Source organism: Muscardinus avellanarius (assembly GCF_963383645.1).
Source record: "Muscardinus avellanarius genome assembly, chromosome: 3".
Classification (NCBI taxonomy): Eukaryota; Metazoa; Chordata; class Mammalia; order Rodentia; family Gliridae; genus Muscardinus; species Muscardinus avellanarius.
In genome coordinates this window covers 43,709,728-43,776,271 of record NC_137788.1, presented here as the reverse complement: position 1 = coordinate 43,776,271, position 66,544 = coordinate 43,709,728, and the positions used below count along the sequence as shown (strand labels likewise).

The window sequence follows — 66,544 nt, the reverse complement described above, 5'->3', positions numbered from 1 at the left end:
GCAGGATTGCAGGTCTGAGGCCAGCATTTTTAACAAGACCCCATTTCAAAAGAAAAATAGGGCCAGAGGTTAGAATACCTTCTGTGTTCAATAACTAATACACCAAGATAAAATTAACACCCATCTTCCCCGCTCACAGTTGGCTGCTGTGACTCCTTCCCGCTTGCTGGTGCTGGTCCTGCCTTAGGCTCCGCCTCCTACCAGCACCAGAGCTGCCTGGGCTGTGGGGCTAGATTCGTATGCTTAGTTACAGGCTAGTTTGGCTGGTTGGGTAGCTATATATCTCTTTGGGGTGACTTTGCGTATCTTTGCTTTGATCCTTTGAAAGTAAATATTTCAGTATGTTAAAGAGCATAATTTTAAATCAGGAAGTAGAATTGAATACTGGCTTACTAGACAACATGTTTGAAAGCCATTGACTTTTTTTTTTTTTTTTTTGGCAGTACTAAGGATTTAACCAGGAGCATTCTACCTCTGAGCTATATCCCAGCCCTATTTTTTATTCTTTATTTGGAAACAGGGTCTCACTAAGTTGCAGAGGGCCTCGCTAAGTAACTGAGGCTGGCCACAAACTTGCAATCCTCCTGTCTCATCCTCCCAAGTACTAGGATAACACATGTGTCCACCACACCTGGCTAAAGCCACAGAATTTTTTTTTTTTTTTCCAGTACTGAGGATGGAATCCTAGCTACACTCCTGGTCTTTTTTTTTTTTTTTTCTTTATTTTGAAACAGGGTCTCATCAAGTAACTGAGGCTGTCTATGAACCGCGATCCTTCTGTCTCCTCCCAAATGCTGGGATTACAAGTGTGTGGACTTTTAAAAATCTTTTTAATTAAAAAATTTAGATGCCGGGCATAGTGATGTACACTTGTAATCCCAGCATTCGGGAGGTTGAGATGGGAGGATCGCGGTTCATGGACAGCCTCTGCTACTTAGTGAGGCCCTCCGTAACTTAGACCCTGTTTCAAAATAAAGAATAAAAAATAGGGCTGGGGGTGTAGCTCGGAGGTCAAATGTCCCTGGGTTCCATCCTCAGATACACACACACACACACACACACACACACAAAAAAAAAAAAAAAAAAAAAAAAAAATTTAGGCCTAGCCAGGCATGGTAGCACACACTTGTAATCCCAGTACTGGGAGGCTGAGACAGGAATATTGCAGGTTCAAAGCCAGCTCCAGCAACTTAGGAAGGGTCTCAGTAAAATAGGGAGACCCTGTTTTTAAATAAAAAATAAAATAAGGCTGGGGGTGTAGTTCGGAGGTAGAGTTCTCCTGTGTTTAATCCCCAGCACTACACACACACACATACAAACACACACACACATACACACACACAAAATAGTTTCTATTGTTATAAATCCTAATGATATAAAAGATTGTCTCCAGCAGGTATGGTACCAGAGATCTGTTGCTCCAGCTGCTGGGGAGGCTCGGGCAAAATGTTTGAGCCCAGCAGTTTGGGGCCACCTGGGCAACATAGTGAGACGCAGTCTCAAAAAAACTAGCCAGGTGTGGTGGTGCACGCTGGTAGTCCCAGCATTCAGGAGGCTGAGACCAGAGGATCGTGGTTTGTGGACATCCTCGGCTACTTAGTGAGGCCCTCTGCAACTCAGTAAGACCCGGTTTCAAAATAAAGAATAAAAAATAGGGCAGAGGGTATAACTTGGAGGTTCACTCCCAGACCCACAAAAAAATAAAAACAAAAAACTAATACTTTGTCTTACATTTCCTAGCTGTGCAACTTAGGGTAAATTTAATCTCTCTGGTCCTGGATATAAAGTCTTGGTTTGGTTCCTGTCATATGGCAGATACTTAGAGCCTCCATGCCCCCCCCCCATTTTTGAAGTACTGAGGATTGAGGCCTGGCTGTACCACCACCCCTTTTTATTTTTGAAACAGAGTCTTGCTAAATTGTCCAGGCTGGCCTTGAACTTGCTATCCATTCTCCCAAGTACTGAAATAAATTATAGGTGTAAGCTACCCTGTCTGGTCCTTTTTTTTTTTTTTTTTTTTTTTTTTTTTTTTTGGTGGGACTGGGATTCCTGGAAACCCTTCTACCTCTGGGCTACACTCCCAGACCTATTTTATATTTTTTATTTGGAAATAGGGTCTCTTAAGCCAGAGAGGCTGGCTTCATGATCCTCCTGTCTCCGCCTCCCAAACTCGGGGATTACAAGTGTGCGCCACCACGCCCGGCTGTCCTGTCCATTTCTAAGAAGATAGAAAAGGTAAGCTGGATGTGGTGGCGCACACCTGTAATTCCAGCATTCAGGAGGCTAAGACAGAAGGATCGCAGTTCTTGGGCAGCCTCAGCTAATACTTAGGCCCTTTGCAATTCAGTGAGAACTTGTTTCAAAATAAAAAAAAATAGGGCTGGGGGTATAGCTCAGAGGTAGTATGCCCCTGGGTTCAATCCCCAGTACTGGAAAAAAAAAAAAAGTAATAATACTTTTCAGGACGATGTTATCTTTAGTCATTCATGTAGAACACTCCCCTCTGATTCTGGATAGCACCATCACTGAAGGTGCATGACACTGTGTCCAGCATTGTTCTGTTTTGTTTGCATCAACTCATTCAATCCTTCCAACTACCCTCATAATCGATGCTATTTTTGTACTTAACTCTACTGATGAGAAAACAAGGGCACAGTGAAGTAACTTGGCTGAAGTCACACACAGCTAGCAAGTGAGGGCCGACGTTCTAACCTGGGCAGTGTGGCTCAAAACGGAGGGGTGGGAAGGGTTGTCTCAAGATGCAGAAAGATCTGTGTGGGAATATGGGTCATAAAGGCTTTGTGTGGCAGGCAGACGGCTGGGTAAAGATGCCACCTGGCTGTTCATAGTGAATCCCAGCTACGCCACTTAGCTAGCTGGGTGGCAGTGAGCAGGTCACTCGACCCCTCTCTGCTTCACTTCCTCAGCTATTAATATTGGACATACAGAACTGGGTATGGTGCTGCACGCCATTAATCCCAGCACTTGGGAGGCTGAGACAGAAGGGTCACAGGTTCAAGGCTAGCCTCAGAAATTTAGCGAGATCCTACTTCAAAATAAAAAATAAAGTAAATAGGGCTGGGGATGTAACTCAGAAAATGCCCCTGAATTCAATTTCTAGTACCCCAAAAAATAAATTGGACATAGATGTAAAAGGACCTACATGATAGGATCATTTTGAGGATTAAACAAGTTTGGACATGTGAAGAGTAATAATGTTGCTCTTGGGAGGCTGAGACAGGAGGATCGCACAGGTTCAAATCCAGCCTCAGCTACTTAGTGAGGCTCTCAGCAACTTAGTGAGACCCTGTTTCCAAATAAAATATAAAATAGATCTGGGAGTATATCCCGGAGGCAGAAAGCCCCTGGGTTCCACCCCCAGTACCACACAAAATATAATAATAATAATAATAATTTATCATAGAGTTGTACCAGATGAAGGTGAAGAATAGGAAACAAGGCCTGAAATGCAAGGACCCTGGGTTGAGTCCCAGCTCCTGATTTATCTTAGGAGCATTTCTAGACATCTGCCTCAAATATTCTTACAACAGAGTAGTAAGTAATTAACAGAGGTAGCATCTGTTAACACCCTCAGCATGATGCCTGCCACCTAAGCAGTCGTCCTTTTTAATTTCCTCAACACCAAGTGCCTGCTATATATAGCAGTCGTGCAGGCTCCATGACAGACACGGCTATGAGATGCTCTCCATACCTCCAGCTAGAAATCTGAAGAGTGAGGCCACTGTCATAGATAACTAATGCAAGGGTTTAAGGATATGTAGTGCTAGTCAGGTATCCCCATGCTAGCCTATAATCCCAGCACTTGGGAGTCTGAGACAGGAGGGTCGCAGGTTCGAGGCCAGGCTCAGCAACTTAGCAAGGTCCTCTACAACTTAGCGAGACCCTGTTTCAAAATAACAAATAATAAGCTGGGCGTGGTGGCACACGTTTGTAATCCCAGCATTTGGGAGGCTGAGCCAGGAGGATCTGGGTTCACAGCCAGCCTCAGCTACTTAGTGAGGCTCTTTGCAACTCAGTGAGACCTGTTTCCAAATAAAGAATAAAAATAGGGCTGGGGTATAGCTCAGAGGTAAAATGCCCTTGGGTTCCATCCCCAGTACCGCAAAATCATCATCATCAAGGGCTGAGGGTGTAGCTCAGAGGCAGAATGTCCCTGGGTCCAATGCCTCGTATAAATAAATAAATAAATAAGTAAATAAATAAATAAATAATAAATAAATGGCTGGGTGTTGTTAGCATACACTTGTAATCCCAGTACTTGGGAGGCTGAGACAGGAGGATCAAAGGTTTGAAGACAGTCTTAACGAGTAGTGAGACTCTCATCAACCTAGTGAGAACTTGTTTCAAAATAAAAATAAAATAGGGCTGGGGGTGTAGATCAGAGGTAGAATGCCCCTCGGTTCAATCCCTAGTACCACAATATAAGTAAATAATAAATAAATACTGTGCAAGAAACAAGTATGTAGCCTCAGGAGAGAGAGACGTGGAGGAGCGGTGTTGCCGGTGCTAGGGAGGACTTGCGCCCTCTGTCTGTGGGCTGTGGGGAGCAGGCCTCCAGGGCCCCTGGGGTACTCTCGCCTGTGAGCCCAGGGGAAGTGGCTTCAGTGCCAGTGCCCTGTGGGCCCAGGGGCTTGGGCTCATGTGCACACTAAGTGGAATCTCCAGATCTGGGTTCTAGCCTTGTGGGCAGATAGGCAGCATTCTTAGGCCTTGTTTATCTGCCTAGTCCAAGATGCCAGTGCTCAGACAGGGGGAGAGGTCACAGCTCTACCTGCTGGGAAGAGTGGGCCAGGCCCAGAAGGTCGGGGGTGTTCACTGACCCTCAGGCTTTGCACAGCTTTGCCCAGGGCCCCTCACCCCACGCCCAGCCACCCACCGACTGGGGCAGCATGGAAGCAGGGGGCCGAAACCTGACTATGCCACTGGGTCTCAGGGAAGCTAGTTAGCCCCGCCCTGGGGCATAGGGAGCCCAAGCCCCAGCTTCCTCAACTGTAAAACGGGGACAAGTGGATGATAAGATGGTGACAAATGAGAATGTGTGCAAAATGCCTGGCTTAGGACTTGGCACATTTGAGAGCACCTGATTGATGAGAATCAGTCACCACTGATGGGCTGCGAGACTCGTATCGCAGAAGCCTGTAGGACCCAGAGCCCACAAGGAGATGGGCACAGACTCTTTCTCATCCACTTGCTCTGCTCTGGGCTCAGCCCCACCCTCCCCAGAAGTCCCCGGAGCCCCTGAATCCATTCTTCCTGCAGCAGCTGTCACAGCCTTTTAAATACCTCTAGGTGCCTCCCGGGCCCCTGTCCTTGGCTGATCTGCCATGGGGCCTGCTGGACTGTGCGGCCAGCGTCTCACCTGGCTCCACAGCCAGTTCCACGGGCAGGTGGAAGTTCAGATCAGACCCGAACACACGTGACCCGAGGTAAACTAGAAGGCGTTAAAGGAAGTTTGTATGAGAGGCAGACTGTGGCTTATTCCCTGGCCCCCACCTCCTGCCGAGAGCCTGGGAACAGCCCTCTTTAAACTGGGTCACGTCCCTGTCCCTGGCCAAGCCTGCAGGCTCCAGCCTGAGGCCCAGGCAGAGACTCCACCTGCCTGCCCCGGGCCCCACCGCCCCTCAGCCCCCCCCCCCTGTGCGCAGTGATGGTCTGCACGTGTTCGAGGCCTCCTCGGCCCCGGGGGGCTGGGGGCCTGCCCGGGACCCCAGGCGGCCAGGCATCGGACGCCCCGGCAGGGCAGGGCAGGGCAGGGAGGCGCCGGCCGGCGGGGAGGAGCCGGGCCCGCCCCCGCGGGGTCCAGGTGCAGCCGCCCGAGCCGCCGCCGCCGCCGCCGCGAGGGGCCGCCCGCGCCCATGGCCTTCCTGACCGCCTGGAAGGGGGCGGCCTCCAGGAAAAGCGACCGCAGGTACCGGGCGCGGGGCGCGGGGGGCACCGGGGGCTGGGGACCCGGCGGCGGAGGGGCCGGAAGGCGCGGCTGGGGCGCCCGTGCGGCAGCCCCCAGGCCCCCAAGGCTGGCCAGCCACTCTGCTCAGCCCTGCGCTGCCCCTGCTGCTGGGCCAGGGAGGCCTGGCTGCCCCACACCAGTGAGGGCGGCACTGTCCCCCGGGGGCAGCAGCCTGGGGCATCCCGGAGCCGGCCCCTGTGTGGAACCACAGCTCCTTGGGCTCAGCCCTCCCTTCAGGGATGTGACCTTGCACTTTTCTGTGCCACCTCCCCAGGTGTCCCTGTTCTGGATGAGCTGGTGCCTCACGATGTGTTCTCGTGGGGGTGGGAGACGGCCCTGATGCTGTTCCCGAGCCTTGACCTTCCCCACAAGGCCTTCATATTTATGTAAAGCTTCCCCTGCTTTCCCAAGGAGAGGCCGATAACCTCCATCTGACTGTTCCAGGAACACCTTAATCTTGGCAAACCCCAATCCAAACTCAAAACATCTTCACCCCCAAACCTGTTCCTCCTCCTGTGTCCCCATCTCAGAGAATGGCAGAGTCATACACCCAGTTGCCCAAGCCTGAAACCTGGGAGTCATCTCTGACACCTCCCTCCCTCCCTCCCAGATCCTGCTGATAGCCTCCTAAGGCCGCTCCTTCCCCTGGGACCCTCGCAGCAGCGCTGGCGTTTCCAGGGCCTGCAGTCTCCCCCTCCCCACATGTCCCTTCTAAAACACCAACCAGACAGGCCATGTTTCTGCTTTAAAATGCTGCTGTGGAGCCTGGTGTGGTGGCACAGGTCTATATGCTCAGTACTTGGGAGGCTGGAGACAGAAGGATTGCAGGTTCACAGCCTTAGCAAGGAGTAAGACTCATCAACCTAGAGAGACCCTTTTTCAATATAAAAGTTAAAAATAGGGCTAGGAGGTTGAATACCCCGGACATCAATCCCCAGTCCCACAGATGAAATACCCCTGGGTTCAATCCCAGCAACACACACACACACACACACACACACACACACACCCCTTCCATGGGCCTCCATCACCTACAGACTTCAAGGCCCTCGGGGGGACAGGGTGTGAGCTGGTCCTTTCTGTCCCAGCGATCCCCTGCCCTTGTGGGATTCTCGTGGCTATGCTGGGGTTGCCTAGAAGGCATCTCCACCCTGATGCGCCATTAAACCCACTCTAAGTAATCTGTTTGGAGAGCCTTCTTGCCCCATCCCCAAGTCCAAGTCAATCTAGGATCTCGGCTTCTCTGCCATGCCATGGCTCTCAATCAGTTTATTATTATTATTTTTTTTATCAGTACTGGGGATGGAACCTAGGGGCATTCTACCCCCGAGCTTCACCCCCATCCCTATTTTTTATTCTTTATTCTGAAATATAATCTCATTGAGTTAAGAGGTCCTAAGTAGCTGAGGCCGTCCACAAACTGTGATCCTCGTGTCTCAGCCTCCCAAATGCTGGGATTACAAGCGTGGGTCACCACGCCTGGCTCATTCTGTCTTTTAATACCCTGTCATGTTTATGCCTCGGGACCTGTACACATACCACGTTCGAGGCACTGTACCAGGCCCTGCAGATGTGCGTCACTTTCAGAACGATGGGCCTGCTCTTGGAGACCACATTGCAGCGTGAGACCCAGACACACACAGGTGGACCAGGAAACAAGTGAGCACCAGGAACAGGTGCTGGCTAAGGCTGGCAACGATGCCGTGTGATGCACAGGGAAAGGGGCCGCGCCAGAGCTCTCCAGAACACGGACAGCTCAAACCAAAGCCCGAGGGGTACCTAGGGGGCAGAAAGGCTGGGGGTAGTTGGAGATCACTGTCTGGTGCGCCCCAGCATCCAGGAGGCTGGCTAGAATGCACAGGGAAGGAGCGGGCTTCACCGGGCACTAGAGGGCGGTAGGCAGGACACGTACATATATTAAGTGACCATGCTACCTATGGGGAAAGGATTTTGTGGGGAGACCATTCAGCCCTGCATCGGGTTGTCCACTTCTTGTCTGTTTCCAGGGGAGGAGATTGGGTTCATCTACCTTCTTGCCTCCAGAGCACAGAACAGAATAGGGGCTCAGAGGGGTTTCAGTTTCAGTGAGGACACCAGAGGATGATTTCTGAGGAAGGCAGGACACCCTGGCTGGAGTGGTGAGGATTTCTTAAACACCCAGGGCCCCTGCCTAGAGCAGTCGGTCATGCTCGGTGGGCACCGGGGAGCCTACACTGTGAGATGCTGTGTGCATACAGATGTCTCTGCAGTGTGCAGAGCGGGAGACCAGGGTGAGGCTGGCCTGATGACCCAGGAGACATGCTGGGGTGCAGGTTAGGGGAACCGAAGACATGGGGAGCAAACCTAAACAGGAAGAGCTGAGCGTGGAGAAGGACAGGCTGAGAGACGGGACAGGGTCAGAATGGCCAAGGAGAGAGCAAGGCCAGAGGCTGGGGGGAGGAGGGGGACGGGCCACGCGCCTTTACACTCCAGCTGGCACTTGCTGGGCACAGACACCCAGAGGATTCTTGCCTCCCCAATGTTCCCACAAGGTCTCACCCCTGAGGCCGGCTCCTGGGTCTCTATTCTCCCAGCTCCAGACCGCATCCTCTCCTCCCACATGGCCGAAGCGGAGGGCTTGGAGGCTGCTCACCGCCTGCCCGGCCACTTGCTTGCTGGCTCTGGGACTTTGATTCAGTGACTTGATCAGTGAGCGCCTCAGTTTATTCAGCTGTGAATCGCCAGCTGCCAGCTGAGCTGGGGAAGAGCCAGTGAAATCACATTTGTAAAGGACCTAACAGAGCCACTGGGGATGCACAGCGTTGAGTAGATGCCAATCTACTTTCTTGGTGCTGGCAGGAGGAAAACTTCCTTCCAGGGTATTTGCATTGGGCAAAAAGGATTCTAGAAGGTTCAGAAGTCAATGGTGGCACTCCAGGTACTAGGACTGGGAACCCAGAACTGTTGAGGAAAAGAAATAGGACTGTCCTGGTGCCTGCACATCTTATAGTGGGAACCACCACCTACTCAGCCCACAAATAGGGCTTGTTCCTTGCCACCCCACAGCCCACTGTGGTAGCGCAGGCACCAGGAGCCATGACAGGTGCAGCTGGCGGGATGACTGGAGGGTGTGGGTTAAGAGGCAGAGCCGCTGAGGGGGAAAGGAGCCTCGCTCCTTGGGCTGCACTAGACCAAATCCCTGCTCTCAGTCTGAGCTTGAGCTAGCAGAGCCTCCACTGCCTCCAAGTCGGGCACGGAGGCTGGGATCCTTGGATGTTTGTAATCCTTAGGCTTGTGATTTAAATTCCAAGTCTCTACAATGGTGGCACTTGCTTCTACTCCCAGAGTCCTGATCTGACCTGGGTCAGTCGCTGGAGGCAGCTGTACTGACAGGGGAGGGTCCTGGTGTGTGAGACACATTGTGGCCCCTCAGAGCCTCAATCCCTGGTGACAGACCACGAAAAACCTCCAAGGAACCTTTGTCCCACTTACGAGTCAGTGAGAAATTCAGACTTGGGACATTTGGGATCCTTCTTAAGGTCAGTGAGAAGTGGATTACTGGGGTTGCGACTTGAGTTCCGCCAGCACGCTATGCTTCCTGAACTGTCTGCAAGCCCGCGCTCGGTATCTGCGGCAGCTCTCTCTCTCCCGATGCTCACCCAAGCTCAAGCCCCGGGATGGAACTGGACAGGACCACAAGGGATTGACAGGCACTAGCGCCGCATAGGCTGGTTTTGAGCCCTAGCTCACACTTGTCAGCAGTATGACTTTGTACAGACTTTTAACCTCTCTGTGCCTCCTCTGCCAAGTGAGGGTAATGCTAGGACTCACCCCCCAGGACTGCTGGGAGAGCACAGGACTTTGTCCGTGTAAAGCTGTGGCGCCTGGCATGGTGCTGTAGGCGTGCTCCTGATTGTGAGGAAAAGGGCCTTTCCCATTACCTCTGGGCGACCATTCTGAGAAAGCTCAGGAGGTTTGGGGTGGGGGGATTGAACCCAGGGCCATTCTACCTCTGAGCTCCACCACCAGCCCTTTTGATTTCTTTATTTTAAAATAGAGTCTCGCTAAGATGCTGAGGGCCGCGCTCAACTGCTGAGGCTGGCCCTCGTCTGCCTCACAGGCATGCGTCACACCGGGCTCCTGGGGACTACTCTGACTGAGTCTTCCTTCAACAGGTTGCTGTGCTCTGAGAGGCAGAGTCAAGTATGAGGAGGCTCCTCCTAGTCAGCCGGTGGGGCTGGGGAGGAGGGAAACCAAGAGGTTCTCTAGAGTCAAGGAGCTGTGGCGTGCAGCACAGACGTGGCCACTGAGCAGCCCGCAACATAAAGCCGTAGCTGCAAGGAGCTCCCAAATTACGATGCATTGGAAGCACCCCTGCCCAGTGCGCTCAGAGACACCCTGGGCACTGTAAAACCCTCATGGCCACCTCTGGGGCCTGGCCACCGCCACCCTCCTGCAGTTGCAGCTTTCCCAGACCCAGGAAACCTCCCTGACTGCCGCCATCACCCTGGCCTGGCAGCAGAACGGCCCTGAGGCTCTTGGCTTTATCACCTGCCTGCTTTGTTCCTGTCCAGGCCGCTCTAACAAATGCTCTAAGCCAGGTGTCTTACTAACACCAGAAAGGTGTTTCAGTCCCCAAGCCAAGGAAGCCCCAAGCCAAGCAGAGCGCACGCCTGGTGGCGCTCGCGCTCCTGCTCACCCGTGGTACCTTCTTGTCCTCACACGGTGGCAGCCCTGAGACGGGATCCCAGCCCTGAAGACTTCACCCCACGATCTGATCACTTCTCAAATGCTCCACCTCCTCACCTCGGGGTGAGGATTTCAACACGTGAAGGGGGGGCGCAAACAGCCTAAAGTAATTGCTTTGTCCCAAGGGTGAGTCAGATCTGTCCCCCTGGCCCCCCACCGGGATGACAGAGAGTAACAGAAGATTTTTTTTTGTTATTGGTGTCTAAATTATTTTATATACTTTTAATGGTACTTCATAATTATGTATCAGAATGAGGTTCAAAGTGACTCATACATGCACACAGCACTTGGTGTATTTCCCTTTGTCCCTCCCCACACATGTTAAGAAGATTGGTAATAGCCCGGCATGGTGGCGCACGCTTGTAATCTGTATATTATATTATCTTATTTAATCCTTGCAACAATCCACCATTATCCCCAGCTCAGAGAGGAAGCCGTCAGCTGGCCCAGGTACCAGAGCCGGGTGCAGGCCTGCCTCTGAGTCTGTCCTGAGCCACGCCCTACCCTGCCTTGAGCCAATCGGATGACTGGCGGAGATTGCCCAGCTAGCGCACTGTGGGACCAGGAGTCCATCCAGATCTCTGTGGCTCAAAGCACAAGTTCAGGCCCCTGGCATGATGCCACTCAATGCCAGAAACCCCTTGTTAGAGCTCTGACTCTTTGCCCCAGTCTGAACTGTTTTTGATTAAGCCGGGTGTAGTGGCACACACTTGTAATCCTAATGTTTGAGAGGTGGAGACAGGAGCATCACAGGTTGGAGAACAGCCTTAGCAATTTAGTGATGCTCTCAGCAACCTAGTGATACTGTTTCCAAATAAGAAATAAAATCCATCTGGAGGTGTACCTCGGGGTAGAATGCCTCTGAGTTCAATTCCCAGGACCACAAAAAAAAAAAAAAAAAAAAAAAAGAGTGGGGCTTGGTGGCTCTCGTTTGTATCCCAGTACTTGGGAGGCTGAGACAGGAGGATCACAGGTTCAAGGACAGCCTCAGCAAGTAGTGAACCTCATCAACCTAGCAAGACTTTCAAAATAAAAATAAAAATAGGTCTGGGGGTGTAGCTGAGAGGTAGAAAGCTCCTAGATTCAATCCCTACTACACCAAAATCTAATCAAAACAAAAAACTGTTCTTGGTCTCGGGTACCTGCCCCAGGCTTCAGCCTTAGGCCCACCCTTGGCAGCTCCTGAAGGCCAGACTTGGGCAAAATAGCCCCCAATCTTCCAATCAAGAACATCAGAGTAGGGAGGGCTCTTGACCTCCCCCATCCAGCCTTCTTTCCGCTCTGTATGTGGGAAAGAGAGAAACGAAGGCCAGAGTGGGCAGTAATGTGCCCAAGGTCACACAGGTGGTGAGAGCACAGTCCAGGGAGAGAGGAGGCCGCCGAGGAGCAGGCTTAGGCACCCCCAGGGCAGCACCGCCTGGTGCTGGGGACTGAGCCCCGGTTCTGCCTCCAAGCTACACCTCCAGCCCTATTTTACTTTTTATTTTGAAACAGGGACTCATTAAGTTGCTGAGGCTGGTCTCAAACCTGAGATCCTCCTGTCTCCGCCTCCCAAGTACTGGGATTACAGGTGTGTGCCACAAGCCTGGCTGCCAGGAAATATTTTATTTATTTATTTATTTATTTATTGGTGGTATTTGGGGTGGAACCCAGGGACTTTTCTACCTCTGGGTTATACTCTCAGACCTATTTTTTTTTTTTTTTGCAGGTCTGGGGATGGAACCCAGGGGCATTTGACCTCCAAGCTACACCCCCTGCCCTATTTTTTTATTCTTTATTTTGAAACCGGGTCTCACTGAGTTGCAGAGGGCCTCACTAAGTAGCTGAGGCTGGCCACGAACCATGATCCTCCAGGTCTCAGCCTCCCGAATGCTGGGATTACAATCGTGCGCCACTACTCCCAGCTCTCTCAGACCTATTTTTATACTTTATTTGGAAACAGGGCCTCACTAAGTTGCTGAGAATCCACTAAGTAACTGAGTCTGGCTTTGGACCTGTGCAAATCCTCCTGTCTCAGCCTCCTCCCAAGCGCTGGGATTACAAACCACCACACCCGGCTGCCAGGGAATATTTAAGAGCTGTGACAGGCAGGGACCTCTTGAAGGGCCCTTGTTGAAGAGCTGGTTTGCTTATGAATTATTAATGAGCACAAGCTTGTAACCTGCTGGGTGGGGCTCACTCTCTTGATGAAAACCCACTTCACAACCACCAGCTCAGCCAGCCTGGGAGGCTGGGAGGGCTCTGGAGTCAGGCAGGGCTGGAAGATCTGGGCTGGCAGAGACCATGGCTGGGAAGGGTTCTTCATGCCAGGGAAAGATTTAGGGGAAGAAACTGAGTGAGAGAAAGAGATGGAGACAAGGGGTCACCCAAGTAACTCTTGCTTCCTCCACAGCAGCCCTGAGCCTTTGGGGTTCCTACCACTGCCTTGTGGGTGGGAGGACTGAGGTCCAGGGAGGCAGAGGAGAGCTGGCCCCCCCAGCCCAGGCTCTTACTGTGACAGGACTAATTGCTACATGCTTACCTCATTTCAAATGCCCCTCTTTTCCTCCTCTTCCTCTTTCACCTGTAGTACAAGGAACCAAGACCTGTTCACAAGTCACATTTGGTCCAAACCTGTTTTCTTATCTGTAGGATGGGAAGTAAGGCTACCACAGAATTTCCAAAGTGTTTTATTTATTTATTTTTTTGTACTGGGGATTGAACCCAGGGGCATTCAACCTCAGTGCTACACTCCTGGCTCTTTAAATTAATTAATTAATTAATTTATTTATTTATTTTATTGCGGTGCTTGGGATTGAACCCAGGGCTATTCTACCTCTGTGCTGCACCCCCAGCCTGATCTTTTATTCTTTCTTTTTTATTTTTATTTATTTTTAAATTTTATTTATTTATTTATTTATTTATTTATTTATTTGCGGTACTGGGTATGGAACCCAGGGGCATGTTACCTCCAAGCTTCACTCCCATCCCTATTTTTTATTCTTTATTTGGAAGCAGGTCTCACTGAGTTGCAAAGGGCCTCACTAAGTAGCTGAGGCTATCCACGAACCTGGATCCTCCTGTCTCAGCCACAAGCATGTGCCACCACGCCCGGCTCTCTTTAATTTTTTTTTTTTTTAAAGAAAGGCAGACTGCCATGTGCAGTGTCTCATTTGGATGTGTCTGGAGTCTTGGAAGCTTGACTACCCTACGTTCTCCTACAGATGGACCTTGAGAGCTTGTTTGGAGGTTCTAGCAGGGGAGCGCAGCTACTCCTATACCCTTGACCCAAGACCCGTCCTCCTCTATTCGGGGAAGGTCGTCCTCTTCGACCATGCACGCAGCTTCGGGAGGGATGCACATGGAGTGGTGAGGGAGGAAGGGGACACCCGCCTAGCCAGCCAGATTACCCGAATCAACCCTGGAGTTCAGTGGGGTGACAGATGTCACAGCCAGATCACCCTCACATCTTTTTAATCTTTATTTTGAAACAGGTTCTCACTAAGTTGCAGAGGGCCTCACTAAGTAGCTAAGGCTGGCCGTGAACCCCGATCCTCCTATATCAGCCTCCCAAGTACTGGGATTACAAGCGTGCACTACCATGCCCAAGAATGTTTTTACCTTTAAACAGGGTCTTGCTGGGCTGCTAAGACTGGCATTTAACCTGTGATCCTCATCTCTCAGCCTCCCAAATATGGGGATCACAGTTGTGCGCCACCACGCCCAGCTTAGAGCAGTCTTAAGAGGTTCCACTCCACAGCTATTTACCAAGGGCTCTCTGAGGCAGAGGGATGGCACAGGTGAAACCAATCCATGGAGATTCTCCAGGACGCAGGTCTGGTGACCCTGTGATTTGTTCTTGCAGGATGGGGAAGAACAGGGAGGACAGCAGGTCTGGCATCTCACAGGCGTCAGGCTCCAGGAAACAGGTCCCCTGATAGGGGAGGAAGGGACCCAGGAGTCAGGATGCTCTTCCAGTCCCCAGGGTTTGGCTGTCAGCTTAAGAGGGGTGGGCACAATGACGGGGAGTCATGGTTCCTGGGGCCAGGAGTGGCCCAGGTGGGGCCTCCTGCAGGTGAGCCAGTTGGATGCTGACTCCCCAAGCCAGTCATGTCCCCTGAGGTCGCAGCACAGCCTCTGTGGTGGTGTGGGAAGGGCTCAGCTCCAGGACAGCTCTGCTGCCTACCTTGCTGAGCTCAGTTTTATCTGTAAATGGGGAGAGCAGTACTCAGTGCACACCGCAGCCATCCCCAGGAATGTGTAAACCCTGTGCACATGCCAGCCTACTCTGGGCTTGGTTTTTCTTTTTTTTTTTTTTTTTTTTTTTTTTGGTGGTGGTTCTAGAAATTGAACCCAGGGGCATTCTACCTTTGCTACACTCCAGCACTATTTTGTTTATTATTTTATTATTTTATTTGGGGTACTGGGGATGGAACCCAGGGGCATTCTACCTCCAGCTTCACCCCCAGCCCTAATTTTTTGTTCTTTATTTTCTTTATTTTTGAAACAGGGTCTCACTGAGTTGTAGGGGGCCTCACTAAGTAGCTGAGGCTGTCCCTGAACCTTGATCTTCTTGTCTCAGCCTCCCAAGTGCTGGGTTACATCTGGCTTAGGCATTTGTGTGACATCTCTTTCTCTCTCTCTCTCTCTCTCTCTCTCTCTCTCTCTCTCTCTCTGTGTGTGTGTGTGTGTGTGTGTGTGTGTTACTGGGGATGGCTGGGGATGGGACCCAAGGGTCTTTTACCTCTGGGCTACACCTCCAGACCAACTTTTTATTTTTTTATTTGGAAACAGGATCTAAGTTGCCAAGAGCCTTACTAAGTTTCTGATGCTGATTTTGAACCTGCAATCCTATCTTATCCTCCCAAGTACTGGGATTACAAGCGTATACCACCATGCCCAGCTTAAATATGTGATTTCTTAATCCTCATAACAGTCTTTGAAATAGATAGTAATAGACAGTTTATTTCCATTTCACTGATAAGGAAACTGAGGCTGAGAAAGATAGTTAAAATGAAAATTAAATGAGATAATTCATGTTGTACACTTAATACCATGTGTGGCTTATAAAAAGCTTTTGTGGAGGCGGTACTGGGGCATTTGAACCCAGGGCCATTCTACCTCTGAGCTATACCCCCAGCCCTATTTTTTATTCTTTATTTTGAATAGGGTCTCACTAAGTTGGGGAGGATAGCTGAGGCTAGTCATGAGCCTGGGATCCTCCTGCCTCAGCCTCCCAAGTACTGGGATTACAAGTGTGTGCCACCACGCCTGCCTTATAAGAAGCTTTGATGTGCGTCAGTCATTGGTATAATAATTACCAGAGAAAAACTGTAAAGTGCTGGGCTCAGTGTTTGCGGCTGGTAATTAGTCAGGCAGCAGCTGTCAGGCGTTGAGACACAGAGATGAATTGGGCCAGACCCTGACCTCAAGAGGCTTCCAGCACCATGTCAGAACCAGCCACGTACAAACTTCTCTTCCTCACACACAGACAGTAACCGCCCAGGGGAAGGGGGGAGCAGTGTACTCGGGAACCTCAGGCCCAGTGAGGGCTTTCTGGAAGAAGCAGCATCTAAACAGAAACCCGTGGGGTGAGGAGGAGTTTTGGCACCTGGCAGGTTCTTAATACACATTGGTGGAATATAGTAAAGATTTACTTTGGTGCCAGTTTGTCTTAAAGCTTCTGGATCTTTCCCTCACCTGCCCAGCCTCTTCTGAGGCTCCAGGAGGACCCTGGGAATTTTCTACTAGTGAATTTGTATTCTTTTTTGAAAAGAGGCCTCCCAGTGGTGCTTTTCTGCAGGCACCCTGGTTTCAGGAATGCATAACATGACAAGGAAGGACAGCGTGTTCCAGGCAGAGGAGCCAGCGGGGAAGTGCACGGCGCCTGGCCTCCCAGCCTCGGCCCCTCCAATTCAGGCTTCACCCGCGATGCCGGGCTTCTCACCAGCTTCACAAACTCCAGCTGTCCCCAGTGTGCCCTGGCCCTGGCCACGAGGTTCCCCACCTGGTACACCTGTTCCACGACTTCATTAACAGTACAGACACCCAGGCTCAGCTCAATCCCGCTCTCTCCCAGGAGGCCTGCCAACTCTCTGGATTCCTTGTAGTTTCTGGTGGCTGTTGTCATAGCCTGCTTCTTGTAGTTAATTGTCTGTGTTAGGCCTTTATATGAGACTCCCAGAGATGGGAAGATTCCTGCAAGTGAGCATCTGGGCTCTGCCTCCAGAAGGCAGGATGGGAGCTCCCTGCCTTCCCAGGCAGCCTGTCTAATGCAAGCAGCAGCTCCCGACCTCTCCTGCTACTGCCAAGCGCAACCTGCCAGGCTTCCTGGGATCTGGTCCAAGTCCTCTTCCCACCAGGGCTGCATCAGCGGCCTGTCCCCCCTCCCGCTTCCTCTTCTGACATCCTGGAGCTGAGGCTGAGCCAGGGGAGCTGGAGTCCCGCCTCCTTCTGTCCCCTGCCTTTGTGAAGGGACACTAATGGCAGCCACGTGCTGTGATGAGTCACGGCCCAGAGCATCTGGAGCCCAGAGGCGGTGGCTGGTTAACTCCTCGCGGGCCAGGGCTCTCTCTGCCCGAGGCCAGGCCTAGCGCCCACCTCGGGGCTGGACGCACCATGGGCATCTGGAAGGCCCCACACAGGAACTGGGAGTTGGGAAAGGAGACCCAAGGGATAAGGGGTGGCTGTGAGCTCTGCAGCCAGGAGTGCTGGGCTCCAGCCCCAGCTTGCCAAGTGTCAGGCGAGTGGCCCTGAGCCAGTCCCAGGAACCCACCCGCAGGCTCGCATCTGTAAGATGGCTGCCATGGGGACCGAGAAGGCGCAGGTGAGCTGCCCGCCCGCCCCGAGTGCCAGCCGCATCCTTTCCCGCCATCAGGTCTCTTGCAGACAGTCGCAGACTGGGCTCCCGGCTGTGCCTTTCTCTGGCCCAGGCGGTGCGGCCGGGGCTGCGGCTCAGGTGCGGGGCCGCGGGGCGGGGGGCGGCCGGGGAACTTTCCGGCCCGAGTGGGGGCGGCGGGCGGTGTCTGCGCAGAGGCCCGCTCCCACCTGTCCCCGCCCCGCCATGGCCCGGCGTCCCCGCCCCGCGCCTCCGCCGCCGCGCAGCGCGGGCTCCGTCGCCGCAGCTCCTGGGCCGCGGCCCCGGCGATGGCCTCGGCCGGCGCCCCCGGCCCGCCCGCGGGGTAAGTGGAGGCGGGGGCGGGCGGCGGGCCGGGCGCACTGCGGCTCCCGCCGGGGTCCCCCTCCCCTCCGGGCCCCAACTTTCTCCCCAGCCGCCTCCCCGCCTCGGGGTGGGCCCCGCGGGTGTGACCCCGCGCACCATCGGAGACGGGCGCAGCTGTAAGTCTCGGCTGCGATCCTCCCGGAGGTACGAGTGGAGTCGGGACTTGAACCCAGTTCTGTCTGGTGTCAGCCCCTACCGCATCGTCCTCGCAGATGGGGACTTAGAGGGTCTGGTCCAGCCGGGCCTATTGGGAGCAACAGAAATTCGAGTTGTAGAAGGTGGGTGTTGGCTGGGCCGGTGGCGCACACCTGTAATCCTAGTACTTGGGAGGCTGAGACTGGAGGATTGCAGGTTTAAGAACAACCTCAGCAACTTAGCAAGGCCCTCAGCAACTTATGAGAGCCTGTTTCAAAATAAAAAATCAAATAGGGCTGGGTGTGTAGCTCAGAGGTAGAACACCCCTGGATTGGATCCCTAGTACCACCAAAAAGAAAGAAAGGAAGAAGAAAGAGAAAGAAAGAAAGAAAGAAAAGAAAGAGAAAAAAAAAAAAGGTTGGTGTTGGCAGTATCAACATGGTTTCCTGATCAACCCTACCCCTGCCCCACCTGGGAATCCTGTGGTATTTCTGTGGACAGTTAGCAACTCTGCTTGTCCTGGCTTCAGTGGGCAGGGGCAGCTGCTGGAGCGCTGACCTCTGGGAGGTGGCTGGTGAGCTGGGAGGGGTACTTCCCTGCCTGGAGCCTCACCACCAGGGACAATATTTGCCAAGGGCCCGAGGCCTAACAAATGAACAGGGAGGCAGGGATCCTGGTGCCACAGCAGCTGGAAGCCTTCACAGGGCCTGTGTGCGTGGCCCGCCTGGGGGCTTGGAGGTGGGTGCCGGGACCTGCTAAGTTTTGCCTTGATCATTTTTGTTGTATGACTTTGGCCACGTCCTTCACCCTCCCTAGACTCCTGGTTTATCCTCTAGGAAAACACTGCGAGGCCAGGCTTACTGCTGCCTTGCTGCTCTGGCTGAAGTCTTTGTAAATCTAGAACTTGGCCAGGCCCCTTTCTGCCCACCTCTGGCTGAGCTCTGCTTCACTGGGTCTAGAAAAGTGGATTCCAGGAGAGAAGGCAGACGTGGAATAAGGTTCCCATGACAGAATCCTAGACTGGGGGCTGAAAGCCACATTCGTCCCGCACATCCATGCCCCAGGCCCCTCTACAGCCCAGGCTCTCCTGGCCCAGCTGCAGCCTCTGGGGCAGACCTTCCCAGCATGGAACCACACTGCCTCCCGCATGCCTGCCAGAGCCTACTCTTCCTTGAGGCTACATAGGCCCATCAATCCCAGTCGTCCTGGTGGGATTGAGCAGACGGAGACCAAGGCAGGACCATCCCCACCTTCCCCAAATTCAATCACTTAACACACAAGGCCCAGCCTTGGGCAGGATGGTCAGTGTTGAGCAAACCAAGCCTCAAATCTCTATCACTTGAAAAAGTATGAACTAGCCAGACATGGTGACGCACACTTGTAATCCCAGAATTTGGGAGGCTGAGACTGGAGGATCACGCATTTGAAGCCAGCCTCAGCAACTTAGTGAGGCTCTCAGCAACCTGTTTCCAAATACAGAATCAAATAGGTTTGAGGGTGTAGCCCAGAGGTAGAAGGCCCTGGATTTCATCTGCAGTACCACACACATACATAAAAAAAAGTATGAACTACTTTTACCTTCAGAAGAATATAGCAAATAATTAAATGAACTCCTGTTTTCTTGCCAAGCCCCTTTATCAGATGCTTAACACTACACCTTGTTTATTTCTCTTCCTCCTCCTCCTCTTCCTTTTCCTTGCACCCAGGGGCATTCTACTTCTGAGCTACACACCCAGTCCTTTTAAGTTCTTATTTTGAAATGGGATACTAAGTTCTTGAGGCGTATTCTTTTTTTTTTTTTTAAGAAATAAACCATGATAAGCTGGGCATGGTGGCGCACGCTTGTAATCCTAGTACTCGGGAGGCTGAGACAGGAGGATCGCAGGTTCAAGGACAGTCTCAGCAAGTAGTGAGATGCTCACCAACCTAGTGAGACACTGTTTCAAAATAAAAATTAAAAAATAGGACTGGGGTGTAGCTCGGAGATAGAATGCCCTGGGTTCAAATCCTCAGTACAAAAAAGAAAGAAAGAAAGAAAAAAAAAGAAAGAAAGCCAGCCATGGTAGAGACCATGGAAGCCCCTGTGGAAGCTCCTTCCCTCCTTTCTCCAGAGGTAATTGCCATCCTGAATCTTGGTCTTAATCGTTCTTTTGCTGAGTATGAGAAACATACGTGGTGTGTTCTTAAAGTCTCATGTAGGGGGAGCCACACAGCACATCCACAGCTGACTTCTCACTGGGGGCGGCTGAGTCAGCCTTCATGGCCCTGCAGCTCCAGGCCCCCTTGCCCTGGTCACACCACCTGTGTAAAGACTCTCGTTTGCTGTCTGCCCTCCGTGTTGGACATTGAGGTGGTTCCCCACTGTTCAAACACTGAGTGCTATTGCGCGGTTGTCCTTTGCACAGGTGTTTCCCGGGGCGCTCCTCAGTAGTAGAATTGCTGTCCTAGAATAGACACACAGTCTTCTAAGGTTATTTAGTTTCATTATAAAATCAGTGTGGCTTGATAAAAGAAATGATAGCAATACAAAGTGTTCACAGAAACCATAATTCCCAACATTTTCTGAGTGCGTCTTCCGCCTCAGTCCCTCTTACAACACTAGAGGTAGGTTCTGCCATTCCCGTCTCATTGGTGGGGAAACAGGCTCAGGGAGGACAAAGAACTTCCCCAGGTTAGCCGCGGGTTTCAAAGCTCTTGAAGGCCACGGCCGAGGGGGACCCTTGGGAAGAGAGTCTCAATCAGATTTGTGATGCAGAAAAGTCACTTTGGAGGTGGCAGGTCCCCGTGGACCTACCTGTTGCTTCATTCTTGGGCCAAAAGTCCCTTTCCCAACACACCATGGTAGAGCAGGGACTCAAAGCTAGTGATGGCTCCAGTCTGTTCCCCGAGTGATGTGCTTCCCGGCCACACACAGCCATCACCCTCACTGAGGTTGGGATGGGGGTTTTCAGCTGGGCCTGGAGGCATCCCAGCTGCCCAGGGAGTCTCCCTCAGGCAGGAGGTAGAAGTCCGGTAGAGGCTCCAGGCTGCCTGACACCCTGCCCACTCTCCCTCTCAGCTCCGTTCTCCTGATGGGTTTTGAATGGGAGAGCCCCCACAATGCCAGAGGTCCTGCTCCCACCCTGGTCTCAGTGTCCCCATCCCCATAGAACTTGTCAGCAAGGTGCCCTGAGGGGTTGGTGACACACCACACCACACCGCCACACCGAGACAGCCTGTGCAGGTGTGGGGGTCATGGGGCGGGGTGCTGGCTCAATGCAGAAAGCATTTGTCTTCTCCCAAACTTCTGGGAGGAGCCAGTTTGGTTCACTCTTATTTGTCAAATGCAGATAAAAGCCCTGCTGGGAGGAGTGAGTGGATCAGGGCAGTTGCCAATCTAGATAAAGCTTGACCGTATCTCTGGTGGGAGGGGTGGTGTCAGGGTTTTATTAAGTCAAGTGGGGTCAGTGTCGCTGGCCCTCCTGAGCCGCCCAGCCAGCCCCACCTCGCCTCTCTGTTCAGCAGGCTTCTTGTCTGGGGCCATTCCAGACGCTGGTGCCTCTTGGCTAACGACTGTGTCATGGCCTGCCTCCAGCCCCTCGCTCAGTTTCCCCTTCTGGGTCCTTTCTCCATCTCGTCTGCAATCCAGTGCCTTCTGCCCGACGGCCCCAGGCTGGGTTGGAGGCCGCTTCTGGGCCTCTCCAGCCCTGGGTCATTCCTGTGGTCTTGCCATCACTGCCTCTGTTCCTTCGACCATGAGTCCAAGGGCAGGCCCGGGTCTGGCTCCCAGAGCCCCAGCTTAGAGGGTGTTTATGGGGTGGGAGGGAAGGGAGGCAGAAGACCACCACAGACCCACCTCACCCTGGCTAGGCCAAAGAGGTGCCGGGCTGCCAGGGGCAAATGCATACCTCGGCCTTGTCTGTCGGGGGTTGTGCATCTGTCTTTCTCTCCAGGGCAGAGCCCCTCCTCGATGCGGGTGGGGCGGGGCGTGTGTGCAGAAATGAGAGGCAGGCTCTTGGCTCTGGAACTGAGACTGACATAAGTCACAGCCATGGGCTTGGCTCCCTGAGGCTCCGCTGATGTGCCCTGCCCAGGAAGAAACTTGGGCTCGAGAGTTGGGTGTGATGGCACACTCTTGTCATCCCTCTACTTGGGAGGCTGAGACTGAAGGATCGCAGGTTCAAGAACAGCCTCAGCCACTTGGTGAGACCCTGTTTCAAAATAGGAGTAAAGCAATGTGCTGTGCACCTGCGTTCAATCCCAGTCCAAAGGAAGGAAGAAAGGGAGGGCGGGAGGGAGGGAGGAGAGTGTTAGAGCCACACTTGTGCGTGTCACCACACAGCTCCTTTGTGCTTCCGTTTCCTCACCTGCAGTGGAGTGGCAATGCCCACTGCACAGGCACTTGGAGAGACCAAGGACAGCACAGTAGATCTCAGGGTGGTAGGTGCTCCTGCCTCCTCTCTAAATCATCCCACAGAGGTGAGTGGGCTGAGCACCTGTGTCTGGGCTGGGCCCGGGGCATAAAGGCAGACAGACACATGCAGGCCTCCTGAGGACGCAGGAGTTGAGGCTTGGGGCAGGCGGCTTCAGGTGGGGCTTTTTAGGCCACAAAAAGGAACTGGGTCTTTGCCTGAGAGGAATGGGAAGCCAGTGAAGGCTTTTTATTTATTTTTTATTTTATTTTTTGGTACTAGGGATTGAACTCAGGGGCCTTGTACCTCCAAGCTACACTCCCAGGTCTATTTTTTATTTTTATTTTGAACACAGGATCTCACTAGGTTGATGGCAGTCTTACTACTTGCTGAGGCTTTCCTTGAACCTGTGATCCTCCTATCTCAACCTCTCAAGTACTGGGATTATAAGCATGCACCACCACACCTAACTCCCCGTGAAGGATTTGAAACCCGAGATTATCATGGTCAAATTTGGGTTTTAAAAGATACCTTTGAGCCAGGTGTGGTGGCAAACGCTTGTAATCCCAGCATTCGGGAGGCTGAGACCTAAGGATCGAGGTTCATGGACAGCCTAAGCTACTTAGTGAGGCCCTCTGCAACTCAGTGAGACCTGGTTTTATTTATTTATTTGTTTGTTTGTTTGTTTATTTTGATACTGGGGTTCCTGGAAGCCCTTCTACCTCTGGGCTACACTCCCAGACCTATTTTTTTATGTTTTTTATTTGGAAACAGGGTCTCTTAAGCCAGCGAGGCTGGCTCCAAACCAGTGCAATCCTCCTGTCTCCACCTCCCAAGAGCAGAGATTACAAGCGTGCGTCACCACACCCAGCGAGACCTGGTTTTAAAACAAAGAATAAAAAATAGGGCAGGGCCTGTAGCTCAGAGATTGAATGCCCCTGAGTTCCATCCCCAAACCTGCAAAAAAAAAAAAAAAAAAAGATACCTTTGGCCTGGCAGTGGCGCACACTTGTAATCCCCGAGTTTAGGAGGTGGAAACAGGAGGATCGCGCAGGTTCGAAGCCAGCCTTGCTGGCTTAAGAGACCCTGTTTCCAAAAAAAAATATAAAATAGATCTGGGAGTGTAGCCCGGAGGTAGAAGGGTTCCATCCCCAGTACCCCCCCCCGCCAAAAAAAGATACCTTTGACAATTAAGAGATGGATGAGTTAGAAGGAATAATGCTTCCAACATTCTGCCTCTAATACAGTATCTGGAAACTGATCAGGTTACCCCAAGCATCCCCGCAGATACATTCCTGAACTCCCCCAGAAGTACCAAACCCTCTCAAGCCAGGAATGAAGAGGGAGCTGAAGTGAGCCAGGAACCTAGACCCTTGGGCACCAAGGGCCATACAAAGGATGGGGCACAAGGCCTTGGGCCTGCACAGGTACCTAGGGCTGGGGGTGTAGTGTGAGGAGTTGGCACTTCTCCCCATCCCCACATAAATATGAGACCCTCAGAGGACTCCAGCCCCAGCCAATAGGAGGATGAGCCAGAAAATTCCATCTACCTGCAGAGAGAGACAGTAGTTGCAGTGGGGAAAAAAAAGCTCCCTAGAAATTTATATTGGCTTGTCCTCACTCAAATATTTGGTTTGAATGTGTACTACCTTTATGGCCCGGAATTCATAAATAAAAAAGTGACATGAGTGATCTCAGTAGTGCCCCAGGGAATCTGACCTAAGTAAATGACAGCACTTTCTGGGGGGAAGTGACCCTGTCCCAAGGTCCCTGTGGGGTCAGGCAAGCGTGAGTTCATGATAAAATAACAACACACACAAGGAAACAAGCCACTGTTTCAACAGGCACCAGAAACAACACAGAGCAGAAGTAAGCCTGTGGTGGCAAGTACCTATAATCCTAGCATTTGGAAGGCTGAGAGCAGGACCACAGGTTTGAAGCCAGCCTCGGCAACTTAATGAGATTCGCATCAATCTAGAGAGAGCCTGTTTCAGAGTAAAAATAGAATATGGCTGGGAATGTAGCTGAGAGGTAGAATGCCCCTGGGTTCAATCCCCAGTACCACAAAAACACTTTCTCTGAGGCTCTTAAATGCTATAATTATGAGATTTAGAATATAAATAATTGTGTTTAAAAGTGTAGAAGCTGGGTGTGGTGGCGCACACTTGTAATCCCAGTACTTGGGAGGCTTAGATGGGAGGATTGCAGGTTCGCAGTCAGCCCCAGCTACTTAGTGAGGCCCTCCGCAACTCAGTGAGATCTTGTTTCAAAATAAAGAATAAAAACTAGGGCTGGGGGTGTAGCTGAGAGGTAGAATGACCTTGGGTTTCATTTCCAGTACTGCAAAAAAAAAAAAAAAAAAGTAGAAGAACTGAAGATGAACATGAAACAATACACAGAGACAAAATACTGCCTAAAATACCCAAACAGATTTGAAAAAGAATGAAGTAGAATTTCTGGAAATTAACAAAATAATCAATGACATGAAAAACTCAAAAGATTGGACAAGTGGCCGACCAGACGCACCAGAAGGAACTAGTGAGAGGAAAGATCTAAAGAATGTCCTCAGAACCTACCAGACAGTCAAGAGACAGAAAATATGGATTTAAAGGCTGAAGAGAAAGGGGCTGGGAGTTGGCAGGCGCGGAAGGGGAGTTTCCCAAGAGGAGGAGAGCAGCCGGGACCAGAGGCCAGTGGGCCGCGTGCAGGTGGTTTACAGCCATTTGGGGAGTAGAATTGATGGGTGGATGATAAAGGATGAAGGGAATCAGAATTCTAGCTTGAGAACGTAGATCGAGGGGTGTCACTTATTAAAGTGGTAAGACTGGGGGAGAAGAGTTTGGACAGTGAGCAGGAGCTTAGCTCTGAACAGGCCATGTTTCACTTTTCCTGGGAAGATCTTCTGATGTGCCAGAGGGAAAACATTAGCATTGGGGCTTGAGGTGTGTGTAGAAGTTTACCTGGGGGAGAAGAGACTCTTTTAACTGACTTTTGGGGAACAGGATTTCCCTTCATTGAGATTATGGGGCTTCTTTCCAGAACTGTCTTTCACTCAGAAGAGGCTCCTTGGGAGAGGCATTCTCAGAGCCATCCAATAGGCCTTTTGGGTTCTTCATTTCATCTCTTGTGGGCATGTGTGTGTGTGTGTGTTACTAGAGATTGAATCCAGAAGCATTCCACCTCCGACCCCCAGCCCTATTTTATTTTTATTTTGGAAAAAAAAAATCTCACTAGGTTGATGAAGAATCTCACTACTTGCCTACGCTGTCTTCAAACCTGCGATCCTCCTGTCTCAGCCTCCCAAGTACTGGGATTACAGGTGTATGCCACCAAGCCCAGCTCATCTCAATTTTGGATGGGAAAGCTGAGGCTCAGGAAAGTTAGGGATTTGTTTTCCTCGCCTTATTCATTTGCTTTACATATCTTTTTATTTTTACTTTTACTTTTATTTCTTTTTGCTGTACTGGGAATGGAACCCAGGGGCATTCTACTTCCAAGCTACACCCCCCTCCCATCCTATTTTTAGTCTCTTATTTTTTTTGTTTTTGCTTTTTTTAATAAGATCTCACTAAATTTCAGAGGGCCTCACGAAGTAGCTGAGGCTGTCCACAAACCGCCTCCTGAATTCTGGGAATACAAGTGTGCATTACCACACCCATTCTGAGGATTGAACCCAGGAGCATTCTACCTCTGAGCTACACACCCCCAGCCCTATTTTTATTTTTATTTTGAAACAGGGTCTCACTAAGTTGCAGAGGGCCTCACTAAGTAGCTGGGGCTTGCTGTGAACCTGCAATCCTCCTGTCTCAGCCTCTGAAATACTGGTATTACAAGCATGTACCACCATGCCTAGCTTATTATGTATTTATTAAAAGCCTACTTTGTACCAGATACTAGGTGCTTGGTAGGAATACAGCAGTGATTGAAACAATGATTCTTGCCTTTTTGGAGTTTATAGTTTAGTGGAGGGAGATAGACAAGAAACAAGAAAAAAAGTAAGAAATAGCATTATGTCAGAGGGTGATAAGAGCTACAGAGAAACATAAAGACTGGAGGGGCCTGGTGTGGTGGCGGGACAGGATGGTCGCAGGTTTGAGGCCAGTGAGACTGGCTTCAAAATAAAAATAAAACGCCGGGCGTGGTGGCGCACACTTGTAATCCCCGCGCTTGGGAGGCAGAGACGGGAGGATCGCGCAGGTTCGAAGACTCTGTTTCCAAATAAAAATATAAGAATAGGTCTGGGAGTGTAGCCCGGATGTAGAAGGGCTTTCAGGAACCCCAGTACCACCAAAAAAATGAATAAATAAATAAATATAAAAATAAAACAAGGCTGGGCGTGTAGCTCAGAGATAGAATGCCCCTGGGTTTGCACACACACACACACACACACACACAACTGGAGAGGGCAGGTTTATAGGAGCATCCTGAAGGCCTGGAAAGCTCCCATGAGGCCCACTGCCCCCGCAGCCCATTGTGACAGCGACCGGGGTTCTAGAGCGCAGGCCTGAGGGGCAGGAGGCTCCTGGAGGAGGAGGGAGAGAGTGAGGGAAGTGGAGTTTAGTGGGTGGGCTCTGCCCCCCACCCCGTGGGGCCAGCAAAGCCCAATGGGTCAAAAGGGCCACAAGGACTCCCTCTGCCCTTTCGAGGGGTAAGATACATTTATTCCTGAGACCCCATGTCCTCCCCACCCCCTCCTGCTGTCCTCTCCCCTGCTCCACTGGAGCTCAGGTGCCGCCCCCTTGTCCTCCTCATCCCACCCTTGGAGCAATGGAGAGGTGGGTCCACATCGTCCCTGTGTCCCAGTGTGGAGTGACATCCTGGGGGAGCTGGAGGAGGGCGCCCAGGCCAGCCGGGGTGGGGCAATGGGCTGAGGCTGCGGGCTCTGTGCTCAGGTCCTGTCTCTCCCCTCAGGACCCCCGTGAGCAGCCTCCATGAAGCCCTGGAGCAGTGCATGACGGCCCTGGACCTCTTCCTCACCAACCAGTTCTCAGAAGCACTCAGCTACCTCAAGCCCAGGTGAGCTGATGTCTGGTGGGGTGGGGGCAGGCCTCGCGCGCACAGACACTTGCAGATGTGCATGTGGGGTGGGGCGTGTTGAGTCACGGAGAGCCAGAGGTCTGTGTGAGAAGAACCCTGTGTAACTCAGTGCTCAGCTTCTGGATCACCATGACCCCCGAGAAAGCCCACGCAGTGGTGCAGGCTCCCCACGCCCCTCTGTGAGCAGCTGGGCACTCCAAGGACTCGCCTCTTCCCACTTGATTTCCTGTTCCCACTGAATCCACTCGGGGTTTCTTCTCATCAGCTGGAACAGCCCCTTAGCGTATTCCACCCCCCCCACACACACACACAAACACACACACAAGCATTAAAATTTGGTTGCCGCTGAGCACGAGGCTAGGAATGTGGGTTGCTCTGTTAATTTCCTCCTGTGGATACTGCCTTATTTCTTGTTTGTTTTATTTTCATGCTGGGGATTGAACCCAGGGGCATTTTGCCTTTCAGCTATACCCCAGATTTTTAAATTTTTTTATTTTTGAAATAGGGTCTCCTTAAGTTGCTAAGGCTGGCTGCCTATCTTGCTCCTCCTCCTGTTTCAGTCTTCTAAGTACTTGAGATTGCTGGCATATGTCCCTGGGGCAACCTGCCGTATTTTTTTTTATAATATGCATATGCTGGTTTTTCTTATCATTTTTCTTTTAGCACTTAAAACTGAGGTATAAGCGGGTGTGGTGGCGCACGCTTGTAATCCCAGCATTTGGAAGGCTGAGAAAGGAGGATCGTGGTTCACCGACAGCCTCAGCTACTACTTAGCGAGGCCCTTTGCAATTCAGGGAGACCCTGTTTCAAAATAAAGAATTAAAAATAGGGCTGGGGGTGTAGCTTGGAGGTAGAATGCCCCTGGGTTCCATCCCCAGTACTGCAAATAAATAAATAAATAAATAAATAAATAAATAAATAAATAAATAAATAAAACGGAGGTGTAATTCATGTACTGTGAAAGCCCTCCCCTATTGTGTGTGTGTGATATGGGGATTTAATCCAGGGGCATTCTACCTCCAAACTTCACCTCCAGCCCCATGTTTTATTTTTGAAACAAGATCTCACAAAGTTGCTGAGAGTCTTACTAAGTTGCGGAGGCTGTCCTTGAACCTGTGGTCGACCTGTCGCAGCCTCCTAAGTACTGGGATGACAGGCATGCACCACCATGTCCAGCTGAAAGTTATCCTTTTTGCCTACCACTTCTCTTTCTTATAGCCTTCCCTCCCTCTATCTTCCTGTCATATCACAATATTTAACTAAATCAATTATCAATGCTTACATTGTTATATCTTTTTTTGTGTGTGTGTGGAAAAACCCAGGGGCTTTTCTACCTCCGGGCTATTCTCCCAGACCTACTTTATACTTTATTTGGAAACTGCGTCTCACTAAGTAGCTGAGGCTGCTTTGAACCTGTGCAATCCTCCTGTCTTAGCCTCCCAAGTGCTGGGATTACAAGTGTGCGCCACCACGCCTGGCACATTGTAGTTAACATCTTGTTACGGAGATGAGTTGTGTGTTGGTTGAGATTTTCTGTGCAGTTCATAATGGTCTCAAGTTTTCATTTGTATCAGGTTGTATCACTTGCCATACATTTATCTTTATTTGTTTGTTTATTTATTTATTTTGGTGGTAATGGGGATGGAACCCTTCTACCTCCGGGCTACACTCCCAGACCTATTTTATATTTTATTTGGAAACAGGGTCTCTTAAGCCAGGGAGGCTGGCTTCGAACCTGCGCGATCCTCCTGTCTCCGCCTCCCAAGCGCGGGGATTACAAGCGTGCGCCACCACGCCCGGCATCCATACATTTATCTTTAACTCTTCAAAACCACTCTCATCAGATGATTCCATCAGGACTTTTCCTCTGAATGTTCAAACATACCAAATGAACTTTCAATTCCTGGGACCTGTCCTTGGAGGACAGAGATGTCTCCTGACACCCCCGGGACCCCTTTGCCTCTTTCCTGTTTCCTTGACCTCAAGTCTTTCTCTCTTCTTTTACTCATTTTGCTAGAGCATATCCTCTAGAAATTTTCTAACAAAAAGCTGGGTGTGGTGGTGCACGCTTGTAATCCCAGTATTCAGGAGACTGAGACTGGAGGATCATGGTTCACGGCCAACCTCAGGTTCTAAGTGAGGCCCTCTGCAATTCAATAAGACCCTGTTTCAAAATAAAGAATAAAAAAATATGGCTGGGGGTGTATCTCGGAGGTAGAATGCCCCTGGGTTCCATCTCCAGTATCGAAAGAAAGAAAGAAAGAAAGAAAGAAAGAAAGAAAGAAAGAAAGAAAGAGAGAGAGAGAGAGAAAGGAAGGAAGGAAGAAAGAAAGAAAGAAAAATTTCCTAACAAAAGAGTTTTGTAATACTTAGGAGATTGAGACAGGAGGATCTCAGGTTGGAGGCTGGCACATGGCAACTTAGTGAGACCTTATTTCAAAATAAAAAACAAAAACACGGGTATGGCTCATAGGTACACGGGTACAGGGGGTACAGCTCATAGGTAAAACCCGTGGGTTCAATGCCCAGTGCCCCCTCCCCACACACATAAGAAAAGCTACATAAACATGCATTTCTTCCAGCTGAAGTCTGAAGGCCTTGCTCCCTGCTTCCTAGCATCTCCTGCCTCTCTGGACCCTAATTCTTCCTACTTTTCATGTGCTCTTTTTTCCTTTTCTCAAATATGTTCACAAACTTCTCTTTTATTTCTGTACATCTGGGATTCACAGTGATGAGGTGGAACAGAAGTCATCTTTCTGTATTTTTGGAGACTCAGTTCTGGGAAATTCCCTGTCTTCTGCTTCCTTTTCTTGGTTAAGTAGGTGTTGGACAAGTTCGATTCTGTTCAATGGTGGGGACTCTCTTTCCCGGGCCTTTTCCTCCAAAACCCTGTGATCCCTGGCCAATTGGTCACAGTGAAGATAGGTAGCTCACTCAGGCGACTGGGAAGCCCGTGCCGAGCCGCCCTGTGATCCCGCACGGCTTCCAGGTACCATCACCTGGGCGGTCCACTTCCCCAGAGCAGGCTCCTCACTTCTCCTGAATTCTGAGATGGAGGAGGAGGCAGTGGTCCAAACATATCCACTGCCTATTTCCTCTAAACCCCATCTTTTCAGCCCCAGGCTGTCCTCTGCACTGCCCAAGCCCCAGGGAAGCAAATGCCCAGGCAGGGAGGCTGGCGCCTACAAGTCCCAAGCCCAACCCAATCACTCTAGGCCTGACTGGCCCTTTCTCCTGCCCAGGCTCTGGGGCCCAGCCTCTGGGGCGTGGCAAAGGATGCAGGTGTGATGATCAGAACACGTCCTCTGAGACAGCGCCTGTCTCACTCCCAGCCTGGAGAGGGTCTGGTGAGCCAGGGTCTGCAGCTGGAGCTGGGCCTGGGTCTGAGGTGGCCAGCCCTGTCCTGCTCCGTCCCTGAATGTCCAGTAGTGTTTGTTTTTAGGTACTGGGGAAGATTGAACCTAGGGGCACTTTACCACTGAGCTACATTTCCAGCCCTTTTCATTTTCTATTTTGAGATAAGGTCTCACCAAGTTGCTGAGGCCGGCCTCAAACTACCTTCCTGTCTCAGCCTCCCAAGTAGCTGGGATTGCAGGGTGTGGCGCTGAGCCCGGCCCAGTAGTGTTGTGAGGCTTCTGGCTCCCTCTTCCTCCTAGCCACTTCCTGTCCCGTGTTGGCCATGGACCCCAGCCCACAGCTGCCTCCTGCACTGGAGACTGGCTGACCCAGGCCTGTCCTGTCACACCCCAAGCCTAGACACTGGATTTTCTCCATCCATCCCCTGAGACCAGACTGTCCCGCAGACTTGGGGCCAACAGAAGGCAGTCAAAGTCACAAACCTCGGATGGCATGTGCGCCCAGGCCCTCGGGCTGTACCTACTACAGGTCCCTTCGAAGGCTTTTCCTGGTGTACCCCTCCCTCAGCTCAGGGTCACTCCAAAGACAACCCTTTGCCTGACCTTGCAGGCAAAGCAGCAGAGCTTCTGGGTCTCAGTGCGCCCTGTGCCAGAAAAGGGGCTTCCCTTTTGTTGTGAGTCTGAGAGCTTTCCTAAGCCGTCCTCAGTAGTGTCCACAGCATGCTCCCCACCTGCCTCATGACAACTAAAAAGTCTCCATGATGGCCAAAAGTCCCTAGGAGACTAAAATCATAACCCCACACCTTTGTTTGTGTGTGGTACTAGGGATTGAGCCCAGGGGCATTCTACCTCTGAGCTACACTCCCAGCCCTGTTTTATTTTTTTGTTTGGAGGCAGGGTCTCACTAGGTCGCTGAGAGTCTCACTACATTGCCGAGACCGCCTTGAACCTCCTGCCTCGGCCTCCCAAGTACTAGGATTTCAGGTGTGCCCCACCAGGCCCGGCTTCATGCCCTACTTTGTGATGAGCAAAAAATGTTCCCAGAAATTGCCAAATGTCCTAGAGGGGCATGTGCGGGGCAGAAACCTCTCATTCTCTGCACTGACAACCACCAGTCTGGAGGAAATTGGTTCTTGCCTATAAAGCAGCCCCAGCCCCAGCCCCACTCAGCCTCTGCAGCTTCACGGAGGCTGGGGTCTGGCTTCATTTGCTGAGCCTCGTACACATTTCACTTCACTATCCTGAGCCCCGCTGGGGTGAGGGTCACTGGGCTCACCCAGCTGCCTCTGCCTCCACATTTGCTTTCCGGGCGTCACTTCCTTGAATAACGCTGCGGCGCTCTCAGCTTACACACTCAGCGCTCTGTCTGCCCCTGGGCACTGTCTGCAACGTGGAGACTGCTCCATTAGTTTTGCTCAGTGAATAAGTGATGGTTCCTAAGCAGCGGAGCCAGGATTCAAAGCCAGGCCCGCAGGCCCTCTTGGACGGATGGCTGTGCTTGCATGGAGGGCCTCATGCCACCTCCACCTGTGCACAGACACGCTGTGGGCTGCAGGTTGTCCAGGGCGTGTCCACAAGGATGTCCTAGAGTCTCCTGCTGAGAGTGAGGGGCCAGGCAGGTGGGCTGGGGGAGAGCGGGAGAGAAGAGGTTTCCCAGCAGAGTGAGGCCAGCCCGGGGTGCACCTGCGTGCGGATGGCCCTTGCCAGCCCTGCTCCGCGCAGCGTGGAGGAAGTGGGCGGTCGTGGGGGCCTGGGCTGGGTGCTTGGCTGGCAGGTGGGAAGGCTCAGTACACAGGATTTGGACCGGAGAGGGGCTGGCATGGGGAGGGTAAGTTGAGGGTCAGGAAGTGGAGCGGCCTGGAGGTGGGAGCGCGGCTGCAGGAGTAGAGAGGAGGGCTGGCAGGAGGCAGACAGAGCCTTCTGTGTGAAGATGAGGTCAAGGTGTGATCCTGGAGGTGAGGGGCACGGGCTCATTTAGCAGTCATGAGGGCTCTGTGCTGAGGCTCCAGTATGGGCTACACATGGGCTGTTTTTAGGGCCCTGCAGGAAAACCGTAACATAAGCAATAGGGGTACTGAGAGCTCCAGAGGCCCCCACTCCTGTGTGTCAGGAATGACCAGCTCCATCATTCCCAGAACCCACGGAAAACTGAAAGTGCAGGGTCATTTGTTCACAAATTATTAAGACTTTCCAAACAGTGACAACAGAGAATTGGGACCTGTTAGGCCTGGCACGCCCACACAGCTGCACGGGGCGCACCCCTGCGAGCCTGGCCCCGGGAGGCTTCCTGGAAGAAGTGACATTCAACTGTGATGGGTTGAGTGAGAAGTCTGCTGATGTTTCCAGGTGGAGGCGTGGCCTGGCAGTGCCTGAGGCTCTGGTGTATCCAAGGGCTGGGGACCCTCAGCCTGGCTGGAGTGGGAAGAGCTGAGGCAGGTCCTCGCAGGGAGGGGGCCCCAGCAGGCTGGTGGAGGGTGAAGGAGTCGTCTGGAGAGGAGGGCAGTGAGGCAGGTCTGAGAGGACCCACAGGTGGGGTGGGGTACGCTAAAGATAGAGACTTAGGCTGAGGGGCCGCTGCCTTCCAGACATCACTGGGTATCGAGGCCTGGGCTGGGCTGGAGTTGGGGCCAGGAGGAGCTATGGGGCCTGGGTCAGGATGAGGAGTCCCAGATGATGGGGACAGTGGCAGGGCAGAATGGCTGACAGGCCCTAAGCCTTGGGTGCAAGCCAAGGAAGGAAGGGATCGAGGCCACCTGCACATGGCCAAGGGGTCCCCAGGCCCAACTTGGCCCTGATGCCAGCTCTTCCAGCAGCCTCCCCATTTGACAGCTGGCATGGGCTGCAGAAGGTGGGTTCAGCTCAGGGGTGGGGGGTTCTGAATGCTATATGTGCAAACAACTTGTGGGGGGTGCACACTCAACTAGGGTACCTGAAATTTGAGGGTCATTATACCTCTGCACCCCATTTTTAGTCCATACCAGAGTTGGGGGGCTTCCAGGTGCAAGCAGGGGAGGGGCCAGGGTTCCTAGCCACAGGTGCAGGTCAAGGCCTTGGGCCTCAGACTAGAAATTCCACTTTGCCTGCCAGCTGCCGGGTGGGGCTGACCCTCCTTCTGGGCCCAGCACCAGACTGGGCTCAGTGTGGGAGCTGGGTGGGTGGGGCTGAGTCCTGGGCTCTGGGAGAGGAAGAGAGAGGCCTGGGGAAGGGGTGGGGGACCACAAGAGATAGGAGCATCTGCACTAGCCAGGGAAGCCCCTCTTCAAGGAGGAGGCCTTTATGCTGGGAAGGAACTTTGACCCTGGCAGGAGGAACGCACATTTACTGAGCAAGGGTGGTAGGTCCCTGGGTGTCTTATTTAAACCACTCATAAGGACAGAGGGTTATTGTGTTTACTTTAGAGAGAAGGCTCAGAGAAGCCATGACACTTACCAGTGCCACACATCTGGTGACTGGCAGAGCCAAGATTTCAACTTGTGTGTCTGAGGGACTCCTAAGTCCAAGCTTGGCTCCCCACCCCATTCCACAAGCCACCGCCGCCTGCAGAGGAAGCAGCTCTGGCACAGGCCTGGGGGTGTCCTGAGAGCCAGCAGGGCTGGCGAGGGGCTGACCAGCCTTTTGTTCTCATCAGAAAGCATTGACTGCCAAGGAGCCTAACACCTGAGGGTCACCCGGAAGTAAAAGAAGTGACTCAATTTACAGGTGAACAAGGAAGGAATATGATTGAAGTCACATTATTATACAATAAACCAGCTATAAACCTTAGTCATCTCTCTTCCTCTGAAGTTCCCAGCATAAGCCTGGCACTGAGCTGTTTCGTAAATAATTGCTGAGAGCGCCAAGCTGCTTGACCTCGAGGCGCTGTGCCCAGAGAGCTGTCCCCTCCAGCCAGTCCTACTGGCTGCAGAGCCCAGGCCAGCCAGTATCCTTGTCTTGTCCCAAAAGCAGCAGCCAAGGCTGAGACCCTTAAGGGACTCCCCCAAGTGCATTTTCCGCCCCTCCTCACCCACTCCCCTCTCCAGTGTCAGGCTCAGAGACACCCCCGGGGCTATGAGGAGCAGGAGGCAAAGGCTTTGGGGGCTCTTGTCTTCTGGGGGAGGACAGGGATGAGTCCCAGCCAAGCTCCGTCCTCCAGGTGCCCACCATCTGCAGAGCAAGCTGAGCCTGTGCTGATGTCAGTTTCAGTGGCTCCTGCTGCACCGGGGTCCCTGGTCCCCTAGAAGGAGCCCTGGATTCCCAGGGGCCTGGGGGCAGGGCTGCCGGGGAGCATGGGCAAAGGCAGGTCTGTGGTACAGGGAGCCAGATCACGGAGGGGCGAGGCCATGTCGAGTGGACCTTAGAGGGTCAGCCAGGGGTAGTGGTCAGATGGTGGGACTGTGGGACGGGGAGCGGCAGCCTGTGTGTGAGGAGGCCCTGGGCAGGGCTTGGGAATTGCTTGGGGATTGCCACTGCAGGTGGGAGCAGAAGCAGGAGGCAGGCCCTGGTTTGGGAAGGGCAGCACCTCCTTGCTGTGGCCCCTCCCAGAGAGAGGAGGAGCTGAGGCTCAGATTTGGAAGGTCACCTGGGGCCACTCTGCAGCAAGAGCTGGGAACAGGACCCAAGGTCTTTTGAGTGATCGGGTCAGACCCCTCCTGGACCTGCTTCCCCCAGGCAGGACTGGGAGGGCATGGCCACGGTCTACAGGCGGCCAGCGCATGATGTCCCAGCTGGGGCTCTGGGAGTGGAGTTCTCAATGTCCCCTCTTTACACAGAACCAAGGAGAGCATGTACCACTCGCTGACCTACGCCACCATCCTGGAGATGCAGGCCATGATGACCTTTGACCCCCAGGACATCCTGCTGGCCGGCAACATGATGAAGGAGGCACAGTCCCTGTGCCAGAGGTTGGGCCTTGGGGGGTAGGGGGAGTGAGGCCACCCAGCGGCCTGTCAGTGGCCGACCCCAGTGCCCAGAATGTCACTATTAGTGCTGCTGCTTTTGGCCAGGACACTGTGACCCCAAGTGCTGACCTGTCAGCAGGGCTTAGAGCTTCCAGGGACCAGTGCTGACTGAGATAATGCCACTCTCTGACCTCGGGCAGTGCCCATCTGCACTCGCTTTCCTCAGCTATGAAACGGGTGTGATGGGATGTTCTCACCGCGTTGTCTTGGGGGACGAAGAGACCAGTCTCAGGACCTGGTGCATGATCAAATGTGTTGAGTCCACATCCACTCTGGGGTGAATGGGCTGACGGTCCCTGAGTGTCCGTGCGCTGTGTGGTCCTCACCCACTGGGCACCCGCCCACGCCAGCCCTGATTGTCAGACCTGGGCTGCTCTGATGTCGGTGCTGCCTGGCAGGGACACAGAGTGACGTCCCAGCACAATGCAGGGGAGATTGAGAGTCCAGCCCAGGAGCTGGGAAGGCCCCCTGGAGGTGGTGCCTGAGCAGGGTCCAGAAGTGTGACCAGGAGCTGGTCATGGCAGAGTGAAGGAGAAAGGGGCTCCAGATGGAAACAGCAGGTACAACAGGGAGAGAAAGCCCTGGATTCGGGAGCTGCCAGGAGCGTGGCGTTGAGTCTCATGGACAAGTGTGGCCTGGGCTGGGCCCTCCCTCACCTATACTGAATGACCCTTGGCCCCTTTTTTCTCTGCAGGCACCGGAGGAAGTCCTCGATGACAGACTCCTTCAGCAACCTGGTGCACCGCTCCACTATGGACCAGTTCACAGAAGGTGTGGGGTCCTGTCCACCAGGCCAAGCCCAGATGGCGGCTCTATGCCCAGAGAGGGGGTCATTCTCCCACTTGTCACCAGGGGGCGGGGATGCAGGGATGCAGGTGCGGCCAGCCTGGGGCCTTCTGAGGTCTGTTGAGCGTGTGGGGGCAGGCGAGACCCGCCCACCTGACCTGGAGGTAGGAAAGGAAACTGGCTCAGAGGTGTGGCTGGCCCTCCGCGAGGATCCCTGAGGCACACGTACTTCTGTGCACAGACGACTCACCTTAGCCATCTCCTGGGGCCAGTGGGGAAGAATGTGTTTTAGAAGCTGAGGCTCTAGGACAGGACTGCTGGCAGCCACAGAAGATATGCTCTGGGTTGTCATAGACTGTGTGGTGTCTTCGTGCCACGTGTAGCAGTAGCCAACCATTAGACAGTTTGGAGCTTTTCAGCATAGGGACAGATGGCCTTATCCACCTTGAGAGCCCCGGAAGATTCCAGCACCAAACGATGCACGTACGCCATGGCGCTGGGTTCACAGGTCCACAGAGACTCGTGGGGAATGACAGCTAGGCTGCACTGGCGTGCTGGGTGTTGGAATGGGGAGCCAGTCTGAAGATGAGGGACGAGGTGACAGGGTGGAGGTAGAGACACAGGCTCCCTTTGCTTTAGGGGAAGCGGGGGCTGGAGGATCCTGCAGGGCTCCCTCCTGGAGCTCCCGGGGCCACAGGGCTTTGGTTTTCTCCCTGCAGAGGAGATCCACGCTGAGGTTTGCTACGCAGAGTGCCTGCTGCAGAGGGCAGCCCTCACCTTCCTACAGGTAGGGAGCCCCTCCTTGTGCAGGGAGGCGGGGAATGTCAGCTCAATCCACATTCAAGCCAGATGGGTCCATAGCAACCTCGACCCTCCCCTATGGCCCAGGCAAAGCCTGAGGCCCAGAGCACCACTCCTGACCCCACCTGGCTGATGGTCACATGGGTCAAAGGCTGTTTGTGACAAAGCCTGCTTTACACTTGATTCAGTCAACATACACTAATGCACTTACAGTGCACCAAGCTTTTGCATAAAGTTCAAGTGTGTCTTTGTTACATACCTCACACACAGTAGCTTGTTTTTGGTTTTTTATTTTATTTTTAATTTTTTTTTTACTTTGTTTATATACTGGGGATGGAACCCAGGGGCATTCTACCTCTGAACTCCATCCCCAGCCCTATTTTTTATTATTTATTTTGAAACAGGGTCTCACTGAGTTGCAGAGGGCCTCACTAAGTAGCCGAGGCGTCTGAGAACCACGATCCTCCTGTCTCAGCCTCCCGAATGCTGGGATGACAAGCGTGCGCCACCACGCCCAGAGTAGCTTGTTTTACATGTGTTCACATTTATTATTTAATCTCACCTCAGAGGAGGACGAGGAGGAGACTTTGAAGAGAGGAATCTTATTTCCAAAGTCAAATGACTAGCAAATTAGCTGGAATTTGACCCTGGTCTGGTGGAGTCAGGGGCCAGGGTCCTCACTACACAATGAAATTAGGGAGAAAAGTCACTGCATGATTCTACCAGGAAACCTGGTTTGTAATTATATCAATAGCATGTGTATATGCATATTTGGGGGAAAGGCGTAAACACATATGCTTGTAATCCCAGTATTTGGGAGACTGAGACAGGACGATCACAGATTCGAGGTCAGCCTCAGAAATTTAGTGAGGGCAGCTGGATGTGGTGGCGTACCCTTGTCATCCCAACATTCAGGAGGCTGAGACAGAGGATAACGGTTCGTACCCAGCCTCAGCTACTTAGTGAGGCCCTTTGCAACTCAATGAGACCCTGTTTCAAAATAAAGAATAAGAAATAAGACTGGGGGTGTAGCTTGGAGGTAGAATGCCCCTGGGTTCCATACCCTGTGCTGCAAAATAAATAAATAAATTTAGCAAGGCCCTCAAAAACTTAATGAGACCCTGTTTCAAAATAAGGAATAAAAAATAGGGCCAGGCATGGTGGCATACGCTTGTAAACTCAGTACTTGGGAGGCTGAGACAGGAAGGTCGCAGGTTTATGGCCAGTCTCAACTACTTAGTGAGGCAGCTGCAACTTAGACCCTGTTTCAAAAGTAAAGAGTAAAAAATAGGGCTGGGAGTATAGGTCAGAGGAAGAATGTCCCTGGGTTCCATCTCCAGTTCCCTCCCCAAAAAAGTACTATTATTTTGATGCTAGAGGTTGAACCCAAAGGCATTCTACCTTTGAGCTATAACCCCATATCTATTTTTTTGAAGATTTAAAGAAGTTTATTAAAAAGATAGAAATACAGAAGATCGTTACAGCCCCATGCCAGAATGGCATGGGGGGAGTGGTCTGAGTCAATTCACCACCCCTCCCCATATCTGTTTTTATGTTTTTATTTTGAAATAGGGTCTCGCTAAGTTGCTGAGAGCCATGCTAAATTTTTGAGGCTGATTTTGAACCTGTGATCTTCCAGTCTCAGCCTCCCCAGTACCGGGATTGCAGGCACACATCACCTTCCTGTTTTGTTTTGTTTTTTAATATATATTTTTTTTTTGGTGGTACTGGGGTTCCTGGAAGCCCTTCTACCTCCGGGCTACACTCCCAGACCTATTTTTACATTTTCATTTTTGGAAACAGGGTCTCCTAAGCCAGCGCGCGCGGCTGGCTTTGAACCTGCGCGATCCTCCTGTCTCCGCCTCCCAAGCGCGGGGATTACAAGTGTGCGCCACCACACCCGGCATTTTTTAAGTTTTAATTGGTGCATTTTAATGATGCATCATGATGAGCGGGTACTTTAGATGATAACTGTGATCAATACCTGCTTAAGGAGAAAACCAGGAAACCAGGAACAAACCTCTGGAGAATCCCTCCACCTCGCAGGAGGCTTGCTGCCCACGAGGAGCCCCCATCCCTGGCTTCTTCAGACACACCGCCTGTGTGGATGTGAGACTGAGGAGTCTTGGGGTCAAGTCCTGGGCATTGTGAAGGTTTTGTTGGCCAAGGAGCAGCGAAGCCTGGCTTGGCTGACCTCTGATGTCCCTCTGCCCCTGTCCCTCCTAGATCTGGGGAGGAGCAGTCAAGGCCCAGAGCCCTGTGTGATTCCCCAAAGCGGTGGCTGCTGGACCTGGGCTGGCTCTGAGCATCTCTTCCTCTGCAGGATGAGAACATGGTGAGCTTCATCAAAGGCGGCATCAAAGTTCGAAACAGCTACCAGACTTATAAGTGAGTGGGGCTGGCCAGCGAGGGCTGGGGGCCGGGCCACAGCTCCGCTACTGTGTCCCCTCGGGCTGCGGTGTGGGAGGCAGAGAAGCCTAGAACGCTGAGCTCGGGCAGATTTACGCATCCCCAGGGCCTTGGGTTTCTGGAATATCTCCCTGTTTTCCTGGCTGTGTCTATTCATCTGGTCTCCTGAGTGTCTTCCCTGTGGCTGGATGACTGCTAGGGAAGATTAAGACCCAAGCTCTGCACAAACAGCTTAGTGTAGAGGGGGCAGGGAGACAGACCTAGGAACTGTGGGTTTGGGAACAACAGCAGAACTCCTAGACATCTGTGAATGTGAAGGCCCAGTCCAAATGAGATGGTACACACACACACACACCACCACCACCACCACCACCACCACCACCACCACCACCACCACCACCACGTTTCATTTCCGTGCTCTCTGGTCCCTGACTTCCAGCATCAGATCAGGTAGAGACTTTATGAATGAAAGAATGAAGATTCAGTCCAGAGCATGTTTATTCAATGTGTGTGGCTCCACAATCCCTTATCTGCAGCTCTGAAACCCCCAGTTTCCTTTCCTAAATTTTGCATCAAAACTCGCTTCCCATTACTGCCTGGCCTCCTCACCTCCCCTGAGGAGTGTGACTGCTTCCCCGCAGAGGCAGTGTTGCTCCACAGGGTGACAAGGCCTGGCTGGGGTTGGCACACCATTTGGTGTGTGGACACCATAATGCCTGGGGTCCTGTGCCGGATTGTGTAAGGACAACCAGACACACGCTCTGACACCAGCCTGGTGTCTCCAAAGCACACACCTGCCCCGCTCACCTTCGGCCAGCCTGCGAGGCTGCTCCTGCCGTCCATCCCGGGAGACATCCTCCTTAACACACCTCCCACCTCACTCTGCTGGCAGACTGCGGGCCTGCCCTCGGCTCTTCAGATACACCAGGCGGGTCCCCAGCTCAGGCCTTCGGATGTGCTGCTGTCAGGCACAGTGCCCCAGGCCAGCCCAGCCCACCCCTCAGCTTTCCACTCACTTCCTGCAAGAGGCCTTCCTGAGCCCCAGGAGAGACCAGCCCCAGGGCTCTCCCCCGAGATCTGCTCAGCTGCACAGTGACTTTCCGGGGCTGTCCCCAGATGGGGTGCTGTGGGGCAGTGCTTGGTGGCTTTGCTCTCAGATGTTTCTGGTGCCTGGCACGGAAGCCTCAGCAGGGCTCTGATTGGAAGCCAGAGCTGCGGACTCTGTGTAGATGGTGACCAGGAAAGCTTCCCCAAGGGAGGAGGTGTTCAGGTCAGCCAAGTGGCTCTCAACTGGGGCAGTTGCTCCCCCACCCCAAGACATCTGGCAGCATCCAGAGACATTTAGGTTGTCCCTGTGGGAAGAGGATGCGACTGGTGTCCAGAGGGTGGAGGCTGGGGAGGTGCTGGGACGGCCCGCCCTGCCCCGAACACAGCACTGAAATGTCGGCTGAGCGTGGATACCTGTCCGGAAGGTGGACGAGGCAGGACGCCTGGGCTAGCGTGGCTGGGGATTGGGTGAGGAGCGCGTGGTGTCGTGGTGGCGGGCGTCTTGAGATCAGGCTGATGGGAGCTCACCTCAGGCCTGGCTTTCATCTTCCCCCAGGGAGCTGGACAGCCTGGTCCAGTCCTCACACTACTGCAAGGGCATGAGCCACAGGCACTTTGAAGGAGGAGTGAAACTCGGCGTGGGAGCCTTCAACCTGGTGAGTGGCAGCCCCCTTTCCCCAGTGTCTGGGCTCCATGAGTCTCCCTGCAGGTCCCTGCTCCACATGTGGTCAAGCTGAGCGCCACTGTACCTGGCCATGTGCTGGGCACTGGGACCAGAGATAAGCCTGGCACATGGCCGGCCTGAAGGCGCTCTCAGAGCCGGGTGTGGTGGCACACATCTGTAATCCCACTATGTGGGAGGCTGAGACAGGAGATTGCAGGTTCAAGGCCAGCCTCAGCAATTTAACAAGACTCTTAGCAACCTAGCAAGACCCTGTTTCAAAATAAAAATTAAAATTGGGTGTGGTGGTGCACGCTTATAATCCCAGTACATGAGGATCACAGGTTCAAAGCCAGCCTCAGCTACTTAGTGAGGCTCTCATCAATTTAGCAAGACCCTGTTTCCAAATAAAAATTAAAATAGGTTTGGTGGTGTAGCCTGGAGGTAGAAGGCCCTTGGGTTCCATCCAAGTAACACACACACACACACACACACACACACACACACACACACATAAAATAAATTAAAATAGGGCTGGGGTATAGCTTAGTGGTAGAATGCCTCTGATTCAATCCCTAGCACCACAAAAAGAAAGGCAGGGAGCTCCAGCAGGAGGAAGGGGATGGTGCTGGAGCTGGCTGTCGAGAGCCAGCTGTGCAGCTGCGTGGCAGGCTGGTGGCTTGGAATCCCCCGTGGGGTCATCCAGAACTTGCCAAACCCAACAGACCAGGGCTTTTTGTGCTCTGGAGAGCTGGTTGCTACACACTTAACCAATGGCAGGGAGGGAAATAGGCCCGGAAAGAGCTATGATCTAAGAGAGATGAGAGCCAGGTCCTCTCCTGGAGGCTGGGGAAGGCTCCTGGAGAGGGAGTAAGCAAGCCTCTGAGCTGGATCACAAAGGCTCCACTGGCTGCGTTGCAGGTGGGGAAGGTGTTCGGGGGAGAGGGGACTTTGGGTGTTGGGGCTGGGAGGCTTGGAAGCGCTGTGCCCGCTCGCGGGAGGAGGGGCTTTTGGGGGGCATTTGGGTCCCAGCCACCTGGGGCTGGGGGGAGGCTGTGGCTGTCTGCCCCCAACGCGGAGCCTGTCCAGGGGGGAGAGCTGGGGTGGGGCACCCCTCACCTGCCCCGCCTCCATCCCCACAGACGCTGTCCATGCTTCCCACCAGGATCCTGAGGCTGCTGGAGTTTGTGGGGTTTTCAGGAAACAAGGTAACCACCTGCCTTCTAGAACTCCTGACCTTCAGCCCCAGGTCAGGAGTCGGCCTGGGCAGGGCTCGGCTGCCCCGCGGGGCCTGGGTGTCAGTCCAGGCTCAGCTCCCTCTCTGTGGCCCTGGACAGAGCCCACACCTCTCTGTTTTCACTTGGGCTGGAAGGTCACACGGGGCCTCTGATCCTTCCTGGGCCCTCACAGGGTGGAGAGGTTTTGGGGGAAGGATGGTCATAAAGGACAGAACCCTGAGAAGCAGCCCCCGCTGGAGGTAACAGGTCAGGAGCCTGGGCCTGGCCCCCTCCCTGCACAAGTCCCTCCCTCCCCAGCCTCTTTTCTGTAAAAACAAGAACTTCTGAACCGACCCGTGAGTGTTGCTCAGATGTGCAATCCCTCTGACCCTTTCTGATCTCTGCCGTGCCCACAGACTTCTCTGTTATTAATTATATATTGTTTTTCTCAGAAGTGACTCATAATTTTCATTTAAATGCACTTAAAGGAAACATTACTACATGAAAATCTACTTAACTCAAGAGCATAATCATAAAAATATATATTATAAGGGCCACACAATCTTTTAAACTCGATAGCGGGGTCTCCAGGGCTCAGCCCGAGGCCGCTTCTCTTTGTGAGGAGGAAGTGTAGGGTGAGTGTGGGCTCAGGGCAGCCCGGGCCGGGCTGTCCCCTGGACCTTCTGGAGACAGAGCTGAGGAGGGAAGCCCTCATATCATGCGGGGCTTGGTGCTTCCGAACACGCCTGTCCTCGTGCCTGGAAAATCTGTTGCCATCAGTGTCCTGTGGCTGGACGCTCCGAAAGCCCCGGCAGTCTTGATTTCTTGGGTGCTGGGCAGGATCTCCGGATGCTGCAGGAGGGGAGAGATGAGGAAGGCCTGAGGTGGGATGGGCGATGTCACCTGCAACTCCAGCTGGGCTAAGTCTTTGTCCCATTGGCAGGGCAGCCTCAGAGGCTTTGAGGCTGGTGAGGTTGTGTTTTGAAGGAACAGGTGCCTCAGAGTGCGGACCAAGGCGCGGAGGCCGCAGGAGCCACACAGGCCAGCAGGCCCAGCTCCCCCGCCCAGCCTCAGCAGACATAGTTGGGATTGTGTCTCCAGGGTGGAGAGCAGGTGCCTATGGGGAGGGGCAGCAGCAGCGTCCCCATCCCTCGCCCAGGAAGGCGGGGAGCCCTGCCCCGACACACGGCCTGGGTCTGATGGCCTCAGTCCCCGCGGCCCTTGGGACCACAGCCTTCCTCCCCATAGGACTACGGGCTGCTGCAGCTGGAGGAGGGCGCGTCGGGACACAGCTTCCGTGCCGTGCTCTGCGTCATGCTGCTGCTCTGCTACCACACCTTCCTCACCTTCGTGCTGGGTAGGCGCCCTGGCGTGCGAGGTGGGGTGCCGACCAGGCCGTCCCTCTGCTGGCGCAGCAGGTGGCTGGGCTCCAGGCTGCCAGCGGCCCGTCCCTGGGGTTCTGGGCTCAGGCACAGCTCCTGGTCACTGAGCCACTCAATCCTCATGCCATCCTGGAGACAGGAAGGACTGCTGTCCCCACTTCACAGAGGGGGAGATAGAGGCCCCAGGCTGCCCCGGTGGGTTGTGGGAGGAGGCACGAGCCTCGGTGACACCCCCCCTCAGGTACTGGGAACGTCAACATCGAGGAGGCCGAGAAGCTGTTGAAGCCCTACCTGAATCGATACCCCAAGGTGAGCCCACTTTCTGCCGAGAACCACCAGGCTACAAGCACCCTGGGGCCCCCACGGAGCCACATGCGTGTCATTGCAGGGCGCCATCTTCCTGTTCTTTGCGGGGCGGATTGAAGCCATTAAAGGCAACATCGACGCGGTGAGTGATGGGGTTCCTCGGGGTCCCCTGGCCCAGCAGGCAGTTCGGCAGAGGCATCCTTAGGAACAGGCTGACTGGCAGAGGGGCCCCAAAAAACCAACCAGAGCACAGGGCTGGGGGAGCATGGGACGAGGAGAGGGGCGGCTTTTGCACTGTAGAATTAGCACCAGAGATAGAAGACCCCAGCGTGCCAAGGAGCGGGGCTCAGGGAAGCGGAGTTGGAAAGGCCATGTTTAGGCATAGTGATTGGCCAGCACTCTGCCAGGTGGAGTGGTGTGCCAGGGACTGCGGGAGCCATGGAAGGACTTAGACAGGAAGGGTCCCCGGCAGTGACCCTAGCACTGAGCGTGGCCCACAACAGACCACACAGTGGAGTCCTGGGGTCTCCAGCTGGCCCTAACAGGCAAATGCCTCAGACCCGGTAACCTCGTGCAAGCTCCTGGGATTTTAGAAATGTATGGCACAAGCTGGGTGTGGTGGTTCATGCTTGTAATCCCAGCATTTCGGGGGATCTGAGTTCTTGGCCAGGCTCAGTGACAGGCCCTTGCAACTCAGATCCTGTTTCAAAATAAAGAATAAAAAATGGGGCTAGGAATGTAGCTCGGAGGTAGTATGCCCCTGGATTCAATCCCCAGTACCACACAAAAAAATTGAAATTTATGGCACAGACATTATATTGCTATACTATTAATGCCCTCCACTGCCCGCTACCCCCACCGGTGTGGCTCTGTCCCACACTCCATAATCTAGGAACCCCAAATCCAGAGTTCCAAAGAGGGTTAGCAGCCGGCTCAAGAACCTACACAGGGACAGAGGGTAGCAGCGGGACTGGAAGCCAGACCCTGGGTGCGGGGGTGGGCAGGGCCGGCTCATGCTGCCTGTGGCCCCCAGGCCATCCGGCGGTTCGAGGAGTGCTGCGAGGCGCAGCAGCACTGGAAGCAGTTCCACCACATGTGCTACTGGGAGCTGATGTGGTGCTTCACCTACAAGGGCCAGTGGAAGATGGCCTACTTCTACGCCGACCTGCTCAGCAAGGAGAACTCGTGGTCCAAGGTGGGCTGGCGCCAGGTGCTGGGGCGCGGGGAGGCCGGGCGACCCAGACTGGCCAGGGCCCCCAGACCAAGGGCCAGAGCCTTGGCCGTACACAGATGTTCCAGCGGGCACCGACCAGGACCATGCGTGCTAACAGGACCTGAGGTAGAAGGGACCAGAGTCAGGAGGAGCCGAGAAACTTTAATGTTCGTTCGGTGTTGGGAATGGATCCGAGGGCCTCGCACCACGCGAGGGCGTGCTCTGCCACTGAGCCGCACCCTGGAATTATGAGGTGTCAGTTAAGATGCTTGGTCAGCGGGAACGGGCTTGGCGCACGTGTCTAGGCGGGCACCGTCCACGAGAGTGCTGCAGTGGGAATGTTCTCTGCATCGTCACAATATGACAGCCACCAGCCACCGCATATGCTGAGCACTCGAAATGGGCCTAATGCATCTGAGAAACGGAATGTTTTAAATTATGTTTGCTTTTAGTTTTTATTTACTTATTTATTTAATTTTTGTGTGTGTGGTGCTAAGAATGGAACCCAGGGGCATTCTGCCTCCAAGCTATACCCCCAGCCAGCCCTATTTTTTAGTCTTTATTTTGAAACAGGGTCTCACTGAGTTGCAAGGGGCCTTACTAAGTAGCTGAGGCTGTCTGAGAACCGGGATCCTCCTGTCTCAGCCTCCCAAATGCTGGGATTACAAGTGTGCGCCACCATGCCCTGCTATTATGTTTACTTTTAGTTAAGTAGATTTTAAAAAAAATTTTGGTACAAAGGATTGAACCCCTGTCGCGTTCTACCTCTGAGCTGTATCCCCAACCCTTTTTATTTTGTATTTTGCTTGCTTAGTTGTTGAGGGTCTTGCTAAATTGCTGAGGCTGATCTCAAACCTTTGATCTTCCTGTCTTAGCTTTCTAAGTACTGGGATTTAAGGCATGTGCCACCATGCCTGACTTAATTAGACTGTGTTTTTTTTTTTTTAATTTGGTACTGGAATTTGAACCCAGGGGCATTCTACCTCTGAGCTATACCCCTGATTTTTTTTTTTTTAATAGGGTCTTGGTGTATTGCTGAGGCTGGCCTCAAACCTGCAATTCTCATATCTCAGCCTCCCAAGTACTGGGATTATAGGCATGGGCCACCACGCCCAAAGTGGGGAGCCTTTGTAAATTAAAAGTGGCTGTCAGTGGCCTTCCCATGGAGTGAAGCAGGCAGATGAGCTCAGCACCGGGAGAAGAGCAGGCCTGGGCGTCCCCAGGGCTGCTGTGAGGAGCTGAGGCCCTCCCAGGTGTCAGGAAGCGTGGCTATGAGAACCAGCTCACCCTGTGACTTTGGGGCAACAAGTCTCTGTGTCTACAATGCTCTCAGAGGCGTTTCCTATGAAAACCAAGGGTTGTGGCTGCCTGAGTTCCGGGGCCTCGGCCATTCCTAATCTCCAGCACTTCCACCATACGTTAGTTCTGTCTCCGAGAAGGGCCTGTGGCCCCTGTCCACACAGATCCCTCTCTACCTGGACCTTTAGAATGGACCCTGTGAAGGCCTTCAAGTTTCCCCAGTGCTCACAGCAAGGGGGAGGGAGACCCAGCTGGTGGCAGATGTCTCTGAGCTGAGTCCTGGAGGATGCGGAAGACACCGGAGCCAGGGGACAAGGAGAGCAGAGGCTCTGGGCGAGGGCGCTGCCAGGAGGTTCTGTGTCACCTGCCGACAGCTTGGGGTAGAATGGAGGGGACCAGAGGGTCCCTCCTTCTCTGAGCCACTTGCTGTAAGCTTCTCAAGAAAACACCATCTGCCTGGCACGGATGCTGGTGGCGGGCTCCAGCAAGGGAGATGTGCATCAATGGAGAGCAAGCAGTCAGGTGGCCCTGGGCACTCAGGACTCCCATGGGGAGGTGGCTGCCATTGTCCGTGACATCCCAGGTCACCATGTCCGTCCGTCCTGACTCCTAGCGGCACAGGGGAGGCTCTTGGAGGAGTGGCCAGGGAGACGCCAGTGGCAGGCCATCCTGAGGGGACAGGAGTGGGAGCAGGGTGTCACCTCTGAGCCATAGCACCAGGAGGGCGGGTGGACCTCCTGGAGCCTGGCAGCAGGGAGGTGGCCAGGGGCTGGTGCAGTGACCGAGGGAGCCACTAGGTGGAGCTATGGGAGTCAAGAGCTAGACCAGGATGGGCTTGGTGGCCCATGCTTGTAATCCCAGCATTTGGGAGGCTGAGACTGGAGGATCAGGATTGTGGTTTGCACACAGCCTTGGCTACTTAGTGAGGCCCTCTACAACTTAGTGAGACGCTGTTTCAAAAATAAAGAATAAAAAATAGGGCTGGGGGTGTAGCCCAGAGATGGAATGCCCCTGGGTTCTACCCCAGTACCGAAAAAAAAAAAAAAAGGAGCCAGGTGGCCAGGTGTGGTGGAGCACACTTATAATCCCAACATTCGGGAGGCTGAGTCAGGATCGCGGTTTGTGTCCAGCCTCAGCTGCTTAGTGAGGCCCTTTGCAATTCAATGAGACCCTGTTTCAAAATAAAGAATAAAAAATTGGGCTGGGGGTTATAGCTCAGAGGTAGAATGCCCCCTAAGTTCCATCCCCAGTACCAAGAAGGAAAGAAAGAAAGAAAGAAAGAAAGAAAGAAAGAAAGAAAGAAAGAAAGGAAGAAAAATAGAGCCAGGCATGGTGGTGCGCACGCTTGTAATCCCGGCATTTGGGAGGCTTGAGACCGGAGGATTGCGGTTCGTGGACAGCCTCAGCTACTTAGGCCCTCTGCGACTCAGTGAGACCCTGCTTCAAAATAAAGAATAAAACATAGGGCAGGGGGTGTAGCTTGGAGGTCAAATGCCTCTGGGTTCCATCCCCAGACCCGCAAAAAAAAAAAAAAAAAAAAGAATAAAAAATAGGCATGAAGGTATAAATTGGAGGTAGAATGCCCCTGGGTTTCATCTTCAGTACAGAAAAAAAAAAAAAAAGCTGGACAAGCCGGGTGTGGTGGCAGACACTTGTAATCCCAGGATTCAGGAGGCTGAGACAGGAGGATCATTTCACAGACAGCCTCAGCTACTTTAGTAGGCCCTTTGCAACTCAGTGAGACCTTGTTTCAAAATAAAGAATAAAAAATAGGGCTGGGGTATAGCACTGAGGTAAAAGGCCCCTGGGTTCCATCTCCAGTACCACACACACACACACACACACACACACGTGCGTGCACACACACACACACACACACACACACACACACAGCTGGACAATAGGCAAAGTCACTAGGACTCCCTCTCAGGGTGGGGGGGGCGGCAAGGGCCACCCGGGAAGAGCAGGCTTCCACAGGGGGACTTCTTCCTATCATAGACTCCAGGGTGGACTGGGGCACCGGGATCCGACATGGTGGCTGCTTTCTGCCTCTTCCAGAGACTAGACTCAGAAGTCCTGCACCCTTTCCTTCTCCACCCTGTATTTTTTTCTTGGCCACTGGCAGGTATTTTCCTTGGCAGCAGCCCCAGGAGGCAGGAGTTGTGGTTCAAGGAGAGGCCACTTGGGGGCAGCACAGAGCCAGCACCTCTCCAGCGGGAGTTTGGGGCAGGCACACAGGGACGGTGCTGTGGGCTGGGGAGCGCCGGTCTGCTCCGCCTGCCTGCCCAGGTGGGCTCAGCTCTGCCTGCCTGCCCAGCTGGGCTTTGGTGGGAAGGCCCTCTCTCGAGTCTCTGTGTGGCTCTTTCCTCCACTGCTTCAGGCGGAGAGGGTGGCTGCGTTGACAGGGGCCTCTCTCGCTGTCTTCCGCACCCCCATGGTCTCCCGGACCTCGGTGAGGTCCAGGGTCTGTGCCGCCTGGGGCTGTGTCTGGAGCAGGGTTGCTGACACCTGCGGTCGCTGGGTCTCGCTCCCCTAGGCCACCTACATCTACATGAAGGCCGCCTACCTCAGCATGTTCGGGAAGGAGGACTACAAGCCGTTCGGGGACAACGAAGTGGAGTTGTTCAGGTGGGCCCGCCGAAGGCCCCATCCTTGTGGCCAGATGGCCAGGCTCCTCCCAGGGCTGCGGGGATGGGCAGTGGGAGTTCCCCAAGACCCTGCCCGCACCGGGGTCTCCCATCGCCCCCACCCCTGGCTGCTGCTGCTGCTGGTGGAGCCCTCCGAGACTTCCTTCACCAGCGGTCTGTCTGCCTCCTCCACCACTCAGCCTCTTCCGTCTGGTCAGTAGGACAGGCGTGGACACGAGGCCCAGGGAAGGGAAGGGCCTCCATTGAGCTGAGTCAGCCCAGGGTGCCCTGGGGACCCAGTGGCGCCCAGGAGTTGGAGTGGACCAGCAGGATCTTGCTGTTTCTTGACCTCAGAGAGTTTCAGCTCCATCATGAGCTCCAGTTGCAAGAGCTAGGTAACAACTGGATAACCTATTGAAAGAGCCTGGTAGCCGGCCATGGTGGCTTATAATCCCAATGCCTGGGAGGCTGAGAGGATCAGTAGGATTTCAGGTTCGAGGCCAGCCCCAGCAACATAGCGAGGCGCTCAGCAACTTTGTGATACCCTGTTTCAAAACTAAAAATAAAGCCAGGTGTGGTGGCGCACGCTTGTAATCCCAGCAGCCTCAGCTACTTAGTGAGGCCCTCTGCAATTCAGTGAGACCTGGTTTCAAAATAAAGAATAAAAAATAGGGGAGGAAGTGTAGCTCAGAGGTCGGAATGCCCCTGGGTTCCACCCCCAGACCCACAAAAATAAAATAATAAAAAATAGGACTGGAGGTATAGCTCAGAGATAGAATGCCTGTGGGTTCAATCCTCAGTACCACAAAAAAGGGGGAACTGGGGTATAGCTTGGAGGTGGGATCCCCTGGATTTAATCCCTAGTACCTCACAAACAAAAAAAAAAAAGAGAGTGAGCCTGGCAGAGGACCTGCAGCCTAGTGCGCGAGCCGCCAAGTGCTGCTGCTTGCATTCTTCCTGTGCCTCTGCTTGCTCCTGTGAGGGGTCGTGAAGGTGGTTAGCGGGAGCCCGCCATGGCCAGCCAAGAGCCTTCCTGCGGTCGTGGGGAGGTTGGTCGGTCCCAACTCACACCTGGAAGCAGGTGCAAGATGAACTTCCTGGTTACTGCATTTGTTACTTATGGAGTGTCCTGTCTCATAGAACTCTTCCAGAAAGCCTGTGAGGGCAGGCTTCATTATGAATACCTTAGAGATGAGAAAATGGGCAGGAGAGCCTCCACAGTGAGCAAGCAGGCCAGGAACCTGGGGCGGCCTCACCCCTACGTCCAGCTGTTTCCTGAGCTAAAACTGCTCAGGCCTGAGGTCACAGTCACACCCAGTGACTATGGCAGAAACTGGAGGGTGGGGAGCTGGCTGGGAGGCCCCAGATGTGGCGGTGTGGCCAGCCGCACACCGCCTTTCACTCTGCCCTCAGAAACACCTGCAGGAGCCGCAGCTCCAGAGGCCGGAGTTAATTAAGGGCTTGGCTTGGTAGGTCCCACCCTTGCTTAGGGTGTTGAGCTCCTCTGTGAAAATGGGCTTACACTCCCAGGAAATGGGGCCTGCCTGGGAGCAGAGGAGCGACCACTAGGAGGCAGGGCAGGCCTAGGGGCTTTGGGTATCTTCTTGCTCCTGCCAGAGGAAGTGGCCAGGTCATGAGGTCAGGCCCACCAAACAAGCCACCGGCTGTCTAGACCTGGAAGCTCTCTAAAATGTAACACTCAGCCCAGCGTGGTGGCACACGCCTGTAATTCCAGTACTTAAGAGGCTGAGAGCTGAGGATTGCAGGTTCAAGACCAGACTCAGCTATTTAACAAGACTCTCGGCAACCTAGTGAGATGGTTTCAAAACAAAACCAAAAAAAATTAAAAGGGCTAGGGTATAGCTCAGAGGTAGAATCTAGCCTCTGGGTCCAACCCCTAATACCATCTCTGCATTCCAAAACTCTCACCATACAGATGGGGAAACTGAGGCGTGGAGAGGGGGCCAAGCACAGCTGGTGGGCAGGGGACCCTCAGTCCCCTCGTGCTTTGACTTACCCCCTCTCCACCCTCCCGGTTTCTCTCCCAGAGCCGTGCCAGGCCTGAAGCTCAAGATTGCCGGGAAATCTCTCCCCACGGAGAAGTTTGCCATCCGGAAGTCCAGGCGCTACCTCTCCTCCAACCCTGTCTCGTTGCCAATCCCTGCTCTGGTGGGTGGGAAGGTCTGGGCTGGCCTGCCCTTGGGGTTGGGGTATGGGGACTGGATGAGAGGAGGGAAGGGGGTGAGGGGGCTTCACGGTGCCCTGGGACTAGGGCAGGAGCACAGGTGTACCACCCAGGCCCCGCCCGGGGAGGTGCTGGAGGGGCAGAAGAGCCGCTCTCCCGCGGGGCCTCACCTGGCGCCAGTGCTGTCCCTCTCACTAGAGCATCCCAGCTCACATCATAGTCACCCCTGAACAAAACAACTGTGAGGATATTAAGGCCTAGGAGATGAACTAGCTTGTCCGGCTGGCACCACTAGAGTCAGGATTTGAACTCTGGGGAGAATAGGAAGGAAGGTGACAGTCTTACACTCTGTTGTTCTGAGGCACTTTAGTGATCTGTGGTTCCTCCAGCACAGGAGGCAGCCCTGCCAACTGGAGCAGGGAGGACTTCTTGGAGAGAGCGGGGTGGGGCCTGGTCCTCAAAATGGGAGAGTTTGGACGGAGGTTGGAAGAGGACCTAAGAGTACTGAGGGAAGCCACGAACAGAAAAGTAGCTGGAAAATATTGGCAGCTACGAGCACAGCAGTGGGGCTGCTGGGCTGGGCCGTCTTTTCTTTGCATGTGCAGTGCTCTTGTGTGGTAGGCAGGCGCTCTAGCACTGAGCTACCCCAGCCCAACACTGGGCCATCTCAAATCCTCACTGAGTAGGTGCTCAGTAAAGATTATATATGCAGTAGGCTCCCTCCGCTCTACCCTCAAGCCCACGGCTTTACGGGCTGGGCTGAGACTTGTCTTGGAAAGTTAGAGATTGAAGGGCCTTTATAGACCCTATGATCTGAGCTACCCATTTTATAGATGAAAAACTGGAGCCCCATTGGGGCAGAAGGCTAGGACTGACACCCCCCCCCCCGCCCTCCCCACCCTCAGGAAATGATGTACATCTGGAATGGCTACGCCGTGATCGGGAAGCAGCCGGAACTCACAGACGGGATGCTTGAGATTATCAGCAAGGCCGAAGAGATGCTGGCAAAGGAACCAGGTGACTACGCTCAGGCCCTTGAACCTGCCGGTCTGCAGTTGAAGGTTCCCTCTGCCATAATTGCCCTTCCTCACCCCTCCACCCTGGTAACTAGCCGTCGTCTTTATAGGCAGACCTCCGTGTAGTTCTGGGCAGCCATCCCTTATCCCTGGTCGAGGCGGCCTCTGGGCTCTCACGGTCCCAGCTTGTTTCAGTCATTTCTGACTCTGTATTGTCATGGTCTCAGCATCTGTCAGTCCTTTCCAGAGGCCTCCATCCCCAGGACAGGGGCCAGGTCTGGTTCACCTGTGTCTAGGCCCCACCTAGAGTAGGGCTCCCCGAGTGACGCTTGCAGAAATGAGCGAGCCAGCCTGTCTGCTTCCCCCACACCTGTTCCCAGAGAATGAGTTCTCGGCGGATGACGAGTGCTTGGTGAAACTGTTGAAAGGCCTGTGTCTGAAATACCTGGGCCGGGTCCAGGAAGCTGAGGAGAATTTCAGGAGCATCTCTGCCAAGTAAGTACCTCTGACTGCTCCACTGGGCCTGGGTCTCCTGGCAAGAGCTCTCAGGGCTCCTCCATCTTCATGCCCACCCTGCAGCCGGCTCCAGCCAGCACATACCACCGTTTATCTCCTCTGTGCCAGGATCTGTTGGGCGCAGACAGTTCAGACCTCTGTGGCATCACACCGCCCAGCCCAGGAGCCTGTCTTTGTCTCCAGTGAACAGTGTCCCTGGGGTTTGTAGTAGAGGTGGATAGCTCAGGGCAGCCCTGCCTAGGACACTCAGGGCTGTGCTACAGGAAAGCAGAGGGAAGAGAAAAGGAACCTAAAACTAACGGGAGATACCAGGAAAGGTTCTCCAGGACCAGCATTCAAGTGTGTGTACGGGGTGGGGGGAGCTGGGCGTGGTGGCACAAGCCTATGATCCCAGTACTTGGGAAGCTGATAGAGGAGGATCGCAGGTTAGACGTCAGCCTCAGCAACTTAGTGAGGCTTTCAGTAACTTGGTGAGACCCTATTTACAAATAAAAAATAAAATAGGGCTTGGAGTATAGTGTAGAGGTAGAAGGCCCCTGGGTTTCAACCCTAGTACCACTAAATATATAAACAAACAACCCTAGTACCACTAAATAAATACATAAACGAATGAATGAGGTAATTAATTAATATGGAGGGTGCCAGGCAGAGAATGTAAAGGAGAAAGTTTGAAGTTATAGCATGAGCGGATGCCTGGACACAGGACAGACACCTGAGGTCAGGGCGACAGTAACGAGGCCCTTCCCTGCCTGAGTTGAAGCTATAGAGAGAAAGGGTTGGACAAGAAATAAAAAGGGCTATTCAGATTAGGGAGGGCCTGGTTGCTTTGTTCACAAGATTAAACTTTGTCCAGTAGCTAAAAGAGAGCCAGGAAGGATACTGGATCTGGCTGACTTGGATTTTAAAAAGGCATCTCTGGGCAGCCTGGAGCATGGGTCAGACGGGATACTTTAGCTGGGTGTGGTGGTGCAAGCCTGTAATCCCAGTACTTGGGCAGCTGAGAAAGGAGGACCTCAGGTTCAAGGACAACCTCAGAAAGTTGTGAGACTCTCAACAACCTAGCAAGACCCTGTTTCAAAATAAAAATAAAATAGGGCTGGGGTTGTTGCTCAAAGGTAGAATGCCCCTGGAGTCAATCCCCAGTACCACAAAAACAACAAGGAAACGTACCAGCTTAATAATTCTTCGACTTGGAGCAGAGGGGATGGGTCTGTGGTGGGGGAAGGGTAAGGATGATGGAGCCAGCGTGGCCAGGGAGTCGGGCCCCCAGGTACGAACCTGGAAGGCTCCTGTGGATCCTAGCCTAAGAGGAAGCAGTAGGATTCTTCCCGAATTGGAGTTCAGATCAGGAAACCCTCACATGAAATCTGAGAAGGCTCCAGAGGAACGGCTGAAGGACAAGTCAAAGGCAAAGGCTGTGAGCCACGTCCTCCTCTGTTCTGCAGCGAAAAGAAGATTAAATATGACCACTACTTGATCCCCAATGCCCTGCTGGAGCTGGCCTTGCTGTTTATGGAGCAAGGCAGAAACGAAGAGGCCATTAAACTCCTGGAATCTGCCAAGTAAGGCTTGGGTGCCCTCAATCTGTCCTCTGCTCCCCAGGCTCAGGAGCTGGGGCAGAGGGGCCCAGGCAGCAGTGAGCATGGTTGCTGGTGGGGCGGGCAGTCCAGAGGTGGCATCCCTGGGGACCCGCTCTGACCCCCGTAGGAAAGCTTCTCCTCCATTTACGGGAGGAACTGGAATGTCAGAGGCAGGAGGTGAGTTTCCAGGGGTCCCAGCACAAGCCAGCTGTGGGGCTTCTGTGAGGGCCAGAGCTCCTGCCTTCCAGCCCAGGCACGCGTCTCCTGAAACCACCCCTGCAAGCTTAGCCCCACAGGCCCGAGAATGGCTTCGGAGGACAAGCGCCCAGGGGGAGGGGCAACACGCCTTTTGGGTTAGTCCTTCCATCAGGCAGGGTTCAAGTCTTTCTTTGGATGCCACAGGGATTTAAGCCCCTCAAAGCCTTCCTTGGCTGGGCGAAGCTCCCACAGCTCAATGGGGAAAAGAAGAAAGACCTCTCAGAAGAAGCAGCTTCATGTGTCTGATTTTCTGTTCACTTCCAGGCAAAACTACAAGAATTACTCCATGGAGTCAAGGACACATTTTCGAATCCAGGCAGCCACACTCCAAGCCAAGTCTTCCCTGGAGAATGGCAGCAGGTCCATAGCCTCATCAGTGTCCTTGTAGCTTGTGCAATCCTTCCAACCTGGGCTGGAGGACCAACGGACAGCTGGACAGAGCTCCTGGAAACATTTCAAAAGACCCCTGCCCTGCCCTGCCCTGCCTTTGGGGTCCAGCGGTGCTCCAGTGGGAAGGCAGCACAGCAAAGCACCCGTGCAGGCACAGCCGGCATCCCACCAGTGCGGCCACGGGCTGTGCCCAGGGCCAAGCGGGTGGGGCCTGCTGCCCCGACCTCATACGGGTACTTGTTTTTCACTGTGATGTTTAAGAGAATGTATGAACAGTTTACATTTTCCTCAGAAACATATTGATGGGATTATAGTTGGCTTAAAAAAAAAAAGGAAAAACCACCACCACTATCCACCTGTACGTGTTTGTTTCCACCCACACTGCTCTGTAGGTAAATCTCTTTACAAGACTGTGAAGGCCAAACTGCTTTCAAACAGCTTCTGAGGCTGGAGGACTCAGGGCTGCCAGAGGGCCTGCACTTCAGGCTTTGGGGCTTGTGAGAGTAGTACGGAGGTCACAGACACCCACCATCTTCTCCTACCTCATTTAAAAATCAAGTTTCAGTGAGATGAAACGAGCCTATTTGTAGAAAAATCAGCCTTCACCAATAGGAAATGGGGGTGCCAGGCCTCAACAGAGACACTACGTGCCTCTTTGTGTGCCAACACTAGGAAGTTTAGTGGGGAAGGGTTGGGAAAGAAGGCACTTAAATACTAGTCTGCATCTTCTGTATGCCAAGCTGAAGCCACTGGAGATAATTTATGAAACATAAAAATCTGTACTTCAAGGTACATTTATTTACTAATAGTATTATTCTTAGAAATAGAATGATTATTCTTGGCCTACTGTGTTACGTTTTACATTTTTCAATTAAAAGATATTTAAGTAATAAAATTCATAAAATTCATACAATTAAGAGATCATGCAACATCTATTTTAATAAAATGTGTTGCTTGAATTTTGGGGCAGGGCAGAAAGTCTTGATCAGAAGCCACATGGCCCATATATGCTTTAAGACTATTTGATATTTAAACATTTTTTAGATAAGTCACCAACATTTAAAAATGAAATTTCAGCCGGGCGTGGTGGCGCACGCTTGTAATCCCAGCATTTGGGAGACTGAGTCAGGAGGACTGCGGTTTGCAGACAACCTCAGCTACTTATTGAGGCCCTCTGCAACTCAGTGAGACCCGGTTTCAAAATAAAGAATAAAAACAGGGCTGGGGGTATAGCTCTGAGGTAAAATGCCCTGGGTTCCATCCCCAGTACTGCCCAAAACAAACAACAACAACAACAAAAAACTTGCAATCCTCCAGTCTCAGCCTCCCAAATGGTGGGATTACAAACTGGGCCACCATGCCCAGCTCAAATAGAGGCTATTTTAAACACATCTAATACCTTTCTGCCCCAACAGCATTTGAATTTGTAACTTCTGGGGCCAACGTGCAAACCTCAAGTTCAATGACTGATGAACTGCAAGTCCTGATGTCAGCATACTTCAATGTGACCATTTCCCTAGAGGGAAAATCATGTACACACTGAAGATCTCCATCTGTAAACTGTGACTCCCCAAATGCCTGAATGCTCTATCTCTAAGAACAACCAGCCGCCAGCATCGTGGCCTCTAGTGAACACTTCTGAGCACTTGCCAGGGGTCGAGTTAATACATGATATACAATACTGAAACAGTGAGTTTAGACAGAGCATTCTCGTTAGGAAACAACCCTTCATTTGAGATCATCTTGTGCACCGAGTGTGGTCAGTAGAAATGCTATGAAAAAGTGCTCATTTTGTCAGAACTAGACAAAAGAATGCTCTCCATAGACAGCAAGCCCTTTGCAAGCTTTCTCCAAAGCCTAGATGTTGGGAAGGACAGGGTGAGGGGGTGACTAGGGATAGGTGGGTTCTCGTGGCTTCCCCACAAGTAGAGGGCTGCTGACTGCTGAACCAAAACACTGGTCACTAGATACCAATCATCTGTTTACAAAAACCTCCATCAACACTCATTTCAGGTGCTTTGTTTTTATTTTTAAATTGTTAGGATGATTTCTTTGCCAGCATTTGACGCTGTTGACTTCCTGCTGGGCTTCGTTAGCCTGTGTCACGTTTGCCTGGGCCGCCCTGGTTGCAGGCTGCCTGATAAGACAGATCAGTGGGGTTTTGCGTCCTTTATCCCACTGGCCATTTCTGAGACCGCCTATCAGAAACATGGAGAGTGAGAACAGTTTTTTTTTTCCCTCCACTGTTTGTAGCGGGTTTCTTATTGCCAATTTGTGAGATACTGAAGACACCATTATGTCACTTGCAGGACACCAGTTTTGTTGGGGAAAAGGGAAGCACTAGCCTCAACATTGAGTTTATTAAAACTTCTCACGAGTTTCATCAACAGCCTAGACAGTAGCTTCACAAAAGTAAACATGTTAAGGGAAGCAGACAACTCTTCAGGGGCCCAAACACATTTTCTTGCTATATTTATGTGGCATTCTCCATCTGCAGTGGGCAGTCAGGAGGGTGTTGTGCTTCAGGGCAACATAGCACCAGGACTGCGACAATCCCGTGGGACCACGAGGGGGGGAGGCAGTTTCACATCAGATACACTGCGACACACAGTTGTGGCCACAGCTCTCTCCTCTTAACACCGGGCATACTGCTTGAGGTAGTTGTTCACTTTATTCCAGTTCTCCTTGTCCCAACAATGTTCTGCAGTTTCAATATTCAGTGAATAATCCAAATTCAAAAGATCAGTAAAAGCTTAAACCCCAAACAAGATCCCAGCCAGGGCCATCAATTGAATGTTCTCTTAATGAACTTAGACATATTTCTCCATCTCTGTGATGTTGGGGTGCCAGACCTGGGTCAAGCATTTCCCTTTGGAAGCACCACATTGTAGGCATCAGGGACTTCAAGCTGAACATTTCCACTCTGGTAGTGAGCCCTCGCCTAGGGTTATAGTTAGCTGAAAACAACGAAGATTGTTTGAGCCAGGAAAGTGCACTTTACGAGTACAAGGTAAATTATCTTCAAGTTCTGCAACGTCTGGGCACCCGCAGACGGGGCGTGGCTGGCAAGACACAGTCCCTCTCTGCTGCATGGCTCCTGGCGGTGAGATTGGAAGTGGTGGGGCAAGGATATCCAAACTGGTTTTTTTTTTTGGGGGGGGGTGGTACTGGGGATGAAACCCTTCTACCTCTGGGAGGGCTACAGTCCCCAGACCTATTTTTATATATTTTTTTTATTTTTGGAAACAGGGTCTCTTAAGCCAGCACGGCCGGCTTTGAACCTGTGCAATCCTCCTGTCTCTGCCTCCCAAGCATATTACAAGCGTGCGCCACCACACCTGGCCAAACTGGGTTTCTAAAACCAAATCCTTGGCCTTTGAAGTCCAGTCATGGACTTCTCAGTCTGTGTGTGTGTGTGTGTGTGTGTGTGTGTGTGTGTGTGGTACTCGGGGTGGAACCCAGGGGCTTTTCTACCTCCGGGCTATAAACAGGGTCTCACTAAGTTGCTGTGAGCCGCACTAAGTAGCTGAGGCTGGCTTCGAACCTGTGTGATCCTCCTGTCTCAGCCTCCCAAGCGCTGGGATTACAAGCGTGTGCCATCACATCCGGCTGACCTTCTCAGTCTTTGAGTCATTTTTGGTCCTTATTTGTCTAAATAGCGTAGACCTTCCCACCATATTTGCCTGCAGAAGCAGCTGATCAAATGCAAAATGTTGTCCAGGAAATTGGAAGACTTGGGTCAGGTGTGGTGGTACATACCTGTAATCCCAGTACTTGGGAGGCTGAGATAGGAGTATTGCAGGCCCTCTGCAACCAAGTGAGACCCTGTTTCAAAATAAAAAGAATAAAAAATAGGTTTAGGGGTGTAACTCGGAGGTAGAATGCCCCTGGGTTCAAGCCCCAGTACCGGGGGAAAAGAAAAAAGTGTCAGGCATAAGCCAGTACTTGGATGAGACAGGAGGATCACAGGTTCAAGACCAGCCTCAGCAATTTTGTGATGCTTTCAGCAATTTAGGGAGATCCTGTTTCAAAACAAAATGTAAAAAGGGGTGGGAGTGCATGCAGTTCAGAGGTAGAATGCCCCTGGTTCAATCCCAGTACCAAACAAAAAAACAAGCAAACAAGAAAAAAGATCTTAAAAAGAGCTAGAAGTAGAATATCCCTGAGTTCAATCTCCAGTACCCAAACAAAAGCCAAAGGGGAAAAAAGTTAAAGAGGTAACTTTGGAGCTATGGAGGTAGAATGCCTTTGGATTCAATCAGAGAGAGAGAGAGAGAGAGAGAGAGAGAGAGAGAGAGAGAGAGAGAGAGGGGAAGGGAGGGAGGGAGGGAGGGAGGGGGAGGGAGGGGGAGGGAGGGAGGGAGGGAGGGAGGGAGGGAGGGAGAGAGAGAGAGAGAGAGAGAGAGAGAGAGAGAGAGAGAGAGAGATGAGATCTGAATTCTAGTCCCAGTTTTGCTACTGATTTTCAAAGTGACATCGGGAAAGTTCCTTTGAAAATTAAATTTAGCCAGGTGTGGTGTCACACACTTGTAATCTCAGTACTTGGGAGGTTGAGACAAGAGGATTGCAGGTTCATAGCCAGTCTCAGCAATTTAGTGAGGTCCCCTGCAACTTAGACCTTGTTTCAAAATAAAAAAGAGCATAGTGCTGGGGGCGTAGATCAGAGGTAGACTGTCCCAGGGTTCCATCCCCAGTCTGTCTTTGTCTCTCTCACATCATAAATTAAAGTCAGCTGTGGTGGTGCATGCCTGAAATCCCAGTATTTGGGGGGCTGAGACGAAGAGGATTTCAAGTTCAAGGACAGCTTCAACAAGTAATGAGACTGCCATCAACCCAGCGAGACCCTGTATCAAAATAAAAAGTCGGGTGTGTAGTGACATAGGTTTGTAATCCCAGCATTCGGGAAGCTGAGATCAGAGGATCACGATTCACAGACAGCTTCAGTTACTTAGTGAGGCCCTCCACAACTTAGTGAGACCCTGTTTCAAAATAAAGAATAAAAATAGGGCAGGGGTACCTATTTAGCTCAGAGGTCGAATGCCCCTGGGTTCCATCCCAGACCCGCAAAAAAAAAAAAAAAAAAAAAAAAAAGGGTTGAGGGTGTAGCCCAGAGGTAGGATGTCCCTGGGTTTCATCCCCAGTACCACACTATTTATTTATTTATTTATTTATTTATTTATTTATTTATTTTTGTGGTACTGGGGGTGGAACCCAGAGGCTTTCTACCTCCAGGCTATACTCCCAGACCTTTTTTATATTTTATTTGGAAACAGGGTCTCACTAAGTTGCTGAAAGCCTCACTAAGTAGCTGAGGCTGGCTTCGAACCCGTGCGATCTTCCTGTCTCAGCCTCCCAAGTGCAGGGATTACAAGCATGCGTCACCACACCCAGTTCCAGTACTACACAATTTTAGCTCTTTAAAATTAGCAAATTGGTTACCCTGGACAATCATTGGGGGGGGGATGGGGGGGAAGGGGGCACAAAATACAGTTTAAATGTATACCATTTATTTTCAATAAAAATATGTATAAAAATTAGCAATTTGTATTAGATTAAGGTTGTTTCCTAGCCTTTCCAGTTCTCAAATCTTTTCCTGAGTTTTCAATCTGCATACTGAGACAACTGGTATACCTCTCTCCATTTCTGCTTGTATCCCATGCATTTTTTTATCCCAAGCATTTCAAGCAAAAATAACAGGTTCCATAAATGGAAGCGGGATGGGCAGAGCATGGGACGTCCACTGTAGCCAGGACACTCTGAGAGCAAGTAATCCTCACTTAGAGAAAGATGAAGTCCTGTGCCACACAGATGAACTCAGCAGCTAGGGCAGCAGCAACAGTGTAACAAGATCTGAACAGGCCCTGGCAACAGTCTACCCACCTCTCTGCCTCCAGCGGGGCCTGGCAGTGTGCTGGCTCCTATCAGCTCTCCCATGTGTTGGCAGGCTTCCCTATTTCCTTATCTCCTGAGTCAGAATGGGAGTGTTTCCAAGACAGTTATCATCATTCACAGCAAAAAGCCACAACCAGACATCAAAGCCAGGTCTCTAAAAGGCCAACATTAACCCAAGGCTTGGCTGGGGTCCAGGTGGGAGACTCCAACAACTGTGGCACCAGAAGTTTCTGAAAGTCCCAGCCTGCTGAGTGCTGGACCATTTAACAAAGGAATCAAACCTACTTTTCCCTGGAATTACTCCCAATCATTTATGCTAAGATGACGAGGAGTTGACAATCTTCTTGCTTGCTTCAAGTGTGAAGCCTGAGAGAGTGCCTTTTCAACAACTGCCTCCTTGTGTAGTTACCACTATCTCAGCAAGTCAGTAATAAATGAGCAAAGCCTGGATCCTCAAATCCAGCAACAGATGGGACATTTCATGCCTCCCCCCAGCTGCAGCTTTCCAAGGCTGGAAAGGGTCTGTCTGCTTGGACTAGCTCCTGTGAAATCTGGTGCAAAGTTCATTATTGACCAATAGGGTAAGTCCACAAACAAGCCTCATTTGGAAGCTTGAAAAATCTATCTCTAAATGCGCTTATCTATGAGTTATTAAAACTATATAAAGTCAATTTTTAAATTAGAAAACATAATAGAGCCCTTTAGGAAGGCATACAGTAACCGAAGGTCTGTGGAGAGGTTGACATTTAAGTATAACCAGAGACATCACAGCTGACACCTCACAAGTGACTGGATGGGGCTGTTTTTCTTCACAGTAACAAACACTTCAGAATATCAGATGTCATATGCTTAGAGAAAAAAATAGTTATATTAAATGCACACTATCTACCAGCTGCTGTTTTAAGTACTTTACATATATGCAATCCTCATACCTATGCTATGAGGTAGGAACTACTGTTGCCTTTTACAGGTGAGAAAACTGATACACAGTTTTCAGTAACTTGCTTAAGACCACATAGCTGGCCCTCAGTGCTCGGCTAAACATTCAAAGTCAGCCGGTCGTGGTGGTGCTTGCAGATTCGAAGCCAGCCTCGCTGGCTTAGGAGACCCTGTTTCCAAATAAAAATATATAAAAAATAGTTCCGGGAGTGTAGCCCAGAGGTAGAAGTGTTTCCAGGAACCCCAGTACCACCCCCCCCCAAAAAAAAGAAACATTCAAAGCCAACCAGCTTAATTCTAAAGCCCACATTTTGCCAAGCTGTAAAATTATCTATCAGTTTGAAGCTGGACCCAACTTATAGTAGGTACTAAGAGCCACTGGAAAACCTCGGCAGGAAATACATGGAGTATGTGACATGGTTCCCCAGAGCCACGTGGCATGGTAAGGTGGGGAGGAGGTCAATGACTTGGACAAAAGGGGGGAATCCTTAAGCAACAATTATCTGCCCATCAAATTACTGAGGGGTGATAGAGAAAAGGTGTGATCTAACCCCACTTGGACAGGCAGAGCCGAGTCAACTCCAGAGACAGGAAATGACTCCTGCAGAGACGCACAGTCTCAGGTCAGGCTTGGACTGGGGCTGAAAAGAACAGCAAATTAATATGCTGGAAAAAAAATCCTGGTGGTTTTGGGGCTTGAGTCCAGGGGCACTCAACCTCTAAGCCATCCCCCTAGCCCCATTCTGTTTTTAATTTTGAAACAGTCTAAGTTGCTGAAGCTTGCCTCGAACATGTAATCCTTCGATCTTAGTCTCCCACGTACTGGGATTACTGGCAATGTGTCACCATACCCGGCATTGAAATAGGTTTGCTGTAAGACAGTAAGAGGTAGGAACACTGCCAAACTGGGAGGCATAATATGCTAAAGGCATTCAAAACTTTCAAGCACTTAGGCATGTTTGGCTAGCCAAGCACCATCTATGTATCCAAATCTTTCATAGGCCAGACTTTTTTCTCAGTGCTGAAGATCAAACCCAGGGCCTTGTGCATGCTAGGCAAGTGCTCTACCACTGAGCCACACCCCTAGGCCCATGAGCCTGAATGTTGTCACTCTTGAGCTAGAGCTGACTTAAGGCTGTAAGCAGATCCACAGTGTGAAAAAAGGCTGATCTACTAAAAATACTCAACTTTTAGGTTCCAATCTAGCTTTTACACATAGTGGGTAAGAGCAGACTGGATTCAAAACTTAGGTTAAGGGCCGGGCGTGGTGGTGCACGCTTGTAATCCCAGCGCTTGGGAGGCTGAGACAGGAGGATCACACAGGTTCGAAGCTAGCCTCAGCTATTTAGTGAGGCTCTCAGCAACTTAGTGAGACCCTGTTTCCAAATAAAGTATAAGTCTGGGAGTATAGCCCAGAGGTAGAAAAGTCCCTGGATTCCACCCTCAGTACCACCAAAAAACAAACAACTTAGGTTAATCTATTAAGAAGGTAATTTACTGGCCCACATGCCCTGTGGGAAGGCAGTGGTGGGTCTGGCCTGTAGGGTTACCAAAGGAGGGACTCCAGTGTTGCCATTAAGGCTTCTTTACTTCCTGGCTTTGGGTAGGTTTATTCTCTTGTGCAGGTTCTCTTCGCATGGGAAGATTGATCACACAGCAGTTCAGGCCTCACATCTTTATGCTTATGGCCAGTGGAGCAAGCAGCTCGTCCTAACTCCAGTATAAAAATGCCAGGAAAGGACAATTCATCTGGCCTGGCTCACATGTCCAACCCTCAGGCAAATAGATCTCAAGGTGTGATCCTCAAACCAGCAGTATCATCATCGGGGAACTTGTAATCTCAGACCCCGCCAGACTTAGCAACTGTAGGACTGAGACCAACCACACGAGTCTAACGAGCCGTCCACACGAACCTGATGCACACTCTGAGTGTGAGAGCCACTGCCTGGAACAAAAGCACTTGTCAGCCCATCTGGGGGATATGCTCAATGGGGGCACTACTAAAATGGAACATGGGATAGCAGGCAGCTTAAAACAGCAAAAACCACTTTTATGTACCTTTCTTCAAAAGCTGAAATAGAACAACTATGACTGGCTACATTCCCAGGTGAAGGGGAGAATGAGGTCATGGTGTAGCTTGAGGTACTGGCTAGAGATTGAGCATACAAGAGCCACCTGCTTGAAGAAACATCCAGAACCCCAGAGAAGTGTGACCTAGTTGTCTTGGCCTTTGAGAACCAGTGATCCACCCAACCCCTCACTAATGGAAAAAATGTGACCTAGAGACATGATGACAGATTTGTAAGTTTGGATATTTCTACTCTCTACTTTATGGAGCATTTATTAAGTATATACGTTTTATGTAATTTATGAGATAAATGGGTAGTTCCAATCTTTGAGTCAGCAGGCCCACCTTATAATGCTGATTCATTCCTGAAGAGTGCAGGAGAGTTAAAGCCATCTCAAGACTAGGAGGAAGAAGTTGATGGAAAAGCAGCCTCAAAGGCAAAATACTTAGTGGGACAGTAAAGGGAATTAAGCTCAGACACTCAAAGGATTAACACAATGCTGTTAGCTGAGACCTGCCTGAGGAAGGACTGATGTCTCTTAGGCCAGTATCACCCAGGATGGGGGCATCTTGAATCCAGGCCCATTTATTTTTCAGATGAAACTTTCCCACCTGTTATCAGGTCATGTTCCAGTGTTCCTCACAGTGACTAGATATTTCAGAAAGTGAAATAGAAACTAAGTTTCAGGACATTAGAAAATGGACAGGTATTAAGAAACAAAAAATAGTACTAACTTTAAAGGACAAATAAAGTAGCTCTTGGAACATAAAATTAGCACCTTGTCTTTGGGAAGTCTAGAGTTTAAGATGGAACAAGAAAGAGGCAAAAAGAAGGGCCCCAAATTGTCATCTCTTCCCCCAAACCAGTAAGAGAGTAGATAATATTTAAATTCAGGTAAGTAATTTTTTATTACTTTAACCAAAATGTCAATTTTTCTCATGTCCACTAATTTCAAAATTAAAGGCTTAAAAAATTGCTGGGCATGGTGGCTCACACTTGTAATCCCTGTGCTTGGGAGGCCGAGACAGGAGTATTGCACAGGTCGAAGCCAGCCTCAGCTAAGTGAGGCTCTCATCAACTGAGACCCTGTTTCTAAATAAAATATAAAATAGGTCTGGGAGTATAGGCGGAGGTAGAAAGCCTCTGGGTCCCACCCCCAGTACCACCAAAAAAAAAACAAAAAAAAAAACCAAAAAAAAAACAGCTGTCCCTGAGAAACGACTGCTACCTGCTGATTTTGTAAGCAGAGGTAGTCAATCTACTTTTTTCTTTTGTGTTACTGGGGATTGAACCCAGGGGCATTCTACCTCCGAGCTACACCCCTGCAGCCCAATTTTTATTCTTTATTTTGAAACAGAGTCTCACTAAGTTGGGGAGGGCCTCACTATAGTAGCAGCTGAGGCTGGCTGCAAACCCATGATCCTCCTGTCTCAGCCTCCCAAGTACTGAGATTACAAATGTGTGCCATTACACCTGGCACCAAACAATTTACCAGTCTATTTTCTATAGTACTTACCTTCTTTCCAGCTTACCAATTCCAGTCTCAGGAGCACAGAAAACTTTGCTGTTGACTATATTATCAAGTGTTAGTTTTTTTTTTTTTAAACCCCAATTCTATACAATTATACACACACACACACGCACGCACGCACGCACGCACGCACACACAAATATATATTTTGTGGTACAGCAGGGCTGAACCTAGGAGCAGTTTACTTCCCCCAGCCCTGTTTTATTTTTTATTTGAAGCCAGGGTCTCACAAAATTGCTGAGGCTGGTCTTGAACTTGTGACTGAGCCTCCCAAGTACTGGGGTTACAAGCATGCACCACCACGCCTGGCTAAATCACACTGTTTTAGATCACAAGTGGACAATGATAGTAGGAGAGTCTTCTAATACTATGAAGAATATTCAGCTAAAAACAAAATTGATGTGAACTAAACGCTAAGTATCTGAAAGTATTTCAACTTGTTGGTTTCACATTTAAAAGGATATGGTTCTTCTGTTTTTTCCTGGTTTGACTTTTCAAACATTTGAAATCCCACATCCAAACTTAAACACATCTTGCCCTTATCTGAACAGGGTCTCCTATCTGGCTTTAGAAACTTTAATAAGGCCATCAAAGCTTCTGAGTGTATGATTAGTTGGTACTAAATACCAAGTGTTGAAAAATACTTCCCACAAGTATACACCTAGAG

At 51.8% G+C, this 66,544-nt stretch overlaps 1 protein-coding gene across 3 annotated transcripts; it reads left to right on the top strand.

The window, feature by feature from the left end:
* Nucleotides 1-5,876: 5,876 nt before the first annotated feature.
* On the top strand, nt 5,877-55,444 carry TTC39A (tetratricopeptide repeat domain 39A; the record flags this gene model as incomplete). 3 transcript variants are annotated; one of them, XM_080693247.1, is made up of 18 exons in its annotated part: nt 5,877-5,929; nt 27,335-27,439; nt 35,565-35,696; nt 36,448-36,524; nt 37,259-37,326; nt 39,664-39,728; nt 41,353-41,452; nt 42,600-42,665; nt 43,923-44,031; nt 44,298-44,365; nt 44,445-44,504; nt 45,396-45,557; nt 49,411-49,502; nt 51,550-51,670; nt 52,592-52,703; nt 53,083-53,197; nt 54,664-54,780; nt 55,321-55,444. In XM_080693247.1, the coding sequence occupies 18 exons, from the start codon at nt 5,877-5,879 to the stop codon at nt 55,442-55,444; spliced, it is 1,746 nt and encodes a 581-aa protein (XP_080549373.1). The 3 variants fall into 3 exon arrangements, with proteins under 3 accessions (XP_080549373.1, XP_080549375.1, XP_080549374.1); XM_080693249.1 differs by lacking the exon at nt 5,877-5,929 and adding an exon at nt 17,822-17,856; XM_080693248.1 differs by lacking the exon at nt 5,877-5,929 and adding an exon at nt 27,028-27,071.
* Nucleotides 55,445-66,544: the final 11,100 nt, after the last annotated feature.